This window comes from Octodon degus, unplaced genomic scaffold (assembly GCF_000260255.1).
Source record: "Octodon degus isolate 3935 unplaced genomic scaffold, OctDeg1.0 scaffold00052, whole genome shotgun sequence".
Classification (NCBI taxonomy): Eukaryota; Metazoa; Chordata; class Mammalia; order Rodentia; family Octodontidae; genus Octodon; species Octodon degus.
Genome location: NW_004524628.1, coordinates 5401141 through 5471587, shown reverse-complemented (window position 1 = coordinate 5471587; position 70447 = coordinate 5401141). Strand labels below are relative to the sequence as shown.

General features: G+C 48.2%; 1 protein-coding gene across 3 annotated transcripts; it reads left to right on the top strand.

Moving 5' to 3' along the window:
• Positions 1-10731: 10731 nt before the first annotated feature.
• Positions 10732-68272, top strand: Kiaa1211l (KIAA1211 like). Of its 3 annotated transcripts, XM_023717531.1 has the most exons (10): positions 10732-11038; positions 25849-25928; positions 32487-32655; positions 38196-38331; positions 38875-39036; positions 43787-43999; positions 45701-47333; positions 64878-65065; positions 66161-66371; positions 67460-68272. In XM_023717531.1, exons 1-10 carry the CDS (start codon positions 10965-10967, stop codon positions 67600-67602), a joined length of 3009 nt encoding a protein of 1002 aa, XP_023573299.1. In that variant the 5' UTR covers positions 10732-10964; the 3' UTR covers positions 67603-68272. The 3 variants fall into 3 exon arrangements, with proteins under 3 accessions (XP_023573299.1, XP_023573298.1, XP_023573297.1); XM_023717530.1 differs by lacking the exons at positions 10732-11038; positions 25849-25928; positions 32487-32655; positions 38196-38331 and having other exon boundaries at positions 38879-39036; positions 64878-65074; positions 66161-66305; XM_023717529.1 differs by lacking the exons at positions 10732-11038; positions 25849-25928; positions 32487-32655; positions 38196-38331 and having other exon boundaries at positions 38879-39036; positions 64878-65074.
• Positions 68273-70447: the final 2175 nt, after the last annotated feature.

Below are 70447 nucleotides of genomic sequence, written 5' to 3'. Positions count from 1 at the left end.
CCATGTGAGGGGTGCACTCAGAAATGTACTACAGATCTTTAAGTCTCTGTTCATTTTTGTCTTGTTATTTCTTTCTGTTCTTTACACTGGTTAATCTCATTTGACCTGTATTTAAGTTCAGCAAATTATTCTTCTGCCAGTTTAGATGTGCTGTTGAGCTCCCCTATAGATTTTTTCTATAGTTTTCAAATTAAGAATTTCCACTTGTTTCCCTTTCCTACTTTGTATCTCTTTATTTCTCTCTTGGGTAAGACATCATTTTTGCACTTTTATTCATACATGTTTTCTTGATTATTTGAACCTATTCAAAATAATTGTTTTAAATTCTTTGTCTAGTAAGTCTAACATCTTGGTGTTCCTTCCTATGTCTGTACCATATTTATATATTTATGTCTTATAAATGTCTGTTGAAAAAAATTTTAATGTGATACGGAAACTTGGGATGTCAGGTTTTCCCCTTCCTCCCTTCCAAGGGTTTGTTTTAATTTCTGTGTGGTGTTGTTTATTGACTTTTCTGCATGAATTCAATAAAATCTGTGTTTAAAGTCACATGTAACCACTGAATCTGTACTTGACTAGCTTAATGATCAGATGATGGAATAGAGATTTTTTTAAGTCATTTAAAACCATAGTCTGTTGAATCTGTGTGCATGGTGAGATGGCTGTACCTTTCAACACTCAGCCATACAGCCAGCAGTTCTGTTTGAACTCTCACCTCCTGTTTGTGTAGACTGCAAAGTCAAGCAGAGGTGGAGATGGAGGGCCTTCTCACATCTTTTATGAGTATGTGTGTACGCAGGCCTATGTGTGGTCTTCTAAGTTCTCAGGCACATGCTGGGCTTTAAGTATTTTAATTCACTTGTTGTTTGTCCTAACTTTTCAACTGCCTCAGGCAGCCATGAAATTAAATATTTGCCTATTACTGTCTTCCATAAACATTTCTTGGGCAGGAAAGGTCTTTTTATATTGGGTGAGCTCTCATTCCGGCCCAACTGGGTTTTCCCCTTTGCAGGGAACCACCACCAACAGGTCAAGTCCTGATAATTTTCTGAAAACGGATGCTTGAAGAAGCTTCAGCCCAGTTCTTCCCATTCCAGTGGCTTCCTAGCTGCTGGTTTGTATAAACTAGTAATTGTGAAGCTGTTAGTTTTCAAGGCCATCATGGAGCTACCAAGCTAGAGCCTGGAAAATGGTGAGTTAAAATACCACAACACTCACTGTTTTTACTGAGAATTATGCTGTATCTCTCGAATTATTGCTTCCTGAATTCTTGCCCCAATTTCTAGAATTCTGAAAAAGTCAGTTCTGATTGTTTTAAAGCCAGTTCTTTGATTGCCCTCACGGGGCAGAGAAATTTTGGAGGTCCTTATTCTGCCATTTTTGCTAATGTCGCTTGCTTTTGGTTTCATCATTAAAAGTGTTTTGAATCATGTCTAATGTTGGGTAGCATGTTTGATTAGCTGAGGGAGTTCAGTTTTGCCACTTACTCACTCTATGTCCTGGGGCCAGTTATATAGCCTGTCAACCTCAGTTCCATTCTTTGAAACATTTTTGATTGCTTGCCAGGCGAGAGCTCCAGTTTTTGCCATCCCTGCGATTCTGAGTTTCTAAAGGTTGTGTTTTCATCTGAATTTTCTGTTTTTCCTGATGCATTTTTAACTGGGTTTATTTTTTCCAGTTCTCTCTACAGCCTGTCAATCATATTTGTGTGATAATTATTTAATTTTGGATTGTAAACATTCTTCCAGTGGCATCATCATGGCTTTTGGCTGTTATTTATTCCTGCTGAGAAAATTTAAAAATATAGTTGCAATCTATTTCACATAAAAATAAAAAAAAATACTGGGGGAAGATGCAGTTGCTCTTCCCACCCCCACCCTGCCTGTTGACTTAGCAGCACCTTGGCATGAAGTTTGAGGACAGCCTATGAAGTCCATCTTACCAGAGGGCATTGGCACAAAGTCTGCAGTTTGAGGGCCACATTATCCAAGATGTAAGTCTCCAGCACCCGTTACAGTTGCTGAAGAGTTGACCTCCACTGTGGCTCTCAGCCAGGGTCTTACCTGGACCATCTCTATAAACTGCAGTACCTGCGCTTGAACTTTGGCTCCCTGCCACTGGTCGCATAATCCAGATGCCTGATTGCTACAGACACAGCCCTTTCCCTCTCTCCTGCATCTTCCTGTGCCAGACACCCTCTCACTACCCTGCTTGTCAGCTGAAACTGACCTAGGGGTCACATGCCCATTCTAGGGTCTGAGGAAGGGCCCTCTGCAAGGCCCAGCCAGGTTCGTGTAGCCATTTTTCCAGTGCCTGGAGGTAGGATGTCTGACCAGGTCACATCAGGCTGCTGGAACAGAACAGCACTGACTGAGCATTCTAGGAATAACGAGAAGCAATAGGAATTCATTCCACACAGTTCTGGAGACCGAAAGGCTTCAGGTCAACGTGCGGACAGGGTTGGTGTCTGGTGAGGGTCGATTTCCTGCTTCATGATGGTACCATCCGTATCCACACAAGGCAGAAGGGTGAGAGCTCCCCGGAGTATCTTTGGGAAGGGCACTAATCTCTTTATCAAGAGCTGTACTCTCACAGTCAATCGCTTCCCAAAGCCCTGCCTCCTAATACCATCATCTTGGCATCAGGATTTCAGCGCAGGAATTAGGGAGACACAAGTGTTTTGTGTATGTTAAGGTGATGTCTTTCTCCCCATGGGATCTGGGCTGAGGTGGGGCTCAGGCCCAGGCCTCCACTTTAACCCTTTCCAATCTGGTTCAGCCCTGTGCGTTTCTTCCCAGGCCTGGGCATGAGGTTGTGCTAGGTCCCCAGCTCTGCCTGGCCATCGTTATCCATATCCCTGTGCACGGAGCCCTCCCTCCCATGCTGCAAACCACACAGGCCCCTGGACTGTTTGTCCGGCTGGTACAGGGAGTGTGCTGCCCACCCTGACTCTCTTAGACTCAGGGTCACCAGCATCCATGGCCCAAAGGGCAGGTCCTGGCCTGGTGCCTCCTTCCTGCTGGGCTCCAAACCACCCGTGGCTGCCACCACTCTCACTGTTGGCCGTGGGCCTGCTGTGCCCTGTCCCTCCCAGCACAGGCTGCTCCCCAGCCCCAGATCATCGCCCGTGGGTGGCACTATTTATGAAATCCAGTGAGTTGGGATGGACAGCCAGAGCAGGCCTGTGCGGAGGTGGCGTGGATGGGTTCCCATGTACTGCGTTTTGAGAACTGCCAAAAATACAGTGAACAATCTTCCTTTCTATCCCACATGACATCATCTCACTCAGTCCCCAACAGCATCCTATATGACAGGCCTTGCCATCCCCTTTCGACAGGTAAGAGACTTTCCGGGCCCAGGAATGAGTGATGCCAGGACTGCAGTGTGGGCAGCAAGGTGCCTGTCAGGCCCAGGCTCATCCTCCGTGGGCACTGTAGAGCTCTGGCATTTCTGGTTGTTCTCACGAATTGTGCTTCACGTTAGCACCCCTCAAACGTACTCTTTCCAAGGTCATGCAGAACTGACGGCGGCAACTTCCTGCAGCCCCTCAATGAGCACCTGCTGTGTGCAGAAGCCCTACCTGGGCTCCTCTAGGCCTGGGCAATACAGCTTGTGGTTTTGTTTCTGCTCTGAGCCCCAGGGGTGACTGCCAGCCAATCTGACTCTCAGCCGGTGAGGTGCTGCCAGCCTCAACGTTCCGTCGGTGGCACCTGTCTGCTGGGAGGTGGGTGGTAGGGTAGTTGAGGTAGACGTCTATGCGGGGAGGACCACCATTCATCCCGTCTGCCTGGACTCGGTCCTCCTGCTGCCTGCGCGCCAGGCATCGAAGTGGTACTGCACACCCTCCTCGTTCTTTCTACATGAGTGTCTTGTTGCTGCTACCCATGTCTGCTGGGCCTCATCCCACTCTGAGCCTCCTCACCCTTTCCCAACTGGTGGGGGACATGGGGCTGTCAGAGCCCATAGGGCACCTGCAGGGAATAAGTTGGACCTCCCTCTGTGAGGCCTGGTACAAAGCAATGACACCTCTCTCTGTGCTGTGTAAATCCACAGCAAAATGGCCATGCCCGAACTCAGATCAGCCGCCCGGCTGGCCTCCACCTGTCCTGGGTGTGTACCTGTCCTGGGTGTGTACCACCTGTCCTGATGGTACACTGTCTGAAGTGTACCAACCCTTTTGTCCGATGGATCTAAAGACAGATCCAGACCCAGCATGTCCAGGCAGCTCCTGAGGCTTTACGTTCAGCTTTGCCATTCAGCTCCTGTTTGCTCAGGGAATTAGCTGGGACTCTTTCTTTTCCAGGTGAAGTTTGCGAAGGCTTGTTTAGCTCTTACGAAACCAGAGATAGATTTTTGTGGCTTATGTAACTAGGAAGTCATGGACAGTTGGCTTCAGGAATAGCTAGATCCAGGACTCCAAACAAAGCCTCCAGGTATATTTGCTTTTTTTCTCTTCATTTCTTGGTGCTTCTTTCCTCTATAGACTCCTTAAGAGAAAGGAAGTAGTCCCTTTCAGTAATTCTTAAAATTCATGAGATTCACTCTGAAACAACAGTTCTCGGCGGAGGCCTGGGACAGCATGGCCAGCGTGAGCCTGGCCTCCCTTGCAGGCTCTGTCTTGGGCCACCCTGTAGATCAGTGTGACCTGGGCAGTTCTTCCTGAAGCTCTGGGTGGACTCGGTGTCCAGCCTACCCGGAGGAGGGGCCCTTTGGCTCCATGGTCCTGAAAGTGGAGTTGCTGCCTTACCACCCATGGAGTGGAATTTGGGGTAAATGGGCTTCCATCCCTCTGGTCTTAGGAGGCCACAGCCCTCTGCTCTTTTAATTGATCCTTAATGGCTCAGGAGAAACCTTTTGTTATGGAGACAGTGGCATTGGGAGAGGTCCTGGGTGCTCCCCAACAGGCCCTTCTTTGTGTTTTAATCCATCGCCCTGACTGTTCCTAGGTCTTCTACAGGGACCGGCAGGCATGGTGCCCCTTCCCTGGGAGCACCATGTGTCCGGTGCTGGCGCAGCCCAGCCACACTGGGCTGGGGTTGGGCTGGTTCCTGGGCCTCTCTCGGATAGAGAGGGCCCCTCTCACAAGCAAACTGGGTCAACTTTGAGGGCCCCACTTTTTCCTCCAAGGGAGCACTGCACTTCATCAGCCTGTGCCTTAGCCTGTCAGTCCTCTCTGCTACCTGCAGCCTCTGTCCTTCGTGCTGCTGTTGTTGAGGTGTTGGGGGTCAAGCCCAAGGCCCCACTGAACTTCAGCTCCTGACTCTGTTGCCTAGCGTGGGTGAAACGCTCATGCTGTTCAATCCAGGCTCCACTGAAGGCACAAACCTGTATCACCGAGAACAGTTCCTGGCATCGTCATTGTGTTTGCTCTGAACGACAGTGGAAAGTTCTAGAAATCCCCAGTCACTGTGCCCACTGGCCTTGTGGAACCCTTGCTAATGAGAGGGCCACATGATCTCCAGGTTATGTCATCTTAGTGACTGTGCATTTATGTAGCACCCACTGTGTACTGAGTGCCACAGGATATATGGAAATCCTCAAGCTTATTGGTACTGTCAGAGACTTTATGGTCTAATCGAGGCAGGACAGCTACATCCAGGAGACAGTACAGAAGTCATTTCATGATCAATGATGTGGAACATCTAAATACTGTGCCCACCCCCGTGGAGATATTTAAGAAAATGAGGGGTTTGTTTCTTTTTTTAGGTCTTGCTGGGATGATGTGGAATATTAGTTGTCCTCATATAACAAGCCAGATGTGTTTCCATGTTGCTCAGTGGCCTCACGCGCCAAATGTGCTGTCTCAGAATTACAAAAGAGGAGGATATTTGTGTCAAACCAGAGCTTCCCCCGCATCTGAATCACACAGGGCACTTGTCAGAGGATCTTACTGCGTGGCTCAAATGAAATCAACTATGTGAGAAAGGTTTTTTTTTTTTTTTTTTTTTTTTCTTAGACATACAGAAGAAAGTTAACCCAGAAAACTTTATTGGAAATGAATGAAGACTTGTTATCTAGCAGGTGCTCTGCTTGGGTTTTATAAGCCTAGATGGTGAGGATTTCATTCTGTTGTCCACCTCATGTCCCGTCAGTGTGGCGATGTGTCCTGTGGCTGCTGCTTCTGTTCTTTTTTTTTTTTTTTCAGAACCGGGGATTGAACTCAGGCTCTGGTGCTTGCCAAGGAAGCACTTATTCCACTGAGTCATCTCCCCAGTCCCTTGCTTTTATTCTTAGGGTTATGCACCAGTGTAATTTGCAATGGTTTCTGGGTTTTCCATAACATCACTTTGGTATATATTAAGCCAGAAAAGGATGTAACATGTCAGGCACCACTTCTAAAGCAGCCCTGGATGGGTCTGGGTCATAGCTCAGCAGTGCAGCGCCTGCCTGGCAAGTGTGAGGTCCTGAGTTCAATTCCTGGTACCCACATATACACAAAAGCTTATCCCTGGAGCACTTGTGTTGGGGGCGTGGGGTCTTAAAACCTGCTCACTCATTTCCGAGCCTTGTAAACAGCTGGTCTAAGGAACGTAAGTTCTCATTTGGACTTTGGGGCTGTAACTGTTGGGCTTAACTGATGTTGCAGCTGAAGAGAACTTGGGGACAGTGTGCCTAGCCATTCTCTTGGAGGGGTACAACCTGCATGTTCAAAATTTTGCATGGGATAGGAGGCCTTACAGGCACAGGTGGGCTAAGTGGCACATGTGTAGAGGTCCCCTGCCTATTCCCTGCAGCTCTGCACCCCTGTCCAGGGCCAGTCAGCTTGGGGACCTGTTCCTGTCTGAGATCCGAGCACAGCCACAGTGGTTCCTGGGTGCAGGGTGTGTGAAATGGACCTCCCAGGTAGCAGGAGCAAGGGAGAAGCCATCTTCTAGGAGGGGAAGTTCTATGTGGGCCCGAGCCAGCATGCCACACGGTTGGCCAACCTGGCTGTGTCTCCTGCGGGTTTGTGCTCCAAATTCCTGCAGAGATGGATTCTCCTCCAGTCCTTAAAGGGGAGATGGAGACAAACGAGGAAACCATGCAAAAGCGCACCTAGACACAAGCTCCTGATTGTAGCTGAGGAGGGGCAGAGCCTGACACTCAAGAACACCAGAGGGAAGCTCACGCACAGGGTCTCCTGGGAGCATCACAGCCTCCTTTCAGCTTACAAATTAGGAAACCGAGCCCAGAGAGAGAAAGTAATTCAATTCCAAATCCCCAGCCCCAAATCCCAGTTGGTTTACATCGAACCACCTGGTCTTTAGGAGGAACTATTGGAGCTGCTTCTAATTATGAACAAAATATATGTTCAATCCAAAAGATGACAGCACAGAAAAGCACAGCCAAGAAGTCTAACATCTGCACACTTCCACAATCCAGAGACAACTTCGGTTCTCAATTTTTCTAGTCCTTTGTCCCCTGTAGGCACTAAGAGATTTTCCAAAAATAACGTGCTCTTCCTGCATGTATCATTTTATAGGGTGGTGCTCTTCAAAGGGATCTGGTGCATCAGGTTGTGTCCCCGGGAGGGTTAGGAATGAGGGCTCTCCGGCCAGACTCACCGAAGTGGCACTGATGTTGAGCAAGGTTGGGACAATGCAACGCATGACGCTTCCAGAAGCACCACTGAGGCCTCCTCCCCCTCTGCAGTGTGTCTCCCATGTGCTAAATATTGTCCTGTCACATGAGTTTTAGTGCCTGTAGAGATTCCCCTCAGTGGCTGTGTCTCAGTGCCATAACGCCCATCGGCATCCTTTGGAACATGTGCAGGATACAGCTCCAAGGCACGGCTGGCTTACCTCCTTAGGCCAGGCTCTGCAGAAGGGGCAACAGTTAGAGAGCAGGGTGAGGACTAGGAAGGCCTTTGATCCTCGCTTCCCGGCTGCCAGCCTGAAAGGCTGGAACCTGACCTGCCTCTGAGACACTTGGCCTGGATTTCTTAGGAGGCTGATGCCATCGGGGAAGGGCTCGCTCTTGGGTGAGATGCAAGCCTTGATTTGAGGATCGGATGTTCACTGACTGCTTGCGCGATCTTGGGCCAGTTGCTCAGCCTCACCGATCTTGCGTTTCCTCCCATACAAACCAGAGAGATGCTCTGTTGGACTCTGCTGGTTGTGTAGCTGAGTGTGAATAGAAACCACCAGGACCTGGCTCATTCTTTCATATCCCTGAGAATAAAATGAGCTACCTAGGGTACTAGCTAGGCATCTCCAGAGAAATGAAATCTGTAGAAAATGTCTGAAAAACTTACACAGGGGCATTTAATAGGTGACGGCCAGAGGACCCAAGAATGGCTCAACTCCAGAAGATGGAAGCCACAAACAAAAGGGGTCAGGGACGCAGTCAAAGCCTGGAAGCTCCCTGAAGAGCCAGCAACATGAGTCTACATGGGAAGGCTGAAGACACCGGAGAGCGATGCCCAGAGGTCATGGCGAAGACTAGAGCTTTCCAAAGTAGCACCCCTGCTCCCTCTTTGCCTTTTTACTTCCAGGCTATAAGCCCATGGGTCAGTGCCACCCACGTCCAGATGGGTCTTCCTCCTTGGCGTGCAGCCTTCCCGGCAGTCATTGCTGGCCACACCCATAGCTTTGGGAGTCTACTAGGTGGCTCTTACTCAAATCAAGCTGACATATTAACAGTCACGCTAGGGTCTGAATGGTTCCACAAAACTTATGTTGCAATTTAGCCCCCACAGTTAGGTATGAGGGGTGAGACCCGCAGGCTGTTCAGAGTAAGGGGGTTGTGAGCATTGGTCTATTCATGGATCCAGTCTAATGAGTTATGTTGAGTGGATATATTATGAAAGTCAGTTTCACTCATTTCTTTTTTGCCATTTGGTGCCCTTCACTGCCTTGGGACTCTGCAGAGCGACTTCAACAAGAAGCCCCCACCATATGTGGCCCCTCAACTCAGGCCTCCCAGCAGAACCACAAGCTGAGTGATCCTTTATTTTTTGTAAGTTACCCATCTGCAGCATTCAGATATACAGAACATCTGCAGCAGCAGAAAACAGACGGGGACAGTGGTCCTATCATGAAGCGCTGAAACTTTTTTGCATAAAATATTTTCTGTTGCATTTTGCAAGTTGCACTGTAATACATGTCCATGAGTGTCACTGGCCTTTTCATTTGGTTCTCGGATTTCCTGGGATATATACAGGATGGGCCCTGCAAAGAGACAAAGAAAGGAAATCCTGAGTACCTGGCTGGAACTGAGCAGGAGTGCAGTGTGCACCTTGTGCCTCCGAGAATGTGCTGGGAGCTGGTGGGGGTGGCAGTGAGGGGTGATGCCGACACCGTTGGCTGTGGAGGCTGTGCCACCATCTCTTCTGGCTTCCTTGCTCCTCAGGGAACCCCTCAGTCACGGGGCACTCAGCAGTGGAAGCGCAGGTGCAATGCTATGCCCTCTACGGTGTTTGTGTCCCTCCGGGCTTCGGCTGCTCCACAGTGGGCAGTGACACCTCAGAGAAGGCCATGACATGTGGCAGAGGTGGCCTCGGGGCTCAGCCTGGCTACTCTGAGCAGGGCAGAATTGCCACATGGGTCTATAGAGTTTTGCTTGCTCATACCCCCTCAGTAATCCACCTGCTTTGTTGTCCTCTAGAGCCCCAAAACCACCACCCAGGAGAAAGGGAGCCCAGTTACAGCCTGGTGTCCCTGCTTCCCCCAGAAGATAAATTATTGACAGTAGTGGCCCCCTTGCCAAGGTCACAGGAGTGGACCCACAGGTTCTAAAAGGTCAGTGTGTATGAGGTGGCTAGGAGCTCTGAGCGATGGTCTCAATGCTTGCTTTGGTCGCCATTAAATGTATTTGTTATGCTTTCATCCTTAAAGCCTAAGCCATTTGACTAGAACTCTGAATACAGTTGCATTTTGGAAATGCAAGCTAGCTAGGACTGTTTTAGAACCATTTTCAGAAATCACCACGCTACCTGCCTGCTCCTGGGCTTTAATAGCAGAGTCCCGCCCGCTGGTTGCCTGGAGCCTCTGTCAACACTCAAGACGTTGCCTGGAAACTGCTGATGGTAGAGCTGTCAGCCTTGGAATGAACTTGGCTCAGGTGGAGTTGCCAGCTGCAGGAGTCTATTATTTTGAAGTGGTAGCTGTGGGTAATCAGAGAGGAGGTCACCAGGCTCCTGGCTTTGTGGACTGGCTAGGGAGCCCAGCCAGGCAGGCTCAGTTGGTAATTTCTCCTGGGTGGGCGGGGCCTGTGCACCTGCCAGGTGCGGTCTCCAGCTGGAAGGGCTGGAAACCCTAGCAGGGCCACAGGGAGTGGGGTAAGCAGGTGCTCCGCTAAAAGCAGCGTTTGGATGGCTCCAGGAAAGCAGTTTGGGAGACATATCTAGAGCCCAGGGTGACACGATAAGCCACAAGGAAAAAAATTGAAAGCTAGAAAGCAGGCGTGTAAGGCAGAGACGGGTGTGTCCCCCACTGTGTTCTCTATGGAGAACAAGTGGGCATCAAGGGGACCCGAGGAATGAGAGGGGGGACTTGGGCTTGGATGTGTTTAACATACAACCTGCTTTGGGTCCCGCGGTGTCCAAGCTGTCCTTCTCAGAGCTGCCCCCGCCTGCACAGGGACATGCAGCTTCACCCTGACCACGCCCTTTGCCTACCTCCAGGGTGAGCAGGAGGAAGCACAGCGTAAGTTTGTTTTTTGCCTCAGCCACTCAGCGGCGACTCTAGGCACAGGGAGGCAGGTGACAAGGGCTCCAGACCAACTCCCTGAGGAGTCAGGCCACTCCCGCCCTGGCCCTTGGGGCCTGCAGTGGAAGAAGGAAGTGTGTGTTCCTCAGCCAGCTCTCAGCCTGCACACCTGCCTGGGGAGCTTGCGGGGCACGGGTGCCGGGTTGGCAGAAGCTCCACTTACTCGTGGCCCATGGGTGCTGCTCGGGAGGCTGAGGACCAGGGCTTGTGCCCAGCACCCAGTGGTATCTCGGGAGCCTTAGGCCACTCCACTCCCTGCTGGTAGTTCCCAGGACGATGAGAGAGCCCGAGGCCCACATCGCTTTCAGGAGGATGGCTGCCTTTTCCCAGTGCATCAGGCCTGACCCCAGGTGGGCCAGAGAGCAACGTGGGGGGCGGGTGGAAGGGAGCTGCAGGGGGGACCCCCGCTGTCTGCCATGGCCGGGTCGCCACAGCCCTGGAGCTGAGGCTCACGTTCTAACAGGTTAACGCTCTCCTTCCTTAAGGACTTTATTCTTTCTCCTTGAATTATGTGCTTTCTGGAACAAAGTAATGAGTGTCTTTGTTTCCTTTAAGACAGTCACATAGAGGGAGGGAGGACATGAAGGGAATGGAGGCAAAGAGGACTCGGTACACAGCGCTTTACTCTTACTGTCCCCTGTGTACCTCGGATCTGCATGGCAAAGTTGTTACACTTGGAGTGGAGGGAGGCCAGGGTAAGAGGACACCAGGATTATTACCTGAAGCTCAGCCTCAGAGGGCTCGCTCCCAGCCCACAGACATGGCCCCAGGAGGCAACCGCGTGAGCTCCTGCGTGGCACATGCGGCCACCTTGCCCTGCTGTTGGTGACCTTTCCCCTGGAAGCTGTTGGCTCTCAGTGCCTTGAGTTCTGTGCACCACGGCACAGAGGGCAGTAGTGCTGTGGCTTGGTTCAAATTCATTTACTCAGTGTAAATAAACACATTCTGGGGCTTCTGCCTCGGGAGGACAATTCCCAGTGTGGTGGGCTCCATCCGTCCCGGAGATTGTTAGGCTGTGGGCCACTTGGACTGGGTGGGGTGGTTGTACCAAATTGATTCTGGAAGGACCCATCTAGCTTTTGGCGAGAAGAGGTCTTGGTGGTGCATGCCAAGACTCACTTCTTCCTCGGTTACATGGGGCAGTGACACAGCATCCAAAGGATTCCCTGAACACAAGGCCTTGTGCTGGGTAAAATCTTGTGTCTGTAGTCATTGTCATTGTTGTTACTTTTTTGTGTGTGGTTTTGAATATCAAACCCAGGAGTTCTACCACTGAGCTACTTCCCCAAAGCCTTTAAATGTTGGTTTGGTTTGGTTTTGAGAGTCTTGCTAAGTTGCTCAGGAGGGACTTCTCAGCCTGCCAGAGTGCTGAGATTACGGGCTCCCATGCTGCATCGAGCTTCATAAAATCGTTTGGTCTGATAATTATTCAGATTCAGTGTCTGCTTCCGCCTGTGTTGCATGGGCCAAGTTACACTGGGGGTGATGTGTCTTCTTATTAGTAGACTTTGGAGAACGTTTTCGTACTGAAAACCAAGACAGAACTCAGCTCTGCACCTGACATCCTGCAGAAATGCCAGCCATGTACGTAACATTCTAAATAAGTGATCTAGGCGTATATGTATAGGACCAAGGGAGCGTATCTTGTCAGTAAACTCATAAAGTTAAAAGTGACCTAGTCCTTATAAAGCTGTCCCTTGAGTCCCGGACTCCAGGGTGCCTGAGTGCTGAGCAATGCCAGGTGCAGCTTTCCTGTGAGCTCGAAAGTCTCCAGGTTAAATGGTATCTTTGTAAGATCCTCCCCAGCATTAAAATGAATTTATATTTCCCCTGGAATTATGCAAATAGAATTTCTAAAAATAAGGTTGTAAAGTTTGAAGCTCTGATGCTTAGCTATTTTTGAAATAATGGTTTTGTAAAAGTCTCTAATAGGTGGGTTTTTTTTTTTTTACTCTAATAACCTGAAAATGTCTAAACTGATGTTTTTCAAATCTCATATGAAAACATTCACTTCTCGATGAGTGACAACAGGGTGCTCTTGTGAAATCTGTCACACATTGCTGTCTGAGGCATGAAGTTTATGCCAGTGTGATTGTGTGGGCCTAGGCTGCCTAGGTGGACAGGTGTGTGTGTGTGCGTGCGTGTGTGTGTGTGTGTGTGTGTGTGCGCACATATGCTGTTTGGAGTGCTATGTGTAGCCCTCACTAAATAACTTGATTTGCCCATTGATAAGGACACTGAATACCACTAAATCAACTTATGTAAGCAATTTTGAGAGAATGGTAGTTTATCTTATATAAGATCCTATTTATATGCTTACGCATTGTGATGTTTATCTCGTGGATGCCTGAGTTTGTTGGGTCGAAACTGCAGTGTTGCTTTGCAGAGAAGCAGTCCGGTGAGTGAGCTGTTGTTCACTGTCTTGTCCTCCTCTCTAGATGTCTGCATGTCCCTGACTCGCATGTGGCCACTGGGGAGGTGGAAGTAGGGATCAGGCCTCCAAGCTGGGACCTCCTATGCACCCACCTTCCTTTCCTCCCAAACCATGGCATCCACAGCCCCCCAAATGTTACCTGTGTGTGGATGTAGGGTAGGTGACGACTAAAGCAAGACAGTAGGAAGAACTCAGGCAAAAGAAATGCGACAGTCTAGCAGAGTCCTACTTCGAAGCAGCCCACCCTTGAGATTTCGGCTTGTTAGGCCGCCTTGGGAGCCGGACGTGGATACTTGGTGCTGTTTCGCTTTGAACAGGAAGTGCTGCTTACTTACTGGCCATTACTGCAGTTCATTCACTCATTCGTTCATTCATTCATTCATCTCACATTCCTGGAGCAGTTGCCAATGGCAGTCTATGCTGGTGCTCTTTCCTGTCCTCATAGAATTTGTTTTCAGTTTCACACACTTAGCAAGAAGGCATGTGGCACACTTCTCTAGGCCAGACCTTATTTTTGTTTTTAAAGATAAACCCTAGTTACAGAATGTGAGTAAACTTCAACACGGGCCAACCAATAAGTTTTTTTTTTTTACTCTCCTTCCTGCCCAACTTAAAGCTCTTAAAGTGAGCCTACTTCATTTAGCAGTTATGTATACTTTGCGTTCAGCCCCTTGCCTAGGAAATCTCTCTGCCTGCTTTCTCCAGGATGCAGAATAGATCTCCGCCTGTCTCTGCCCCATCTTTCCTGGCAGATGGACGGAGGAACTTTGCTCAGGCATCTACTTCAAGGAGCAGGTGGTCATCCGGGACCTTCAGGGAAAGATGAAGGGTTATGGTGCATCAAGCACGATGCCCCGCTCCTGCAGGGTGTTTACACTTGTTCTGTCCCTCTGTTCTTCAGGATAATAATATCATTAGGCAGCAAGTTGGCACCGTTTTTGAACAGCAGCTTCTCACAGGAACTTTGTGAGCATTACACATCCCATTTGCCTCAATAATGTGAAACTTATTTTGCTAAAAAAAGGAACAGGCAGATCCTGGTGTGACTCACTGGAGAACAATAGTTAAGTCATAATTTATTCTCATCTCTTTCCCAAGAAAAGGGGAAAATGATGAAATGTATAGGGAATGCAAGAAGGGACATTGTAAGGGGGACAGGATCAAAGGTCGCACAGATAGCCCTGCAGTTAACTGGTGCCTTTTGTGTCCAAAAGGTTCAGGGATCTTGCAGTCTCTTGCAGGAAAGAGATAGATCCTAGCTCATCCTGAAGGGGTAGCCAGCCTTCCTGGGGAAGGGGAATTGAAACTGAAACCAGAGGGTGAGTAGAAGACAGACCTTGGAGAGTAGGCAGTGGCATGTGCAGGCAGGGGAAGAGCATGCCCAAAGCCCTGGGGCTGGAAGGAGTGCGGCGCTGGGGTAGGCCTATATTTCTGCCCTAGATCAGGGGTGCTGACTGGGATCCAGCCCACCTTCCCTCTGGGTGGATTTTCGATCCGCCTGTGTTTATATAATTTTCATTCTTGTCTGCATCTCCAAGCGTCTGTCCCATATCCTCGGCTACTTCCTCTAATTCTTGTTTTAGTGGGAGCTTTCTGGAAACAAATTTTATTTTATTTTGTTTGTTTTATTTTTTCTGTATTTAGGACAGGGTTCACAGGGTCTTACTACGTATGTTGGACTCGTAGCAGTTCTCCTGTATTCAGCCTCCCAAGCACTGGGATTACAGGCGTGCGCGCCACCACACCGCATCTCAATCACTATCTCAGCACATCCCGGGAGCGGGGCTGACACAGCATGCCAGGGATTGAAGCCTGGCCACTGTGCTTTGCCTAAGCAGGCGCTTTAGTCGGCTGAGCGATCAGATGAACCCTGGAAGCAAATTTTATATAGTCTTCTTTTATGAAAATGCCTTTCATTTATCTTTTTTTTTTCTTTTTTTTTTTTTTTTCCTGGTGACACTTTCTTTCCCCAACAACTTTGCTGATGTATAATGTCTGTCGCAGTCACATAGCTTACCTGTGTGAAGTGTCCTGTCAGGGAACGGGTTTTAAGAGTTGCATACCTGTGAACCCAAGTAAGTTTAGAACATTTGTGTCTCACCACCAAGAAACCTAGGGCTTGGTAGCCGTCACCTCCCACTCCCCTTCTTTCTCCCAGCACCACAAGCCCCAGCTCTAGGCAACTCTTCAGCCGCTACCTGTCTCTATGGACTGGGCCTATTCTGGACCTTTGATGTAAGTGAAATTGTACAGTATATCATCTCTTGCAACTGGCTTCTTTCACTTCTCAAAATGTGTTCAAGGCTCCTCTAGATCATGGCATTCCAGGCCGCCGCCCACAACCCCTTCCCACCAGATCTCAGCTTGATAGCATCCCTGGACTAACCCAAAATCACTGGGTGATTAGCACAGCTCTGTGACCCAGTTGCTTCCAAAAGCACCATTTACGACAAATGAGGTTTGGGGCAGGAGGATATCCTTCCATCCCTGGCCTCCGAAAGACTCATGGGGATTTCTTTCAACAAAATGCATTTAGTTTATCTCTGAGGGTTGCCAAACTCCTAACATTTCAACATTGCTGAAAAGTCCAAGTCTGGAGTCTCCTCTGAGATTTAAGGCAAACTCTTAGCTACAAACCCCTCTAAAAACCGAAGGAAAGTCAGGCACTGCCAACACACCAAGGCAAAAGGTAAACATTCCCATTCCAAGAGATAGGGAAGTAGAAAGGATGGGGGCCAAAGCAAGACCGAAACCCAGCAGGGCAAACATTAAGCCATGTCGCTCCATGTCCAGGACCCTGGGCAAGTCGTGTGGAGAAGTAACTCCACAGGGCTCAGGCGGCCCACCCTGAGGACACGGCCTGTGGTTGTAGCCCTCCAGGCTCTCCTGGGCCAGCTATGCTGCTCTCTGGGGCTGTCCTCAGACATTCCACATCCCTGGCTCTCCCGGCATCTGGGGTCTCCACTGCGCTTTAGGCTTCCCTCTCAAATCGTGTAGAAAACAAAAAGTGGAGACACAAAGCAGTGTTCTAATACCAGCGCCCCTGCCTCCCCTGCTTTTACCTTCACAGAGACCTTGATTTCTGCGCCTTGTACCGTGGGCCCAACGTCACTGCTCGCCCCCTGGAAAGGCAGAGACGCAAGGAAAAGGGAACGAGGCGTAGACAGAGGTTAAGGCTAGCACACCAGAGGGGAGCTGTCACCCACAAAGACCATCAGAGAGCGGGCTCCAGGGTAGCTCCAGATTCTAGGCGAGGAATAAATGTTTGTCACCCGCGTTTCCTACGTATGGCTGCTGTGCCCTGAGTTCACCAGATGTTCCAGGTTCTGTGAACATAAAAATGTTACTGCCTAGCAAGTCTTATGACTCATGTCAACTCCCAGGAATAGTTAAATCTGCAGTTAACTGTTGGGATACGGAAGATACCCTTTTCCTAGAGGACAGGGAAGGATAGCAAGAGATTACCACCCCACCACCGGCTCGCCTGCCCAGGACCAGCGGAACTGGAGGAGAGTAGCCCCTTGCGCCCAGCAGGGAGAGCGCGTGCGCTGGGAAGCAGGTTTCTACCCAAGAGGGGCTTCCTGGGAAATTTCGGCTGCAGCCAACCAGCCAGGGGCTTCAAAGTTAGTGAATTTTATTATTTTAAAAAGGAAAAAACCCCAAGAACAAATAACAAGAACAAAGACAGAAGCAAAGCCACATAAAACAATACAAATGACACAGAATTTCAAAACAAGAATAGAAAATTAACAATGATTGTCATGATCCATATTGTTATCATCAGATTTGGTGCTCGGATTACCAGATATAGGCATGCCAGATTGATCAAACAATGAAACATTAACTCTTCCTTTCAGCAAACCTTAGTTGTTTTTTTTCCTTGTCCTTTCTACTTTTTTTTTTAAATTTATTTTAAAGTGAGTATAATAATAAAAAGAACAAGATGAAAGCTATTCAACCACGGTTGTTGTGTTGCACATAGAGTTAGTCAAAGTAAACATTTTAAACATTAACTGCTACTTCTAAAATACTAACAGGAGTTAGTAGCACAATCATCTGAGCTATCCTGTATATATTCTTACATGATTTTTCCTTTTCCTTTTTTTCCTATCTTTTCTCCTTCTGATTTTTTTTTTTTTTCCGTGAACTAAGCGTGAGAGGAATTTTTAGGTTTCTTCTTGGTAACAGTGTGACTTGACTTCATGTCCAGTGTCCTTTTCTTTTATCCTGCAGGGTCCCCTGTTATCTCTCTGTGTTTTGTTGTTGTTGTTTGTTTGTTGTTTGTGGTACTAAGGATCAAAACAGGACCTTGCGCTTGCCAGGCGGGCTCTCATGCTGCTGAGCTATCTCCCCAGTACTAGCATCTCTTTCAGAACAACTCTACCAGAAGGAGTTCCCTAAGCTTTTCTTTATCCAGGAATGCCTTAGATTTCTCCCTCACTTTTAAAACATTGTATTTTATTTTTTATTTCATGTTTGCATTACAGAGTTGAGTATATCCATTGTGTGTGGGGTATGTACACGAACACAGTACATCTTACTTTTTTATGTACTTGCCAGGCAGGCACTTAAACTGCCGAGCTATCTCCAAAACTGTGGGTTTAAAAAAATATATTTATTTATTTATTTGGTACAGAGTCTTCAACCCAGCTTAGACGTGGCATGGTGCGGGGCCCAAATGGCATGCGGTACTGAGGCTCAAACCTGGGTCCTTGTGCTTGCCAGGCAGGGGCTTAGGCCACTGGGCTATCTCCCCGTTTCTTGTTCCCCTTTCTATTTGAGAAAGCTGATCTCGCTACTTTTTATTACCTACCCTTTATTTTGCTCCTTATTCACATTTTGAGTTTCTCTTACAAGAGAAACCACGCAACATTTAAACTTGTGTTGGATTCATTTCGCTTAACATTATGATCCCGAATTGCATCTGATCACCTAAGTGCCTCGAGTTTATCCTTCTTTACAGCACAGTAGTGCCCCATTGTGTATAAATACCACATTTTCTTTATCCACTTAGCTGCTGATGGGCACGTAGGCTGTTTGCAAGCATTTAGCTGTTATAAATTGCGCTGCTGGGCACAGCAACATGTGGGTATGCAAGAAGCACCGTGATGCAGTGACCCTTCCTCTTTCAGGAATATTCCTAGCAGGAATTAGCTTGGTCGAGTGGAATTTCTAGTATTAGTCTTTTGAGGAATCTCCATACTGATGTCCATAGTGGTTTACTAGGTTCCACTCCCCACAGCAATGAAGAAGGGCTCTGTCTTACCTGCAGCCTTGCCAGCATTGGTTATTATTAGATTTCTTTTTCTGATAGCCATTCTCTTGGGGTAAGATGGTATCTCAGGTTCTAGTTTGCATTTCGCTAAGGGTCAGCAGTGTTGACGGTTTCTTTTTTCATGTGTTTATTGACCATCTGTACTTCTTTTAATAAATGTCTATTCACTTTGGTTGCCCAGTTTTTAACTGGGTCTTCTATTTGGGGGCTTATTTTTTTGAGTTCTTTATGTATTCTCGATATTAGTACTTTGTCTGAGAAATAGCTCAGACTTTTTTTTTTTTTTTTTGCATTCTGTACATCATCTGTTCACTCTCAGATGTTTCTTTTGCTATGCAGAAACTTGTAAATTTGACCCTGTCTGTTGCTTTTTGGTATTATTTCTTGTGCCCCTGGGGTTCTGTTCAGAAAGTCCTTGGCTGTGTCTATGTCTTCAACAGTTGTACTGATTTTACCTTCCATCAGATTTAGTGTTTCTATTTCAACATTTAGATCTTTGATCCAGTTCAATTTTAGCTTAGTCCGTGGTGAGAGCTATGGGTCTAGACTCGGTCTTCTACATGCAGATATATAGTTTTCCCAGCACCATTTACTAAAGAAGCTATCTGTTCGCCAGTGTGTTTTTGGCCTCTTTCTTTTTTAAGGTATTCTGAGACAGGAGCTTATGTTGCTCAGGCTGGGCTTGAACTTGCAGTCTTGCTGCCTCAGCTTCCTGGGGGGCTGGGATTGCTAGTCTTTTTTTTTTTTTTTTTTTTTTTTAACTTTGCTTTCTCTAAGGCTGGCCTCATGTAGATTCGTCCACCTCTTCTGGCTGCATAGGAGAAGGTGAATGAAAGGTGACTCCTTCTGGCTTTTCTACTACTTTCTGAGGCTAGATGAGTCAGTATCCAAAAATCTCAAGGGGTGCTCGAGCTGTCAGTTGTCTTGGTGTGTAAAGCGGGGACTGTGACAGGCACGGAGCTCTCCCCACAAAGCCCTGAGGCTCAGGAGGGAGGTGAGCTCGCCAGGCCCAACACGTTCTCATGACACCCTTGCACAGTATAGTGAAGGCAAGGTACAGGGGTGAGGAAAGAATCCTCAGGACCCTTCAAGGAGCCTGGAGAGTGTGTGGCAGTAGCGGATCTGTAGGAAGGGTGACACGATTTTCATCCATAATCAAATGCTTAGGCTCACACAGCTACCATGCAGATATTTTTCTTCGTATGGTACAGGTAAATACAGTGAGTTATACTTTTAAAATACTGTATTAGGGCTAGAGATGTAGCTCAGTGGCAGGACACTTGCCTGGCATGCATGAGCCCCTGGGTTTGATCCCCAGAACTGTGCTAAATAAATAAGTAAAAGCCATTTGAAAATGTATTCTCCTTCATCTGAACAGACTTTTGGGGGATTCTGCTCTGAGTTTTCTAAGCATGGCGATCTGCTATGAACTGCGAAAGAGCCAATGGCCTCCGGCTGTGGAGACAGAGAAGGGGCAGCGTCTGCTTCCAGACTTCAGAAGCAGGACTCCCCGAGGTTCTCAGGGCTGCCAGGTACCCAGTAAGTGCTGTGCAGTGCAGAGGGGGCAGGAGGGGTGCAGTATCCAGTAAGTGGATTGGAATCAGTGAACTGGCCCCTGGGGTCCAGCTTTAGTATAAAGAATAGGGTTTCCTTGCTGGGGACGGAGTTGTCGGAGTTGTCGGGACAACTGCAGATGCTGGGAGTGGGGGAACCTTGAGCACTGAGTTCCTGAGAAGTGCTGTCTTGTTGCAGGAGGCCACCGAGTCCTGGCAGTTCCAGGGTATCTGCCACCTTGCCCTTCTGAGGGTCTCAGCCCAGCAGACCATGATGTTGCACTGTCGTGGCCACCAGGCATTTCCACCTGGAAAGTCTGCATGAGGGGCATTTCTTGTCCATCTGGGCCCTCTGCGGTCTCTATGGACTCTGCCCCCACTCCTCCAGACCTGGGACGCTTTCCCTCAGTTACATGGCAGCAGTTGTGGTCCCCCAGGCTGCGGGGATTAGGGCACACTGGGATCAGCTACGCCGTGACTGGTGGCAGTGGCTCTGAAGTGAGCTATTGTACAGGGACACTGTCTTCCCTGCTGCCTGGACAGGCTCATGGTGTGCACGCCGCACAAGCATTTGTGCTCAGAGGGGCACTGCGGGTGCAGCCAGCGCTTGCTGCCTTCTAAGTCTGGTGCAGCTGTTGAAACAGACTGTTACTGCCCTTGGAGTATGAGGGGCTGCGGCCAGTGCTGGCAGATGTCGGGGTGCAGATTGAACCCCAGGGAAGACATCCTAACTCGTTAAGTCGTGCCCTTTCCTCTGCACTGTCGCATGCATTTATTAGCACAGAGGTGTTCAGGCCTTGAAAGGTGAGCAGGTGCCAGAGCGCCCCCCTCCCAGGAGGTGACCCCATCTGCTGTCCCCTCATTGTCCCCTAACTTTTGCCTCCACATTCTGTAGGCATCCAACAGCGCTCAGCCTCTGTGGGGTGCTCACCCTCCACCTGCTCCTGAGCCCTCTGCCCTGTGCTACTTTCTTTATATTTTACATAACTTCTTTATTGGACTAAAATTTGCACACCACAGTTTACAAACTTACAGTGTAAGATTCAGCAGATTGTAGCACTGTACAGCCATGACCACAGTCAAATCAGATCATTTTTGTTTTCCCCAAACATCGTTTTGTTTCTAGCTAGAGTGAAACTAGAAATCGACGGCAGAAACATACTTAGAATACGACAGCTTTCCTCCCTTTTTTCCTATGATGTGTCTTTTCATTTTGTACTTTATATATTAACTCTTTCATATAAGACAAACCCTGCAAGGTTCAAGCTTGTCTGTCTGACACACTTCAAGTAGCATTATGCTGTCAAGGTACAACAATTGTGCAAATCCTTCAAGTTTATTTTTCTTCACGGCAGAGTAGTACTTCCTTGTCCGTAAATACCACATTTTTTAATCCATTCATCTGTTGATGGGCGTATAGTCTGCTTCCAAATTATTGTTGTTATTATTATTATTATTATTATTATTGTTATTATTTTGTATTTTAGGGAAGGGTCTACAGGGTGTTCAGAGTCACACTACTAGATTGGACTCTTAATGATCTGCCTGTTTACAACCTCCCAAGAGCTGGGGTTACAGGCGTGCACCACCATGCCCAGTCTCAATTGCCATCTCAGTGCACCCTGGGAGTGGGGCCAGCACGGCAGGCCCAGAAATGGAACCCCCAGCTTCTGCATGGGCTTGCAGATGCTTTAATTCGCTGAGCTATTTGGCCAGCCCCAAGATTTAACTATGATGAACTGTGCTGCTATAAACATGGGTATGCATACATTACAGTGATGTGATTTTTTTAACTCTTGGAGAAGATACCTAAAAATGGTATCTTTCAGGAATTTCATGCTGATTTCCCTAGTGGCTGCGTCAGTTTGCACTCCCACCTGCAATGGAGAAGGGTCCTTTCCTCTCCACGACCTCACCGGTGTTTGTTATTGGTTGATGGATTAATGGTGCCATCCTTTCTGGTACAAGTGGAATCTTAATGTCTTCCTTTGCATTTCTCGAGTAGTCATGATGTTGACTGTTTCTTCATGTATTTATTGGCCAGTTGGATTTCTTCATCTGAGAAGTGTGTGTTCTTCTCCGATGCCTGCTTTCTTATTGGATCTTTGTTGGGGGGTTGTCTTATTTTATTTATTTATTTTACTTTTTGGGCTCTTTAATGTTCTAGATGTGAGCTCTCAGTCTGAGGCTGAGCTGTGACTCTGAGCCTCTGGGCCACCCTAGGTGGATGGAGCCACTTTCCCCACCATGTGCTGCGCTGTGAGCCTGTTCCCCTGGGCCTGTGGCACTCACCCTCATTGCATCAGTCTGCTTTACAATGAGCCAGACAGAACACCGCATGCTCTGGCCTTTCAGCAGGGGCCGCTGTAGGGCACTTGGCACCAGTTTTCCTACGTGTTTGCTTCCCAGAGCACCGTCGGTGCTTTCTCCCCATAAATTTGAGCATTGGGTTCTTTGTTGTGTAACAGGAATGGGCAGTGGCAGTAACAGAATTATCTAAGGGTCTACATTAGTCAGAGCATATAGAGTCCTTCCCTGTCCTTGTCAAGGCCCAGAAAGTTTATATTTGATTTTATTTATTTATTTAGTTATTTATGTACTTAGTACAGGGTCTGTGGGGCCTCACTACACAGACTGAACTCATAGTGGTCCTCCTGTTTTCAGCTTCCCAAGCGCTAGGATTATAGGCAAGTGCCACCACAGTCCGTCTCATTCGCCATCTCAGTGCACCCTGTGGGCGGGGCCAGCACAGCACTGTGGGGATCAAACCCTGGTCCCTGCGCCTGCATAAGCAGGTGCTTTAGTCCACTGAGCTATCTGGCAGGCCCTAGGAAGTTTGTATTTGTAATCCCATGGAAATGTTATTGGAACTCTAGCAAGTTAATTCTAATCTACCACTTCCAGTGCAACTCATGGTGAGAATAAGGACACTAAAGCATATCGGTAGGTGTGGAGAGCCAAGAGGGTCCTGAGTCCAGCTAGGATGGTGGATACCTGGAACAAAGGCCTCGATCCAGGGCTGAACCTGAGTTTTATTAATTGTGAAGAAGGGGGGGGTCTCATGTTTGGGGATTGGTACTTCAGCTCCGATATGTAATCATTCAAGCCCTAGGAAGTCACAGCCTGTTCCTTACACCCTGTCCCAGTCAACAGTGTGGAGCATGGCTCTCCATCCCTTCCACCTGGCTCACACATGTGTTCTGGGAGCGACAGGTTGGGGTGACACTGACCTGTCACCTTGCTTCAAAGATTACAGATCAGGGGTGGGGTTGTAGCTCATTGGCACAGCCCCTGCCTGGCAAGCTTGCGGTCCTAAGTTCAATCCTGGTACAAAAAAATAAAAACGGTGGTAAGAATTATGGGAAGAGCATTTAAAGTGAAGGGAAGTATTTTGAAGAGAATTCATGGCAATGTGTATTTGATTGTAATTATTTAAAAAATTCATATATTCACTGTATTTTTTAGGCATGCCACATATGGCCTCATTTCCAACGTGGGAGCACTCAAAGTTCTCGGGGGATAAATAGGAAAATTGAGATGATAATTGAGAGGATAATAAGTAATTTGCTGTTGCAAACTGTGGTTGATCCCACATCCAAACGATGGAGAGCTCTAGCACTTCTGAGCATCTCAGTGGCAACTTTAGCAGCGGGTACCCAGGGTGACTCCCACCTGGCCTGCGCCTTTTCACTCTTACTTTCCACTTTTTCTTTTCCCTCTGTCTCTTGTTCCCCATGCCTTGTGGTACTCCCTCCTGCAGCAGTGTCACGCAGCAACAGGACATTGAGTAAGGAGTCAGGAGGTTGCGGACTGACTGACTTCTGGGGGTGAGGGACGGGTGCCCTTGCAAAGCACCCAGGTTTTTGGATAGGGTCACCAACCCGTAATGATGTAGTCACTCTGCCATGTGACCGCACTGCCAGTTACTTTGACAGTGCGAATAAGGCTGTTCTTTCAGCCCTAAAACAGTGGGCAAGATTTGGAAAAGTGCTTTCTATTCCATCCGTACGGTGCCGGCTCGAGCGCGACGCAGGTTTGGTGAGGTTCCAGCAAAGCTCTTTCGGCAAAGCTGACACAAGACCAGAAGCCGAACTGTGTGAAAATTGAGAACTGAAGCAGGTGCAGCTTTGTTTCAGCTTTTAAGGAATTAGCTAGCAAAGAGGACTTTCTACGTCCCATGTTGATCTCAAAGAAGACCTAAATAGGAGCGCCCCCTGGCGCGGCCCGTGTCTGTTTCCTGTCCTCCTCTTTGTGTTTACTCTGTCATTTTCTTTTATGTGCTGTGCACACGTCATAAATGTGAATTACTTATTTAAATATTTGAGCCTCCTGTGTGTGAGGATTCATAGTCTCTCCCAGGAAGAAATAACTTTCTAGATGATCTCTGTGTGTTGTGTGTAAGGTGTGACGAAACATAGAGCAAATGCTTAAATTTTATAATTACAAGCGTACAAGATACATCACCCTGGGGGCCGGGGAGATGGCTCAGTGGAATAAGTGCTTCCCTGGCTAGTACAAGGGCCTGAGTTCAATCCCCGGTTCTAGGAAAAAAAAAAAAAGAGAGAGAGAGAATTACTGATTCAAGATACATCACCTGCACGCCCCCAGAGCGCTCTCCCTTGCTTTGGACATGCTGGTCCTGCTGTTCTTGCCACCTTCTGCCGCAACTCTGAAGCCCTCTTTCCTGAGTGTCTTCACTTGTGCTGGTGGTGGCCTTGAGATCGGGAATTGATCCAGAACATTCCCTTTCATGGTCATTTTGACTTTGGGGAGGAGCCAACACCAGAGGCAGAGCGTCAGGTGGCTGAGGACATGAGTAAATGGTTCGATGGGGCCACCTTTTGGCTGGACGGTGCTCAGCAGCATTGGCTGTGCATTTTGTCACATTTAGAACTGCTTCAGAAAGTGGCAGGAAGGATGCGAAGAATGTGTCTGAAGCGGGAGGGGGGGCATTTTGGGTCTGACTCACAGCAATGTGGTTTTTGCTGTAATCATTTAAAAACTTTAAACAGCTGTCTGTTCTGATCACAATTTGTGGAGAGCATGCACTGTCTGAGGTCGGCTATGGGAGGCGGGGACACGGAACGCTCGGCATCCTGTGGCAGAAACACGGACTAGTGAACATGTACTTGAGTTCCACGAAGAGTCAGAAATTTCTGTTTAGAAAGAAGCCGAATCCATCTGGACGAAATGAGAATAGCGCCTGGGGTCCTTTGCTTGGGTACAATCTAGTGGAGAGGGTGTGGTGAAGCAAAGGTGAAGGGAGCCCTACCTTAGGTTCCATGTGTGTTCTGTGTTCTTTTAGATCCGCTTGGAAGTTTTCAAGAAATTCAATGTAAAATATAACATGACATTGAAGTATTATGTAGCCATTCAAATCACACCTATCAAGAATTTTAATAAGGTAGCATAAATTTAAAAATTAGGAACTTAAACTTCCTAATGTATGTGCCTGGACACGAAATAGTTGCATAGAAAAATGTTGGAAGGAGATTACAGTATTGTGCTTATCTTTGCTTGGCAGGATTATGGGTGATTTTCATTGTCAGTATCATCTAAGCTCCTGCAATAAACAAGAAAAGAACCATAATTTCTCATCATTTGAGAAGAACACTTTGGAAGAAAGAACCTAATCTTCATTGTGTAAATGAGTGAAACATTTGCTTCAGTCCTGTTTTCCACGCAGTTGCCTCAGTTGGTGACTAGTAAAATGCTCGAATGTCTACCAGCCTTGTGCCTGTGTCTGTTTCGGGCCTGTCCTGTCCCATGCTCTGCCTAGACTGTCCTTGCAGGGTGTCTGTGGGCAAGGTCGTGGGCAGTGCAGTTACTGCCATCCTCATATTACTCGATGGCTTCTGTCCCACATGGCCCTTTAACTTGAATCTCCTTCTGTTCTAGTGAACTGGACATGATTTCCACGAGGGTGATGGACATTAAGCTTCGGGAGGCTGCGGAAGGCCTCGGCGAGGACAACACAGGTAAGGCCCGAGTTTTTTCCCCTGTGCTGGGAGGAGCCTTCGGTCGTGGGGCAGCACAGAGGGGACAGGCAGGGCATTGGGGACAGGAGGCCTGCAGTGCCCAGCGTGGCTGGACACACACCAGGTCCCCACACTATAACTGCCACACGTACATACTATTCAGGCTACTTGGCTCCTTTAGTTATCTGCAAGTGTAGGGGATTTTAATATCATTGTCCTCATCTGGGAGGTGAATACATCTCCATGTTTGACTTAAGAGGAAAAGGGGCTAAGAGGATTCATTTATCATCCAGTTATCCAAAGGTGCCAGCCAAACAAAGCACAGGAAAGGCGGAGCAGCCAGAAAAACAATTACATCAAGAGAGAGCCTCTGACCCCTCTCTTGGGTGACTTTTACTCTCCTTCAGAAGGCCTTGGTTATAGCCATTCCTGAGCTGAATTCTAGGCCCATGAATCATTATTTCAGAACACAGTCCAACAGTTACTCAGTTCTGTGATTGGCCCACTGTTATCCATGCAGCCTAGTTATGTGTACACAGAGTTGTAAAACTGACACCCAGAAACATCTCTTTTTCCCACAATGCACCTTTTCTCTTGATTAACCATTTAACTTCCCCTTATTTTGTCAATGAAAACCTCTAGCTCTCGCTTGAAGTCAAAATGCCAATAGCAATTTTCTTTCAATAGTTCAGGAAGAATAGCTTCCCAGGATATTAAATTCTAGCTCCTAGCTCCTAGCTTCAAATACTAATTTCAGCAAAGACTTTATTTTGTATGTTATAGATAAATTTGCTTATTACTGTATATTAAAATCACTTTTTCTCTGTCACATTTCAATAAGTATCAAATAAGCCTAAATATAAAGTAAGGTTTTTGTTTTTTTCTAGAATAACACTCAGGAAAAAAATGGAGTTTCAAATGCCCATTGTGAGACCTTGAATCATTACTAATTTTAAGTAAGAAAATAGTTTGAATAAGTACTTCATTATCCTAGAACAACCTCAATAAATGCTAACATAGGGTACTTACTGAGAACATAATGAAAAATCAGCTTTGGAACAGAAGCAAGGAAACTAAGTGGTTCTCCTCCCCAAAAATAATAGCCTAATATTTTTGGATCAGCCCTACCCCACTCAAAATTAAGAATTATTTAGATATGAAATTCTTTGACAGCACTCAGGAGGCTGAGACAGGAGAATCACTGTAAGTTTGAGGCTATCCTGGGCTACAAAGTAAGTTCAAGGCCAGCCTGAACTGCATAGTGAAACTGTCTCAAAAAGACCAAAGAGAAGAAGAGGAAGAGGACAAGGAGGAGGAAGAAGAGGTAGAGGAAAAGAAATTCTTTGAAGCTTTTTTTTTTTTTTTTAGGAACCGGGAATTGAACTCAGGCCCTTGCGCTTGCCAGGGAAGCACTTATTCCACTGAGCCAGCTCCCTGGCCCCCCTTTGAAGCTATTTTTTAAAAATAAAAAAAAAAATCACAAGGCCAGAAGTGAGAGAGAAATAGTAGGCTGGAAAGAGGAAAAAACACAAGACCTTTTACAAGTCTTGGAAATTTTAAATTTGAGCTTCAGGTCCACAAGGGGTGGGAGGGTAGAGAGTGTCAGGAAACAGCGTACAGGCCGTGCAGCAGGGGCCTGCTGAATAAAAAGTAAGCAGCCAGGTGCTCAAGGAGCTACGGCTCCCGGTGGGTGTGAATCAGGGACCAGCCCACCCCGGTGGATTGCAGCTTCCGTGTGTGTCACTGAGGTAGTCAGAGAACTTCAGCCCTTAGCTCATAGAGCAGCAGCCCTGGGTGTGAGCTCAGGAGCTTTGCAGAAGCAACAGTGTTCTCCAGCGGGAGGTTCCTCCCATCCATCTGTTACTGTAGAACATGATATCTTCAGTTCTAAGACAAGCAGACACTCAGTGATAACCAAGCATAAGAGGCAGTGAGGTACCAAGGACAGGAGCCAGCGTGCTATGAGTTGAATTTTGTCCCTCTAGAGGTCTTGTGCTGAGGTCACCAGTGTCTCAGAACGTGCCCTTATTTGGTGATTAGTGGGCCCCCAATCCACTGTGAATGGTGTCCTTATCCAGAGGGGAAATAGGAACAGTGACTTGCATGACGGGGGAACAGCCTGTGGACAGGGAGGAAAGATGGGCTGGCGAGGCCACCTGCTCAGGGACACCAACACTTGCTGGCAAACTACCAGAAGTTGGGGAGACAAAATGGACAGACTTCTGTGTCGCAGGCTCAGGAGGGGCCAGCTGCGCCAACGCCACTGTGATCTTAGCCCTCTAGGCCCTGGAGCTATGAGCCAGCTCACGCCTGTTGGAAGTCGCTGTTTCTCGTCCTGCCAGAGCCACCCTAGGGAGCGAACCCATAGCAATCACAGACCCTGAAGGCAGAAATAAAGGAGTGATCAAGGATATGCTATATGTATACTTAATTTTTGGAGATAATAAAAGTGATTGAAAATATCTGGAAGTCCCAAGAAACCATAAAAAAGCAATATGGCGGCCAACCATGGCAATAAGACAAGAAAACAAAACCAAAAAAGAAAGAACCTAAGCATGGAAGGAAGGAGTGAAACCATTGGAAGATGATGCAATTATTGAAAATATGCATACAAATACAAAGCTCTTAAATTTAGCAGGATTGCAAAATATAAACTCATTAAAAATCTACTGAGGCTGGCCAAATAGCTCAGTTGATTAAAGCACCTGCAAGCAGGCGGAGGGGCCGGGGGTTCGATCCCTGGGCCTGCCATGGTGGCCCTGCCCGCTGGGTATGCTGAGACGGCAATTGAGACTGGGCGTGGTGGTGCGCGCCTGTAATCCCAGCTTTGGGAGGCTGTAAACAGGCGGATCACTACAAGTCCGATTTAGTAGTGAGACCCTGAACACCCTGCAGACCTTTCCCTAAATACAAAAAAAAAAAAAAAATTACCGTGTTTCTGTGCATTAACACTGAATAACGGAACATTGGAAATACTTTAAAAGCACCAAAAATTGAAATATTTACATATTATATCTAACAAAATATATGTAACTGTATATGCAGATAGTTGCTATAAAATTGAACAGAGACTTCACTGTAAGGAGAGAGGTAGCAGGTTTCTGAGCCAGAAGATGTGAAGTAGCTGAGATGTTCCTTGTGCACAAGGCGATGCCGTGCTTAGTGCATATAGGTATAGAGCACTGTTTAAAAGACAAATACAGAGCTCTGGAATGCTGCTAGCTTGATATTTGGAGCAGAAGTATTGACCAATAATCATTTTTTATCTTCATGAGTGTTCATAAACTTTTATGTAGGAAATAGCCAAATCACAGTGAACCAAATGGAAATAGTGTATGGAAGGGTTTGCTACCAAATAACCTGGAAGAGGACCAAGGAATTGGGGACTACAAAGCAGTCAACATCCCAGCAGAAAACGTTCTGCACCTATTGGCAAGCTGATTCTAGAATTTATGTGGAAAAGCAAAAAACTACAAGTGGTAAATCAGTTTTGGAAAAGAACAAAATTGGAGGTCTCATACTGGCTGATCTCAAGATCTAATATAAATTAGTGTAATCAAGAGGGTGTGGTATTAGGGAAAAATAGATGTACAGAGATAAACAGAATAGAAGCTGCCCTTCTGTAGTCAGACCTCTCCCTTACCTTCAACCCCTGTGTCCACTAATACCATCTCTGTTCCTAGTTTTGCCTGCCTGTTCCAGCATGTCACATGCGTCAAGTGGGACAGCACGTGGCCTTCTGATTTTGGATGTTTCTCATGCACAGGTTCATTCGCATGGTTACATCGCCCAATAGTTTGCCCCTTTTATTGTTGAGTAGCATCTCATTGATGGACTCCACCAACTGAAGGAGCCTTGGCTTTTCAGTTTGGGGCAATTATGAAGAGAGGTTGTAGGTTTTTATGTAAACATAAATTTTCCTTGCTCTTGGGTAAACACCTCGGAGGGGAATTGCTGAGTCATAGGCTGTGTGTGTCTGAAACATTTTCAGAGTAACTGTACCATTCTGCATTCTCACCAGCGAGGTGTCCTCCTAGCACTTGTTGCCGGTTTTGTTTTGTTTTGTTGGGCTGGAGAGAGAGTTCAGTGGCATAAGCATGTGCACACAGCCTATGACTGGGAGAGGTTTGACAGATGTAGAACATGGAAGAAAATGCATCATGTTGAAGCACTGCAGGAATATTTACAAAAAGTGTCTATATAGCTGGGCGTGGTGCGGTACACCTGCAATACCAACTCTCAGGAGGCTGAGGCAGGAAGATTGCCAAATGCGGTTGAAGCTAGCCTGGGCTTCATAGTTCAAGGCCAGTCTGGACTGATCTCCCCATCCCACCAAAAAATTCTCAATGTGATAAACCATAAAGCAAGTTACCCAAATTTGGGTGGATTAAATCATTAAGCTATTATCGTACCACAGTACAATTAAGCTACAATTCAGTAACAGAAAAATAATTAAGAAAATCAACAAGTGGTTGGAAATGAGGACATACTTTTCTACATAACATACCAGCCTAAGAAAGCATCATTGTGGAAATTAGAAAATATTTTCAACCGAACAATGTTTACAATGCTAGAGTTGATAATATACAGTGCAGCTAAAACAAATTTAGAGGGAGATGTATTGCCTACAAATGTGTAAATAGAGAGAAAGCCTAAAAATTAGTAAACTCAATGTTCAAGAAGGTTTTTTAAAAAAATAGCACAGTGAACCTAAAAAAAAAAATACAAGAAAGAAAAGGGTAAAGATGGTAACAGAACCACAGGAATATGAATTTCCCGTAGAATTAACAAGGGCAGACATTTTTCGAGGCCTGTAAAATCAGCAAGCCTGTGGTGCAGTTAATCAAAGGAAAAGCAGATGCGGAGTAGCCCCGAGGCAGGAACCCTTAGGGAGGCACGGGCTTGCTCAGCTCTACAGGGCCGGATGCTGATGTGTTCATGGGCTGAAGCCAGGCTGCGCCCTGCTGGATGCAGAAGCCTCCAGGAATCTATCAAGGTTGTCAGCTCTTGGGGCCACCCAGTCGATAGTGGTGTGAACATTTTGTGAGTGTAAGAGATTCCTGCAGGTTAAAAAGAACTTACTCCCTTTGGGGAGACGTTCCCTCAGCCCATCCTGGAGTAGTCCCAAGTAATTCCGCACTCAGAGGCAGGATCCCGTAAACTGCCAAGGGTGAATTCATGCCAAAAACAAAACAAAAAATAAATAGGAAGATCCTGTTTTATTTTTAAAGGGCTTCCGTGCCCAAGAGTATTCATCTAGCATCTTTAGTGAATTGCTTTAGCAGATTCCTCGGTGTATCAGCAGCACCTGGTCACCGGTCACCGCTGGCTGGTGTCGCATACCCAGGAGAGGGGGGGATGGGCCGCACTGCTGTCTTGGAGCTGTAAGTCCTTGGCTGGGGTAGGATCTGCAAATGAGTGTGAAGGGTGGATTGGAGAAAGATCACAAAGTCACTCCTTCCGCACATTCTGACAGTCCAGGAGCCATGAGCTTCTTGCCCAGAGGGACGGCCAGCGCTTGGTCATTTGTATCATCCAGAGCTGCTAATTCAGCATGGTGCTTGGCACCCCTGCCCATGCGGTTGGCCTCCCCCGATTGGCCTTTGTGCTTTGTCCACACTGCACAAAGCATTTGGAAGTTATTTTTTAAAATAACTTGAGTAACTTGGAGTGTATGCATGGCGGAATATGATTCAGTCACCAAAAGGAAAGCTATGGTATCATTTACAGCAAAATGGTGGAACTGGAGGAGGTGCACTAATGACAGAAGCCAGATGCAGAAAGACCGGTATTAAATGCTGATCAGAATGAATAATCTGATTACTACAGAGTTGGAAAGGTGGCAGGAAGGGAGGTCAGAGAGCAGGTGCCCAGACACAGAAGTAGTAAGTTCTGGGCATCCACAGCAGTGTGTGGCCTCAGTTCCCCACCGCCTAGTGTACATTGTGTGCATAATTAGAAGAGAGGAACTTGAAGGCTTCCGATGCAGAAGAAGGACATTGAGATGGAAATGTTAACTACCTGGATGTGATCGAGATATATTGTATACTCCTGTTGACTTATTGTATTGTACTTCATAAATATGTGCAATTGTTGCCTGCTAATAAATTCTTTTTAAAGTTTAGATGATTGGAAATGCCAGCTACGCTGATCTGACCACCATGCTGTGTACCCGTGTGTCAGATCATCACTCTGTACTCTCTCGATGTGTATAAAGTAATGCTTAATTTTTCTTTAAAAAAAAAGGAAATGTGTAGCAGGTCATCACAGTGTTTCTCTCATCAGGGTTGTCACAAACGCCTGTGTACATTTCAGAGAGGACACCTTGATCCCCTGTGCGTCTGGGCTGGATCCCACGTGCTTTTGCTCGTGTACTTAAGCATCCAAAGAGGCTTAAGTATAGAAGAGACTCGCTTCCAAGCGCACAGGTCTGGCGCACTGGGCCTCTCTGAGCTGTCAGGGTGGCAGACAAGCAACAGCCCAGCGGGAGGCCTGAAGCCTGGCCTCCCGTCTCACACCCATACAGTGCTGACAGGTTTGTTTTTGAAATCTATCTAGGAAAGAAAAAATCTAAATTTAAAACGTTTAAGAAGTTATTTGGGAAGAAGAAGAGGAAGGAGTCACCTTCGTCCACAGGAAATAGCGCCTGGAAACAAAATCCAGCCAAGAGCGAGGTCATTCCCATCGAGTGCGGCCCTGTGGGCTACGACTCCGAGGATGAGCTCGAGTAAGTTGCTTCTGCACCCATCAGGCTTTGTGCCTCAGTCCGGGGATGGGGAGGGACAGCTCAGGAAGATCGAGGCTCCCCTCCATGTCTGGGTAACTGCGCCGGGGGCCTCCCTCCCACCTAGTAACTCCATTGTGGCCCTTTCTTACAGGGTAGGTTTCCTGTCCTTTCACACACAAGGATGGAGAAAATTGGGGAGGGAGGAACCTTGCTAGAAAGTTGCCATGTGGCGCGCACGTACCGTATGTAGCAGAAGTCCAAGCTGGGTGTGGGGTTGCACCCCTGTCATCCAAGCACTCTGGGAGGCTAAGGCAGAAGGATCACAGGTTCAGGCCCAACTTAGGCAATATAGCGAGTTAATGAGACCCTGGCACAAAATAAAATTTTTAAAAAAGACTGCGGATGTAGCCCAGTGTAAAAGCCCCATGTTCAGTCACCAGTGCAGAAAAATGAAGTCCTCTGTGACTGCGGGGACAGTACTGTCCATCAGTGTATAATATGCCAAGTAAGCCAGAGAGAACTGTGGCACCCGCATCATCCCCCAGCTGCGACAGGCAGGGTTAGGGTGCAGGACTTGGTTTATTTAGCTTGGAACTGTCTTGAGGGGCTGGAATGCTTTACTAGAAAAATATATTGCCCTAAACTGAACACCCAGTAATTTCATAACGTTTTCAGGCCACTGACATTGCTCATCGGCACAGCACCTGCTTGGTAAGTGTGAGGTCGAGCATTTGATTCCCAGTACAAAAAAATTTTTTTTTCACAGAACAGAAAGAAAAAGGTTTCCTGGGGTTCAGTCTTATACAAAGTACCCCCAAATTATTTGGAAGAACAGACGCAATGGGAATGGCAATTGGGCAAGGTCTAATGACGAGATCCTTGTGTTTGCAACTTGTGGCTTGACAAAGCACAGTTCTCAGGCAGCAGAATGCTCACAGTTATTTCTGTGACCGAAGAGAGGAGCGTCGGGTTTAATGCTTTGCCAGCTTTTTATATTTTCTTTTCGACACTGGCCTTGAACTTGGGGACGAAACTCCTGGGCACCCTCGGGGCTGGGGAACAGGGTGCCCAGGTGGGTCCCGCTCCCCACCCGACCTCGTCGTGGGGTGTCCTCCCTCCGGGTCCTTCTCATCCGCCTCCCCGCCTGTTTTCACGCTGCCCACTTGGTGGCACCAGATGACTGGACAGGGGCGGCTCTTTTTTCATTCTTTCACTTTTTTGTTGCTGCCAGCAGGGAGCAGGCGGGCTCTCCCGCCTCCAGTGCAGGAGGAAGGGAACCTTCTGCTCACGTTTCTTTGGCAACGGAGCCCCACACCTGTGGAAGCCGGACACGTTCCTGACCCAGGGATCCTCATTCGGGTCCGGCCTGCAGGGACCCCCACCCCGCTGCCCCCCTCCCTCGCAGCCCTGTCGCTGGGGCCTGGGGAGAGGCCCGGAGTGGCCCCCAGCCCCCCGGATGCCCAGGCAGAGGAGAAGCGGCCCACCCGCAGGGTCCTTCTCCTCCGCCTGTTCCCGCGGAGAGCAGGCAGCTGGTCTTCAGTGACTAGAAGGTTTTGTAGCACTCCGGGACTCCCGGGAAAGGAAGATCAGGCGTCAGGGATGATGAGGCCCTGAGAGGAACACGTTTTTGAGAGCAGCGCTGAGGAAACCAACTCCCAACACTGTTCTTGAGCCCCGTGGAAAGTTCTTGAAGAAGTGTCTCCTCCGTAGCTGGGGGCAGAACAGGTCCATGTGGGAAGATGGGTTAGGACTGGCAAATCAGAGGGGCCCTGTGCTGGTGTGGTGGCCTGTCCGCTCTCATGTCCCTCCTACTTCTTGCTCCCCTCCCCCTCCTCGCTTTCTTTTGTCTTTTTTTTTTTTTTTTTTTTTTGAGACAGTCTAACTATGGAGTCAGGCTGGCCTCAAACTCACACTAGTCCTGCCTCAGTCTCCTGAGTGCTGGGAGACAGGCGTGTGCTACCACATTGGGTTTAAGAGCTGATCTAGGCAAAGACCCAGGATAATCTCACAGTACAGCTTCCTTTACTATTATTTTTTTCCCCCATACCAGGAATTGAACCCAAGGCCTGGGCAATGCTGGGCAAGTGCTGTACACTGAGCCCAGCCCCAGCTCCTGCTGATGTTGCTCAAATCTCTTCCTCTCCAGCAATTCCTCCCACTTGCCTCCTTTTGTTTCCTGTGGTGATCTGGTGGAGGACTGGGCCCTTTGCCCTGCAGAACATCCCACACTCTGGCGTTGCTCTCTGTTGTGCTGATATTCTCTCCACTCCGCATAAGCTCATATTCGTGCAGAGGTTTGCCTGGATTCGGGTGTGCGATGGGCTGCTCGTGTCCTGTCACAGAATGTCACCAGGCGGGTGCGTGCATGCTGGCTGTCTCACTTGTGGTGATGCTCAGACCCTCTCTGAGGTGCCGAGGCTCAGTGTGACCCTCCCCCCAGCCCTCTTCACCTACCAGTCAACACGTGCTCATCACATACTGCTTTCATTGCAAAAGCGTGACGCTTCTATCTCCATCCCTCTCTGCACCTTTGCTAGCCGGGTTTCTTCTCTGAAGAACTGCCCTTCCTCAGCTCCCTGGCTGCCCGGAAGTGCAGTCTGTACAGGAAAGGCAGGACGTGGCTTGCCTCTCTTTTGGTCCATCTGTCCTGGGACCCGAGCAAGTCCCACCGGTGCCCAGTGACTTTCAGGTTTTCCTTCTTTTCTCTTAAGTGTCATTGTGAATGCATTGATTTTTATATATTTCGCTTGCTTCCATCTGTACCCATTTCCCCCAGTACTGGAGGATTTGACACAGGGTCTTACTAAGTTGCCTGAGCAGGACTCACACTCGTGGTCTTCACACCTCAGCCTCCCTAGATGTTGAGAGGTATGAGCTACTGTGCCTGGCTTTTATTCATTTTGAAACTCAAATCCTCCCCTCCCCTCCCCTCCCCCCGGGCTATCAAGAGTCACTTCCAGCTCGTTCTGGCTTCTTGTGGCATAAGCACATTCTTTTCTGCGAGCCCCTTGCCTTCCTTCTGGCACCAGGCAAAATACCAGTCCGCGCCGCACTTTTGGTGGCCCGGACCTAGAAGCAATGTGGCCCCCAGCCCGCTCCCCGCTTTTCACAGGCTGTGGTTTGTTCCTTGCATGAAATGGTTTTGCTGACCCATCTGCCTTCCAGGAGTTAGGATTGGTAAACTGCTGCCAGTGCTTCTAGACTTTTCTGTGGCTGTAGCTTAGAAATATGTCTTGTTATTGTTAAGCAAATAATAAGTCATTGATTCATTGATATTTCCAACTCAAGTTTAAGAAGACAACATTGTTACTTCTTGGATTCTTTTTATTTTCTTTTCTCTTATACTGGAAACCTTAGATTCTAAAGATATTAACTAAATCTCCTATTTTCTTCATCCTATGGTATAGTAATTTTATTGTTCCCTTTCCCACACAGAGATCCAATAGTATAAACATTGTTGTGTGTTATTTTTGAAATGAGGAGTACTATTAATGAAACTCTAGGGTGACATTTGATGTTTGTTTTTGTTCTTGGAATTTATCCCCTCCTAGATGTGGAATGAAAAGTCCCTTGGGAGTAGAGTTTAAGTTACAGGAAATAATTCCTTTCTCTGTGTAGTTATGTTAACAACCTAATAATAAATTAGGATTTTTAGGCCGGGGAGGCTGAGACAGGAGGATCACTATGAGTCAGAAATGAATAGCGAGACCCTGTAGCAAATAAATAAAAATTAAAGAAAGAAAATTAGGCTTTTCTGTTTTCCAGTCTTTCTGTTTTGAAGATTGTTCTATTTCCCTCTTTGCTTTATCTTGTCCTTCATTTACATAAAGTGTTGACATAGCTCACCACACAAAACTGTAAATGCAAGTACCTGCGTGTCCCGTTTCCCATCTAGTTCTTTCCTTCTCTCTGAAAGGAAACCATGCTTATTCATTCATTACTTATCCTTATGTTTTAAAATATAAGCAAACACATATGTAAATGGTGTAATGTACGGCGCCTAGGCCCAAGTGGAGATCTTCCTTCCCTGCCTGGTCAGCTGCTGAGTTCTCTGTCAGGTGGTGTCCCTGGTTTGTTTCGGGAGGCTCCTGTCCAGGGACCGGCGGGTGGTCCTGTTGCTGGTATAGTTGGACGGACCCATGGGTGGTCCTGTTGCTGGTACCGAGCAACTACCACAGTGCCCAGTGACTTTCGGGTTTGCTTTTCTCTCTCTTGAACATCACTGTGAACATTGATTTTTATATATTTAACTTGATTTCATCTGTACCCATTTCCCCCAGTATTGGAGGATTTGAGACAAGATCTTACTAAATGGCCCAAGCAGGACTCAAGCTCATGGTCTTCATGCCTCAGCCTCCCTAGGTGTTGAGAGGTGTGAGCCACTGTGCCTGGCTTTTATTCATTTTGAAACTCAAATTGTCCCCCACGAAAGCTTCCCACTTCATCACTGCTGATGTGGGCAGCCTGGTGTACTCACCCCGTGTGGCTTTGCTGCTGTATCTTTTGGGGGCCTCCTTCCGCTACCCTGACTCTACAGGTGTCTAGGCCGTGGTCCTGGCTGCCCTGAGGTGTGGCCAGAGGTCTTCTGCTGTTGGGGACATGCAGGCATGTGGGGCCTTGTGTGAAGAGCTGTCATTGGCCAGCAGAGTCAGGCTTTCAGACTGGGCTGATTCCTTCCCCAAAACAGTAGGACAGACTCTAGGGAAACAGGGCTTCCTGCTTGCAAGCTAGAAAGTGTCATTTGCAGTGGGGCAGGGCCACTCCTCAGAGTCCCTGATGACCTCCTGGAGGTCAGGAGTCCCCAGGGGAAGGCAGGGTGGGGTTGGTGGGTGCAAGATGCCTGGGCATGAAGAGGGGGCTTTCCTTCCTGTGCCGCTGGTCTGGGTCATCTCCTTCCACCTATTGTTCAGGCTGCTAGGAAAATCTGACAGTGAATTCCCACATCCTCCGAGGGCATTGTGTGACTGTCCTGTGGGTTCAGCTCCAAATAGGACCCTTGGGCTGGGGAAGAGGCAGGGATGGTGATGCCTAAAGAGTTGGCCATCTGCGTGCTCCAGAGTGCAGGCAGAGTTTGGAGTGCATGGATTGCAGGCTGGGCCGAGTCACCCAAAGAGGATGCAGCCTTGCAGCAAGGCCGCAGCAGCCGTGGATGGTTTGGACCACCAAAGCCTCCAGCTCACCCAGGGGTTGGGCTTTCACCCACAAGCTTTGGCCTTCCCACCTAGGACAGCCAGTGTCTGCAGAGCCCAGTGCCATCCCTTTGTCTCTTGTCTTGGATCTCACACCTCTTCAAATGTTGTTTTTTCCAATAATAAAAAAATTCACACAACTTTCTCTGTCTTAGGAAAATTCCCATCTCTACTGTTTTCCAAACAGTAGCCTGTGGCATTTGACAGTAAGGGGATAAACTGTGGTCAGAAGGGTCAGAAGCATGTTGTGCGATGTGTCACTAATTTTCATGCCTCTGTTTTCACCCTGAGTACCCTGGGTCAGTGACAGATGGAGGTGGCCAGAGTCTCACAATAGCTCTTTTATCCTAGGGAGTCCAGGGGCACGCTGGGCAGCCGGGCCCTGTCACATGACAGCATTTTCATTCCTGAGGCAGGACAGGACCCTGCTCGGCCTGTGCGGGTATTTTCCCAAGAAAACGTGTGCGACCGGATTAAAGCACTGCAGGTAAGTGTTTCCTTGAGGGTATCACACAGTGCATGTCACCTGTCACTCCAGCAGTTTCTACATGATTTCTGCTTGGTCTAAGTGATACACTTAAAGTAGATTCTAAGGCACACCACAGCTTTCCTGAGAGGCTCACCTCAGTAGATACCCCTGTAGCTTGACCCGTGCTGAGTGACAGCTTAGATGGACTCAGAGAGGTGACACAGAGAGGCGACACTGAGTGAGCTGGTAGTGGCCGCCTTTTCCTTTTTATCCTCTGCACCTCTTGAGGGTGTTGAAGATAGTTCCTGAATGAATAAGTGGAAGCAGGGAGGGTAGCTGGTAGATGGCATTGCTGGGGATACTTAGAGCAGATGTTCTCTGTGCCCACCTAGCTAAAAATACAATGTCATGTGAAGATGGGGCCACCACCTCCAGGGGGGCTACCCATCAAGCGGGCAGAGGACACCGGCATGAGCTCCGAGGATGATGGGCTGCCCCGGAGTCCGCCAGAGATGTCTCTGCTGGGGATACTTAGAGCAGATGTTCTCTGTGCCCACCTAGCTAAAAATACAATGTCATGTGAAGATGGGGCCACCACCTCCAGGGGGGCTACCCATCAAGCGGGCAGAGGACACCGGCATGAGCTCCGAGGACGATGGGCTGCCCCGGAGTCCGCCAGAGATGTCTCTGCTGCACGACGTGGGCTCAGGCACGACCATAAAGGCAAGTGTGGCCTGCGTCACCAAATGTTCCCATCCTCGCCTGCCGCTGCTGGGAGCTGGAGCTTGGGGGTCCCTGTGTACTCCCTGCCCCCAAAATGCCCATGGGAGAGAAAGGCCCTGCAGGGTGTGGTGACCCAGGTCACCAGAGGTGCTAGCTGGCCCCTGAGTTATGTTTATTGTTATTCTTGGGGCAGAAATTCAGGTCTGGCATAGAGATGCAGTTTGGTAACATTTTTGTGGTGCTGGTAGACCTGACATAGGGCAGATGACCAGGCCTGGAACCCTGTTTAAAGATAGAGGTACCTTTGTGTCTCTTCAGTCATCACAATATGGTCTTGGGTGGAGGAAGAAGGGACAGTAAATACACCACTTAGTCTAAGCCTGTGGCCAAGTCGCTGGCCGGGAGAACCTGTTGGTTTGGGTGGATGTGAGGCGTTTTTCTGGTGAACAGGGCAGCAGGAAGAGTTTGTCAAGCAGGAGAGGGGCTTGTGACCTCAACAGGGCTGAGGCTCTGACCCCCAGATACCTCCTTTGCCATAGAATCAGGAGGGGGAACCTGAGGGACCAGCTATTCCGCCTGCATAAACACCATAGTTCTTGATGTTGCCTGCTGTGCTTTTTAAAATGTTATTTTATTGTGGCAAGAACACTCAGCACCCATGCAACGTACTTGCACATAAAGGGCAAAACAGATGGCCCTTCTCCTGTCGGAGAGGAGCCCTGCTAGGTGTGGCTCCAAATGCAATTGCTGCAGCTCTCTTGGCACTCGGAAAGCAAAGCAGGGCTGGAGCCCACATTTTATAGCCACACACCTGCCCTGTGCGTCCCAGAAATGCTTCTCTCTGGCCTGGTGGATGGCGGCTCACGGTGGCTTTGTGGGGTGGCAGATTCTGTGTTGCTGGGAACGATATTCAGTAACTTGGGCACCTTGAAGTCCCCATCACTCTTATTTTTTAAATGTATTTGGTACAGGGTCTCACTATGCAGCTTGGACTCATAGTGATCTTTCTGTTTTCAGCCTCCCCAGCACTAGGATTACAGGTGTGTGCCACCATGCTGGGACTCTGTCACTGGCTCAGAGGGCCCAAGGGTGGGGCTGGCACAGCATGTGGTACCAGGGATTGAACCCTGGTTCCTATGCTTGCCTAAGCAGGTGCTTAGTCCGCTGAGCTATCTCACCAGGCCATCGTCGCTCTTAATTTTTGAAAGTAGTTATGGGCTCCCAAGATGGTGATGTGGCCCTGTGTCCAGACCCCACTGGACTGACCCTGCACCCCTTAATGCATTGAAACAACTCTGGTGGAGTCCTTGTCCCTCTCTCAGGAGTACAGAGGACTTGGTGTGTTTGGGGCCATGTGCTGGGGAGAGGTCTGTTGTGAGCTGCCTCCCTGCTCAGTAGCGACTGATGGCTCCACCGGCTTCTGACGCCTGCGGCCTGGCTGCTCCTCTGCCTGCAGCCAGCACAACCAGTGAAGAGGAACAGGTCGTTTCTAATCCCTGCATTAAAGAGTAAACCCCGCCCAAAGCCACGTGGTGCCATGAGGTCCAAAGTCCACCAGTGGCTGAGGGGAGCCCTCATGCTGGGCTAGTTCTACCCCAGGGAACTTCCCACCCATGGGCACCCCTAAAACTCCTGACCCTATCTTTCATAGCAGCTCCCCACATGGTGTTTTTTATTAAGTTCTGAAGTTTTACCATTATTGAGTAATATTCATAGGAAACCAAAGCCTTTATAATATAAAATTATATATATATATATAAAATAAATTAGATATAGATATAGATAGATCTTTGCCATCATGGTTCAGAAGATCCAATCTTTGGTTTTTTGGTTTTTTGTTTTTTCCCTTCGGTACCAGGGATTGAACTCAGGACCTTGTGCTTGCCAGGCAAGCTCTTATTCTACTGAGCTATCTCCCCTGCCCCCCAATCTTTGCATTATGTGTCCAAACAGTTGTTTTCTGCACAAGTTGGCCAATGGAGAAGACAAAAACAATGCAGCCTTTAGAAACATGCTTATATAACACTTGGCATTTAATATTTAATACAATGGCGCCTCAGGTCTGAAGAGGCTAAGACTGTGGGCTGTGTGATTTTATCTTGTGCGGCGTCTTCTCCAGGCCCACATGCTTGACAAAGAAACTTAAGATTATGGGAAAAAATGTCTTAAGTAGCTAATATTTGATGATATAGCCAAGGTACTGTTTCCTGACAGAGTAAGTCTGTTAGGAAGTAGTTTTAAAATTTGTTGCCATGTGAATTCACTGATGGAACTGTGCTCAGTGATTATGGTTGAGATTGTACATGCCTAATGGGTCACATTCCAAGCTTGCAGCTATTAAGGTCTTAGCAGGTTCGTTACTCCTTGGAGTCTGTGTCCTCAGAGAGTTCAGGGAAAGATTAAATAAGACCAGATCGGCTGATGCCAACTCAACCTTTTTTTTTTTTTTTTTTTTGAGCACAAATATTGGAAAGTGGCTCCCATCTATGGGCACCCCTAAAACTTCTGAACCCCAAGCCATTTCTCCAGGGGCCTTGAAGCCACATTCTCTACAAGGGAAGGCCTTATGTGAGTTGTAATTTCCCTGCTCCCAGAATGGTCCAGGGCAGACCTCAGGAAAGACTGGGGCACTGGGAGCATTTGGAGCAGATGTGCTACCAGCGCCCATCCCCGGACTTGCAAGCCAGAAAGACCCTGCCCAGCCCCACCCTACATGGTCACATCCTGATCAAAAGCAAAACTTGTGATTCTTCCTTGCTGTGACATTGGTCTTTCCTGATCCCTGGAACTCAGAATGACCATGGGGACAGAAGTGAGAAGTGAGAGTTGTGAGGCTCGAGGAATTGAGTCCCTGGGGTGGAGATCAGCTGCGACATTGGCACAAGGCTTGCAAGGGACAGATAGAGGTCAAGGCAGTCAGGCTCTATGCGAAGGTCTCCCACCAAGGGCCTGAAGTGTGCGTGAACCCTAGCCGGTCTGCCCAGGTGGTAGAGACGCAGAGTGACCCAGGCGGAGGAGGGGCAGGGGTGTAATGCTTACAGACTGGTAACCAAGGCCCTTGCTGGTCTTACCTGTGGCCTCTGCATTGGCTAAACACCTCACCTGGTCTGTTGCCACGAGTCGCAGGCCATGAGAAAGAAAACTACTTCATAATAAGTCTCTATTCATGGTTCCTCTAGACAAGAGTGAAAATTAAAGGTTCTGTATGATTCTGAAATGCACACATCCTGCGTGTGACCCCCAAGGAGGACTGCCCAGGAAAGGTGTCATTTGCCTGATCTAAGGCAACTTCCTGAGCCACCAGCTACACAGTTGAAACCAAAGCTGCAGACTCAAGTGCATTTGTGGCCAAGAGGCCTGTGGTTTCTTTAAGTAGTTTTTCTTTTTTCATTTATTCCCATAAGTATCTGGCTGGCTAAGAGAGAGCTAAAATAGATTACTACTATCTACTTCCATCCAGTTCTCTCATTTGGGCAGCTTACAGAAAACGAGCTTTATATTTCCATCAGTCGATAGAAGGGACCTTTCTGTAAACAGAAGTAAGTTCTTAGGTTGTTCCTTTGCAGGGGCAGTTTCTGAGTTGGAGGCTGTTTTCTTTTTAAAATGTCATCCAGTTTAGGTAAGTTGCTGCACTAGTTAACCACCTGCTCTCTCTCATCAGGGCAGCAGGGTCATAGAAAGAAAGCCAAAAAGGATTCAGCCAAGGTCCTGGAGGTCACTGTCAGACGGTGGCCCTGGTGTCTAGTTTGTGCCTCTTTTCTAAAGAGACTGTTTTCAGGAAGACTTACCACTGTGTGAGGAACATAGTTGTGTTCTGAAGTCAAAATGAAAATGTGACACTAAGACTGAGCACCGTGCTCAAACAGAAAGGTTGGTTGGGGGATGAGCGGGTTGGTGCACTGATCACAGGGTCGTCTCCAAAGCCCCGCATCACCCAGATCTCCCTGGGCACTGGGAGAGAGTCAAGGCCTGGGGGTGAGTTGCCCAGTGCTTTGCATGCACGTGCACACGCATGCACGCACACACACCACTTTGTGGGTAAGCCCTGTTAGTCCCTGCTCTGTGGGGGAGCTCACCAAGCTTGGCGGGCAGGTGTCTTTGCATGTGCCCCCTTCCCCTCGAAGAACAGCCTTACTCTTCGCTGTCAGTTCCTCCTGCTGAGGTACGAACAGTAGCGTACCTGTAATTGCCAGATGGTAGCTTCAAGCCAGATTCCTCCAGGAAGTTGCAGAGACTTTTCAAAGTGAACACACAGAGATGGAATGTGGATGGGTTTGGCATCTTCTGTGCCCAGTCCCTAGCTTCTAGAGACAGCGCAGGTGCCTCTGCCCTGGCACAGTGGGCTAGTCTGTTGCATTGGAGGAAGCAGGTGCATGGGGGAGGGGACAGAGTTCTCCTGCTGGCGGAGCCCCGTCGCATGTCTGCTGTGATGTCTCACACATGGGACACAGGTTTCCACGGTTTGGCCTAATACTTTGAACTCCTTGCCATTTAGCTTACTTTAAAAAAGAAAATTCTTTTTTACTTTTCTGAGTGCATAGTAATTTTACAAAATGCTGTGTTTCACTGTGGCACCTCAGACATGCATATGACCTCTTCGGTCGTATTCTAGAATGTTCCCTGTCGAGATCCAGACTGGACCTGTCCCTTCCCAGATAAAGCCCAGAGACCATGTAGGACACCAGGACAGGCTGTTGCATATCAAGCCGTGAAGTTAATGCTTGGCGTGTTTGCTCCCTGTCCTCTGAAGGTCTGCTTAGTGTCCTCATCCCGGCCTCCGTCTCCAGAACCCACGAGCAATGCCACCGTCTCCTCCCGGACCTCAGACAGCAGCCCGGCGCCTGTGGCTGACTTCAGCCAGCCCGCTGAGTCCTCCTCCTGCTTGGACAACTCTGCAGCCAAGCACAAGCTCCTGGTTAAGCCTCGCAACCAGCGGTCGAGTAAAATGAGGCGGCTGTCTTCGGTAATCGAGCCTCTTCCTCCGCACGGGGGTCAGCTTGCCCCCCCATGCTCTCATGTTCGCTTCCCCCACATGCTGTCACCTTGGCTGGCTACTTTTCAGCCTTAGGGGGCTTAGCACAGAAAGGCACAAGGTGACCTTTGACTTCCTTCAAAGGACTTGATGCACACGGAAGTGACCATTCTAAACACACGCACTCACTTTGAGCCCTTCACCCCAGCGCTACTTCCAGCCTCCAAAGCAATGCTAGTCACAGAGCTGCTGAATGCAAGTCCCTTCCACTGGCTGCCTTCCTCCTGAAAGGCTGGGGAGAGCTGCACGAGCCCCCTCTGCTGCCCCCCCCGCCCCTGGAGCATGTGTGGGAGCTCGTTGTCCCTCACTGGAGTGTCCCTTTGCCCTGCTCTTTGATCCCTGTAGCAGCCTCTCTCCATCCCCCACTCCCTCACGCCTTCCTGCAAGCGTGGACATCCTCAGAATCTCCTTGGTAGTCTCTTCCTGAGCCTGAGGCTGTCCTTGCCTGCCCAGAGGTTCCCTACCTGTGTCACCAAGAGACAAACTCCACAACATCAAGGCTGTGACTCTTTTGGAGCTTTAAAGAAAGATAATAAAAAGGGCTCTTCTTGTCTTAAAAAAAAAACAAAAAACTTATCTTGCACAGTAATAACAATATTGTGATATTTATCATGAAGTTCTAATACCCGTTAGAGTGCATTTTGCGGCTCCTACCACAGCAGAGGTTGGCCTCCCACAAGCAGTAGGTGGCCTTTGTCTTGAGGGTCCTCAGCAGGTATGGGCAAGTCTCCAGCTTCTGGTTGTGACCTCGCAGTCTACAGTGCTGCCAGAGCCGTGCTGTGGGAGGTTCCAGGCTCAGTACAAGCAGAATGTCCATGGACGATGCACCTTGTCTCACCAGACTGGCTGGCGCTTAGTCCAGCCATGCAGTGCCAGCAGCGGGAGGTGTGGTGATCCTGTTTTAAGAGGAGCAGTGCCCCGTGGTGCCTGCCTACAGGTCTCCAGGCTTCGGAGCTGCTGAATCCAAGATGCGGGTCTTAGAGATTGATGCTTCTTCTCTACCCCTTCACTCTGGGCTTTGGTTTGATTTGAGTGCAGTGGGGAAAATACCACAAGACCGGAGAATGCAAGACTGTAAATTGAGCTGAGAAGTTTGGATTTTGTTGTGTAAGCGATGGTGACGTGTGGACCATGCTATCGATGGTATGAATGATCCTCCTAGAGGACCAGTCTGACTCTGCTAGGAGGGTGTTGACATGGGATGCTGATTCAGAGGCAGCCTAGAGTCCCAGAAAGAGCCTAGCTGGTCACCTGGGCCACCCACTGGCCATCAGTTAGGTTCTTTTGATGTCTCTGAGTTCCTACTTATCCAAGTACAAAAAGGGAAGGATGGTCATTTCCTCATGGGGAGGAAAGAAGGATTCAGTGAAATAAGCATAGTGACACAGCCTGGCCACTAATTTTTGTGGCTGGCTCACACAAGCAGTAGGTGGCCTTTGTCTTGAGGGTCCTCAGAAGGTATGGGCAAGTCTCCAAATAGACCACTAAGGGAGAGATTACGAAAGCACACCCGTGCGTGAACATCGCCAGTGCCACCTCAGGGACCCACTGCTTTTAGCTGCCAGCCTTGAGGAAGTCTTGGGCTGTCTGATGTTCATGGCAGCACTGATCGCTTATCTCTATTTCTCCCAGCGGGCACAATCGGAATCCCTGAGCGACCTGACCTGCACCCCCGAGGAGGAAGAATATGGTGTGAGGCCACTGCTCGAGGTCAGCACAGAGGAGAGTCCCAGCTCCGGGCAACAGGATTTGATGCTGGACAGAGACCCTGAGCCCAGGGGCCCTGCCACCTTGCTGCCACCTGGAGGACCCCGGGCCAGGCGTGCCCGCCTGCAGCACAGCCCGGCGCTCAGTGCGAGTGTGGAGGAACGGAGCTCCCTCTGCGATGTCCCCTCAAGCCGCCCGGCCACCCCAGAGGTTACAGAGCCTGTGGCAGTGCTAACCCCCTGTGTGGAGCCCCCATCTCTACCAGAAGGCTCTCTGCACCCTATTCCCGATATTGAAATCCAGGAGGAGGAGGAGGAGCTGTCCACGGCAAGCCCTTGTCCCCCAGCTGGGGACAGAGATGAAGAGCTGGTCTGTGCTCCTGGACACATGGAAAGTGCAGTGTCTACCGATGTCCCCGCAGTGAATGTAGCTCCTCATGACACAGCACCTCCTGAGATTGTCACTGCCATGGCCTTGGCGACATCCGGTGACCCAGATGGCGCAGACCAAAGTGTCCAGCAGGAGGTGGAACCTACGTTGGCAGTGCCCAGCCCCAAGGTAGCCGGGACAGAACCTGCTGTGGTTCCTGCCCCGGCTCCAGCCCCAAGCCCTCCTGCGCCCAAAAGCTGCCTGAAGCACAGGGCTATGACGGTGGCCGAGGACCTCAGCGTATCCCTGGCACCCATCACAGAGTCACCTCTGCAGAAGCCCAGTCCCTGTGCTCTAGGCAGCGAAGCCGTGTCCCCGGGGAAACCCAAGTCTGAGCACAAGGAATCCCCTAAGGGTGGTCCTGAGAGGGGGACTCAGGGACGGAAAAGTGAGAGGGGTGCTGGTGGCGGGGAGGTGCGGGGTGTAAAGAAGTTCTCAGTGTCCTCGTGCAGGGCACGGCCACGCCCAGAAGGCCCTCGTCTTCCAGGTCCCACTGTCCCTGCTATCCCTACTGTCTCTGCAATCCGATTGCCCCTGGTACGCAGTGGCCAGGCCTGGAGGAGTGAGGCGGCCCTCGATGACCTCCACATGCTCCCTGAGCCCCCAGCCCAGAAATTAGACCCTCCGAAACCAGCAGAGCCAGTATCTCAGGACTTGGGGGACATTAAGGCCACCACACCAGGCACAGGCGAGCCCTGCCCAGCCACTGAAGAGCCACCGCCTTGTGAGGACAGAAGCCCCTTCCCTGTCAAGCTGCGGTCCACCTCCCTGTCCCTCAAGTACAGAGAGGGCCCCTCCCACGAAGCCAGGGGCATCAAGAGATACAGCGCTGAGGTCAGGTTAGAAAGGGGAGTGCCAGCCCTGCTCCCTAAAGATGAGCAGGGTCACACTGGGTCAGCTCCTGCACTCCGGGGTGCTAGGTCCCCCAACGGCCAGGGAAAGGGGAAGGCACGGTCCCCAGAGCAGCCCAGCTCCAAGCCACCCCTGCCCAGGAAGCCACTGCTGCAGAGCCTCACCCTGGCCTACCTGCCCGATGCTGACCCGGTAGAGCCTGAGAAGGTGAGCCTACCTGCGGACCCCAGGAAGGACAGCAGAGTGGTGGAGAAGAAGTCCGGGCACAGAGGAGCTGGTAAGAGCCTCCCAGGAGGTGTTGGCAATGGGCGGGGCAAAGGCAGTCCTCAATGTCTTTGGAATTTGTTACTGGAGGTCCACAGAGTAGTGGTGTAGTTTAGTGCTGGAGCCCCTGACCAGCATGACCAGGACCCTGGGTGCAAAAGCCAACTCTGATCAGGAATTAGAAACAATGGCCCATGCCATAATCCAAGTACTCTGAGAGGCTGAGATAGGAAGTTCTTAGGTTTGAGCCCAGCCTGGGCAATTTAGTGACTTAGCAGGGACCTATCTGAAAGGGGATATGAGTTGGAAGTGTGGTTCAGGGCAAAGGTTCTGGGTTCACATCCCAGGACTAGAGTAAAACAAAACAAAACAAAAACAAATGAACAACAAAAAATAAATAAACAAGATTTTGTGTAAGCACCGAGAAGTCAGGTGTGTAGACACAACAGGGGAAGTGTAAGAAGCGATTTGGCAGCGCATTCCCTGGGAGACGCTGGGCTACTTGGCAAATCCCTGGACATCGTGCTCATTTTGATGCCAGTCGGGTCTCCCAGGGCTGAAGCTGCTTCTTGGCTAGAAAAGAAAATCTCACTTCTCTGTCAGTGAGAGCCCTCTGACCCTTCCGCCCGAGGAAGTTCTTTCCTTGTCCCAAGGCAGTTCATGTGGCCTGGGCTCATGCAGAAAGTATCTGTGAGTGATCCAGGTCACAACTGAAGCCTCTTAGAAGGCCAAGGGTCAGTGTTTATTTCATGTCCCCACAAAGGAGATCATGTTAAGAGTGGAGAAACACAGAAGTGTTCACACACAGCTGTCCTTTGAGATCAGCAAGGACAGACCAGAGAGCTTTTCTCCTTTGCAGGCATTTGTCACCTCCAGCATTTCAGATGAAATGAGAAACTGCTGGAACAGAGATCGGTGGCAGAAGTGAGGACTTGTTCCTTTTTGGAAATCTGGGTGTCAGTCCTGCACCCTTGAGCTGTGTATGCATGACGGGGCTCCTAGAGAGAAGTTTTCCACAGCACAGTTTATTTTTAAATATTTCTGGCTAGTATAAGTCCAGGAGTCCAGGAGTCCACATGGCTACTACCTTGTAGGGCAGAGGAAACAGAACTTGGTGGGTGTCTGGGGGAATCCTTTACTCTAAAAGGAAGCTGCACAGAGAAGGAAAGAGTAGCATGTGAACACAGGCCCAGAGGTACGCTAGTGTTTACTGCCTCCTCCTAGCTAGGAAGTGAGTAACATGCAAAGTTGGAAGTGCTTTGGCTTGCTGAGGTGACCAGGGATACCGGAAGTACCAAGAGCCAGCAGGTATGGCCTTCCAGGTCCCTGGGGCTGTTGGCTTAGCCAGGAAGTTTTCCATCGTTCATACTGCCACCCTGGCTGGACCTGGGGTGTGGGGGCGTTCGAGTCCTACCTGGCGATCCACTCTGCAGATGTCAAGCACACTACTGAAGTGACTGTAGAGCGATTCCGAAAACCATCTGAACAGTAAGGAGAGTGGCCCTCAGTGTGTGAAACCTGGACACAGCACCATCTACCCCCGGGGCCCAGAAGAGAAAATGTCTCTCAAGGGCTTACCGAGTGAATAGAACTTAGTAACAGGATCCTCAGGGTCAGAGTCCAAGCTGGAAAAGAAGCTTCCCAGGGGGACATTTGGACCTGTAATTGTGTATGACCCCATCAGCACAGGTGATGAGGCTGTCATAACTGTGAAATGTCAGGGGCCATCTGTTTTCTTTGATTTATGAAATGTAATGCAGCATTTATTTTTAAGGGCTTCATTAAATAGTAGGAGAGAACTGTCTTTCTATTGATGAATACTGATAGTCTGTATGCCATAGAAATAACCACCAGACGAATTCCAAAGTGAAAGAATCTAGGTTATTTTTGTGGGCACATATAAAGATTTTTCATCATAATGCAAAGAGAGAAGGAGAGGAATTGCCCACCTTCTGTTAGGAGCCTACTCTCTCTAGGGGTGGTATTTGAGAGACAAGTGCTCAGACAGGTTGGGGGCATATTCTGGGCAGACTCTAGACTTTGGGGGCTGGGGTCTGCCTTGTGTAGTCAAGAGCAGAGTGTCAGGGTCCCGGATGTTGGGCCCTGTCTGTGAACCAGTCCCTGCACCTTCCCCAGGCACGGATGTGCTTGTGGTTTAACTCATTATTACTTCTACTTCCATCCTCATTGCTTCCAAATTAAAGCAGCTGGAGGCAGCCAGATTCCTATAAAACATATAGATGGTAAACGTTTTAATAACAATGCTCATCTGTTTTCCAAGAAGACCTAATTACTGCTGTTCATTATCTTGTGGCGGCAGGTACTTTGCCCAGAGCTCTGCAGTGGGCTGCCACCTCCCCACATGCTGTGCTGTGTACACTTAGATCATCGAAGTGTTGCACATGGGTGCACAACCCTGCCTTGGCAACTTTGCCCCCAGAATTCCTGCTTTCATCTCCCCTCCTCCCTCTGCCCTTCCCCTTCCCCTTCTTCTCTTCTCTCCCATGGCCTGTATTGTCTTCTTGAAAAAATGGAGAACCCTTCACAGGGGAAGGAAGGATGCAATGATTACTGTAATGAGCAGGGGACCCGGTTCTCCAAAGAGACTGCGCTTTACAGGGCCAGGCCATCGCCAGCTAGCATGGGGCCTTGCTTCAGTGATACTGGAAATTAAAAATAAAGCCACAGCACGAGTGTACAGGCAGCACTTTAATTAGAAGGTTAAGAGACAATACAGAAAGGCTCTGGCTTGACTTCGATGAAGACCAGAATGACTCACCCATGAAACAGGAAAGAACAGTTTTATGGAGTACTGTGGCCGGCTGGGGTCTGGTCAGTCAGTGCTGACTTTGTAGTTCATATTGAATCCTAGTGGTTGAGGGCTGGCTTGGTTTCCCTCAGTGGGTGTGGATGGGCTCCTCCAGGCGTCAAGGGAAGTCTCCTTGGTCATGTGAGGCTCTGGAGGGTCTGGGTGTAGCTAAATGCTCCTGCAAATCTTTTATCTCAGTGTCTTTATTTTGGTGGACAATGAGATAGGCGAGGTGAATTTATAGCTGATAAGGCTTGTTTTGCCAACTTTATCCTTCAGATAATCCCTGAAAGACTAACCTGCCTGTATGGAGCTGAGAAGGATTGGCCCAGAGTTGCAGAAAATGAAGGGCAAGCTTTGTTCCACTTTTAGTGAGGCTCAAGTGAAGTGTCATGGGTTTTAGCAAAAGCCACTCTTAAGGCTCTGATTGACTTAGAAGAAAACATAAATCATGCTTTTGTTGAGCAACAGATTAAGAGCCTAGGAGTCTTTCCTGTGTCCTTGGGTGTTTGTTTGACTATGTGGTGACTATCTTAAACTTGACCTGGCTCTGCAAGCCCAGAAGCCATGTCTGTGCTTCTCAGCTGAAAGAACTCCTCGTAGACCTGTCCTCAGTTGCTGGTCTGCCAGTGTGGGAAAGTGACCCATGATTGTTATGTTGGTTCTGGTTTATATCCAGAATGCGCCCCAGCTACCATGCACTCATAGGCAGGGCTTATAGAAGAGGACTGGGCTGGAGGCACTATATGAGCAGGACGTTTGTCATCTTCCTGTTGGGCTAGTCCATCTTAGGCTAATTATAGGTCAGGAAGCAGCTTTCTACCCCCAGGATAAGAGTGAGAGGTCGAGTCTTGAGTGCACACATTGTACAGTACAGAGAGCATATAGGGAAAATTATCGCTCCTGGGCTGTGCGGTACCACAGCAGTAGAGCGCTTGCCTGGCATGCCACAGAGAAAGAGAGAGAAGGAGAGACAGAGAAAATATGAACATAAATCACTCATAGGTCTACTCCAGATGTCACCTGTGGACCTTTCCTTCTGTTTCTTTCTGGCTGTCGGGAGTATGAGACTGATTTTGTATATAATTGTGGTCACCTGCTGGTGTGTCGGAGGGTAGCTCAACACATTGCCAGTCTTCATGTGCAGCAGCCTCCAATCTGAGCTCCTGACCAGTGACTCTGGTCTCTGAACCTCTTTTTAGGCTCTAGTCCTCTTGCCCTCACTTGTTCCTACTGGTCCATGTCATTCTTTTGCCTAATATTTAGTACATTCCTGCCATTTTTCAAGCAGTGTATTGGCCCTAGAAGACAGGACAAGGGCCAGCCCCCACCTTCAGGAGGTGACTTCAGGGAGGTGGCATCTAGATACCTCAAGGGAACAGAGGGGTGTGCATCTTGTCTGTGGATGCAGAGACTTTTTTTTGGAAGAAATGGACCCAGATTTTCACCCTTCTCTAATGACACTGCAATATAATGTGCATTTGAAAGTGTGTTTATATCCCACTAAAATATGTCAGTGTCTTTTGAATTCTTTATTTCATTATGGTAAGAACAGTCAACATGAAATCTCTCTTAAAAATTTTTAAATGTAGTGTTGACTGTAAGTACATGGCTATACAGAAATCTCGAGAATTTACTCATTTTACACTACTGAAACTTTCTGTGTGGTGATCTGTAGCCCCCATTTTCTCTAACCCCAGCCCCTAGCAACCACTACTCTTCGCTTCTAGAAATAGGACTATTGTATTTTCCCCATAGAAGTGGGCTCGTGTCGTGCTTGTGTTTCCGCGAGTGCCTTGTGTCGTTGCACACAGTGTCTTCAAGATCCATCCATGCTTTGCATATGGCAGAGCTTTCTCCCTCCTTGGGGCTGAGACCCATTCCACTGTATTCAGGACACATTTTCCTTATCCATCTATCTGTCTGCCACCTCAAGGACACTGAGCTTGCTTCCCCTCAGCAGCTGTGACGAGTGCTACAATGAACAAGGGAATGCAGAGATCAGGACGAGTGTCCACTCTTTTTCTGGTGTCTATTCTTTTGCTTTTGAGATGGTGCCTCCCCTCATCACCCAGGTTGGCCTCAACCTCATGCATTCAAGTGATCCTCTAGCTTCTCTGACCCAGGTAGCGTCTCTGATCTGCATGCGCCACTGTGCCTGGCTCAATTCTTTTGGAGAAATATACCCACATGCGCATATCCTGAATTTTTAGAGAAAGCCAGCTGTTCTCATGCTGTCTTTCTTCTTAGCTTTACCTTCTCTTCTCAATCCTTTCCCGAGTGTTGTCAACCTGCTGGCCTTGGTTTCCCTGCCTTTGTGTCCTCTTAGCCTTGCCTGCCTCCCACTACAGCACCGCTGTCCTCCGTGCAGGACAGGCTATGTGTGGGTGCCACCTGTTTCTGAAGCTCCCTCTCGCCTGGGCTCCTCCATTCATTGCCATCTGATGGCCAGTTCTCATCTGACACCTCAGCATTCAAGTGCCACCCCAACACCTCCTGTCCCTAGTTCTGCTTCTCCTCAGTACCCTGGCTTTCCAGGCCCTAGCCGGAAGCCTCCGTCCTTAAGAATACTTCTATATGCCAGGCTTGGTACACACACCTGTAATCCCCACACTTAGGAGGCAGAGACAAGGCATTCTGGGCCTCGTAGCTTAGCCCTGCCTCAAAACCAGAGCAAAACCAACATACCAGAAGGAATGAGAACTTAGCAGGCTTAGGGCCCTTGCCTAGCATGTGAATAGTATAGAAAGTCCTAAAATGCTAGGAAAACCACCTTGGCATGCCAGTGCTCACAAATACACGTCATGGGGCTTGAGGTACAGCTCGGTGATAGGGCTTGCCTAGCATGCACAAGGCCCTAGTTCAATTCCTGATGCTGCAAATGAAGGAATGAACTTGCATTTCTGGCAAGATGGGAAAATACTCATCACCTATCTCTCCCCCTGGTACAACCTGAAACCCAAGACAAAATGCATAGAGTATATCTCGGAGGACTCTGGAAGGCGGATAGGAGCTAGTGGCCTGGAAGGGGGAGGTCAGGGCACTGGCAGTGACGAGATGGTAGCTGTGAGCAGGGAAGCAGCACCCGCCGCCTGCCTCTGGTGGCACTGACAAGCCCTGCAGGCTGTGTCTCCTGTGCCATCAGCAGGCCCTACAGGAGCAGGCATGGTGGCAGTCCTGGCCCCACCCCTGTGCACCCCTGCAGCCAGGCAGCAAGCCCCTCTTGATGGCATTGTCCCTGCACAGTAGCTTTCTCATTCTAGCTGTGTGCCAGCCAGGCGCCAGCAACACGCTGGAATCACCCACTCTGGCAGCAGGTAAAGGTGTCCCTTGTGGGGCAGAGCTCTTGAGTTCTGCAGCCCTACTGAAGGGCAGTGAAGTGGCCCACCTGTACCCCTGCTGAAGATGGAGGTGGCCCCCACTGCAAGGCAGAGCTCCTTTAGACCTGCTAGCCCTGCTCTGAGGGGGGGGGGTGACCAGCCATCAGATAGCTGATGGGGTCAGCACCCCTGGGGTCCACGCCACCAGGAAGCCTAGCCCTGAAGCCGTACCCCTCGCCAGCACAGGCAGCAGTGACAGTGTCACAGTAGCGGGTCCTGAAGGCTCCTGTCTCTTGAACCACCTGCTGTGGTCCTAGTTGCCAGAGTGTGCTACAACGCAGAGAAGTCAAGCCCCAGGGCTTTCTCTCCACGGAAAGCCAGGGCGATAAAGGGCAGAGTGGAGAAGTCTGAGCCCACGAGCCTTTTTATGACCTGCTGGGCTCTTCCTGGCCTACATGGGTTCAGCAATAAAGAAGCACAGAACTTTGAGGAGGCCGAGAAGACCTAATCCCAGTGTAGCATTCAAACTATATAAGATACCAGCAGAAGATGCAGAGAAACAAACCTGAGAAGTTCTCAGTGCAAAAGGAAACCAGTGAACAGACACTATGACATAATCCAAATACTAAAAGCATTATGCAAAGACTTTACAGCTACTATTCAACCATGCTCCAGGAGCAGGGAGGGAGCGCTCTTGAAATGAAAGACGGAGCTTCCATGTAAAAGAAATAGGAGCTGTTTTTTTTAATTTTAATTTTTATTTTTACTGGCAGAACCAGGAATTAAACTCAGGCCCTTGCACTTGCCAGGCAAGCGCTTATTCTACTGAGCCATCTCTCTGGCCTATGTTTTTTTTTTTTTTTTTTTTTAAACAGAAACTTTAGAACTGCAAAAGCAAGGCTGGCTATCTTGGTATCAAGCAAAGAAGATTTCAGGAAAAAAGGATGGCTATGAGGGATAAACTGGTTATTACCTAATAATATTGGTGAATTGATAATGATGGATTTGCCAAAAATATGAAACAATCCTAAATATGAATGCACCTAATGGCAGAGCTTCAACATAGAGGAAGCAAGAACTACAGAGCTAACCCTGGTGATGTACAGACTTTAGTGTTCCTTTTGCAGCAGACAGAAAGTAAGGAAGGATATGAAGTCTCAAACAGTCTGATTTGGGCAACTTGCTCTAGTGGGCAGTTACAGGACATCCCACCAAAGCACAGCAGCCTACTTAGGCCTTGTGAGTGTGCCCAGAATTCACCAAGATAGATCATTGTCTAAGTTCTGATCAAATCTAAAAGAATTTAACAGTTTGTTCTCTGTCCACTACAAATTAAAGAATTCAATAACATATCTGAAAAAATATCTGGAAAGATACCTGATTCTCAAATGTATTTGAAAATAAACACTATACCACTGAATAACCCATGAATCAAAGGGGCACTCTGGAGGGAAATTAGAAGGGTGAATTAAAATAAAAATATAAAGGACCAGGATATAGCTTAGCAGCGTAAGCACCTGTCTGGCATGTGCAAGGTCCTGAGTTCAATCCATGGCACTCAAAAAAAAAAAAAAAAAAAAAAAAAAAAAAAAAACAAAAAAACAAAAAAACGAAAACCAAACAAACAAACAAAAAAAAACCTAAGTACAATAAAAATACATCCAAATTTGTGGGATGCAGATGAAATTGCACTTACACAAATTCTAGCCTTTGAAGAGAGGTTTGAAAGTAATGCTCTACCTGCCACAGGAAGAAGCTAGAAAGAGAAGAGCGAGCTAAAACCAAGGCAAGGCGGGAGGGTAATTGTGAGGGACAAACCCTAGTGAAGATAAGCGTGTCAAAATAGTAGAAAATAATAAATGGCCATATTAATATGTTGAGCTGTAAAAGGCTCAAGTCAACAGCTTCTGACATTGCCAGTCTTATGGAAAACCTACTACTATTATGGACTACTGGACTGTAGTGGAATATTTTGCTGAATTCACGTACCTACAATGTTTAAATGACAATGGAATGCCCTTCTCTGACAAAACTTACCAAAAAAGGGGGATAAAAATGAGCGATAATTTTGTATCTGCATATTCAATATAGTTAGGATAGATGTACAGCTGCATTCTCTTAATTCAATGAATAGAGAGATTTGTTCTAATAGTATCTGTGGCCAGGGTATCATGTCTGCATCTTGTACGATGAATAACCACTAACATAACAATGCGCAATGTATTAATTATTGAAACTGTGCAAGTAATTAGTTTTGAAACTGTCTCATTGCTATTTGCTTCTCAATAAAATTATTTTTTTAAAAAAGAAAATAATAAATGAAATCTGAAAATGGCTTTTTAAAACAGCCAGTAAAAATGACACATCTGTAGCCAGACTGACCAAAAACCCCACAAAATACCCAAATGCCCACCACTGGGAATATTGCTACTAACCCCTAGTCATTAGAATAACAACGAGGACATAGTACGGACAGTTCTATGCATATAAATTTGAGAAATGGGAAAAAAGGTCTACTTCCTTTAGAAACACAAACTAGCAAACTTACAAAGAAAAGATAGATTAACTACATAGCCCTGAATCCATTAAAGAATTCAAATCTTTATTTTAAAACTTCCCAGAAAAAAAAGAAAAAAAACATTGCTTAATTGGTGAGTTCTACCAAACATTGAATGAAGACATAGCACCAATTACAACCTTATGTATAAATTACATAAGAGGAAACAAACACTTCTCTTATCATTCTGTGAGGCTAATGTGATTATGATACCAGAATGAAACACAATACAGAAAAATACAGACCGTATCCCGCATTAGTTTAAATGCAGAAGTCCTTAATAAAATATTATCAAATTGTACATCCTAAGCAAATAGTTCGGGAAAACAGGGACACTGACAGGCAAAAAATGTTACCTTTGATCTGAGTCTTACATCATGTACAGAATTTAACTCAAAAGGGGCGGGGACTGAAATATGAAATACAGCCATGAAAATCACTCAAGAAATCTTTGGAAGGCTGGACAAAGGGTTCTAGATGTGTCATCAAAGCATTATCTTTGAAAGAGTCTGATAAATGAGACTTTACTAAAATTAAAAACTTGGACTTTCTAGAAGACATCATTAACAATTTGGGAAGTCAAACTACATACTACAGAAAAAAATTTGCTGGGGGACATGGCTCAGTAGAATAAGTACTTCCCTGGCAAGCACAAGGGCCTGAGTTCAATCCCTGGTTTAATATATATATATATATATATATATATATATATTTGCTGACCACATACAGTAAAAATAGTATACAGAATATATAAACTATTATCAAAACTCAACAGTAAAAATTCAAACAAACCAATTAGGAAATAAGCAAAAAAAAAAAAAAAGGTGAACAGGTATTTTGTCAGAGATACTGTTTTACCAGATATTTTACAGATGGAAAGTAAGGCTGTGAAAAGAAGTCTGACATCATTAGCCATTAGGACAGCACAAGACTGTGAGATACACAACCACTGTAGAAATGACCAAAAGAGGGCTGGGACGATAGCTCAGTGGCATAAGTGCCTGTCTGACAAGCGTAGGGTCCTGAGTTCTATTCCTAGTACCACAAAGAAGAAGGAGAAGAAGAAAAGAAAAAAGAAAGACATGACCAAAAGAAAGAAGGAAGGGGAAAAAATGATAGCTTGGATAATTGTACTGCCAAATTCTGCTGCTCTATTGAAAGGAGCAGTTAATGCTTAAATTTTTTTCTGTTAATTTTTTATAATATTTTGACCAATCTGACAGGCGTACATCTGATGATCTGAACAACTGATTTGAAGACAATATACCACATAACAACCATTGTTGAATTCCTATCATTTTTCAGTGAAATTCTATATAATTTCAATGGTTTTTTTTTTTACTTCTTTTTCTGTATTCTCTTGAAAAATACAAACATAAAATGAAAAATGACCAAAACAAAAACTTTTAGTAATAGCATGGACTGGTGAGGATGCAGCACAAGCAGAACTCACTCTCTTGCAGTGTATCTCTTCCCATATTTTGAGTGAGAATACGGCATGGAACAACCACTTTGGAAAACAATTTGAGAGCTCTTTTATAAATTTGAAAATACGCTTACCTTGTGACCTGTCAATTCCACTTCTAGATGCTTATCTAGGGAAACAAAGTCCAAGTCCCAAATCTCCTGGGAGACTCAAGGCAAACTCTTAGCTGTGATACCCTATGAAAAGAAAAAGAAAACTCGACACTCCCAGCAGACAATGGCAAAGGTAAACGTTTCCACTCCAGAAGGGAGGAATAGGAGAATAGACAAATCAGACCAAAGTGAGACCAAAACAGAGGGTAAAAACCAAATGATTGTCTAGCTACATGTCAGGCCCTGCACAGACCGTGGTAAGGAGTGAGCCTCAGAGGCTTAGGCAGCCCCATTTCTGTAGCCTTGCAGGCTGCAGTCCTTATAGCCTCTCTTGAGTTGGCTGCGCTACCTGCAGCTTTTCTCAACAGATGTGCCATGTTCCTGGCATCTCCAACTTGGTGGGGCCTCCACTGCATCCTCACCTGCAGTGTCACAGCTTCACACACTGCCTGTTCATGGGCTCCTGGCAGCAGCTGTGACTCTTGTCATGCATTTTTTTGTCTGGCTTCCCAGGACTTCTCCTGAAATATGTGTGGACACCTCCATAACTCCATAATGCTTGTGTTCTGCATCATGCCTGAAAAACGAGCACCATGTGGGTGACACCAAGGTCTGCTGCCAACTGGAGCAGTAGCCTGGCCCCCTTGGAGTATGGCTGCAGCAGCCTTCCCGAGCCTTCCAGCAGCCTTCCTGGATGGCTGAGAGTGATGGAATGAATCCTGGAGAACCAGTTGCCTGGGTGGCCCTTCTGGAGCAGGGGACTGAGGGACTCCCTTCTCAAATGAGTCTCTGTACTTCTGAGTCTGTGAGGAGTGGGGTCTTGCTGATTGCTGGCTGCCCTCAAGCTGCCTCTCTCACTTTCCTGATGCAAAGTACTGGATTTCTTTTAAATGCTAATCCTTTCAGCAACCACTCTCCCCAGAGCCCCAGCTTAGCAGGCACTTTCTCTGTGATTAAGCTGCAACTTTCTCAAGTCATTCATCCCTGCCATTTGCTTCTGATTCCCACTATAGATCTGGCTAACGGCAGCTGGAAGTACCCATCAGTCTTAGAGGAGGATGAACCAAATTGTAGTGTACTCCCTTTGGGTTATTTACAGAAAGCATTTTCCTCTATCTTTATTTTATTTTAAAGACCACTACTGGGGATTGAACACGGGAACTTTCACATTGGGCTACACTTTCAGCCTGTCTTTTTTTTGTTGTTGTTGTTTGTTTGTTTTTTAAGATAGGGTCTCACTAAGTTGCTCAGGTGGTACTTGAGCTTGGACCCTCCTGCCTCAGCCACCCATAGCACTGGGATTAGATGTCCCCCACCATGACTGGCATCTCTCTTTATATTCTTATCTGTCACCCAGATGTGTGCAATGCATGTGTGCACTTTTATAAACACGAAAGAAATTCTATGAAAGGAAAAAGATTCTTAAAAATTGCTGCATCACAAAGGACAGGATGCACCAAATGTTCCAGAGGCACAGGAATTCTGCTGTCCTGCTGTGAGTTACCTGAGGGCAGAGCATCTGCTTCATTTTTTAGGCCAAGGGGCAAGGATCACAGAATTTACACTGTAAAGCTCATTGCCTCCCCCTCAAAACAGCATTCTCGGCATCTCCCAGACTCAGTTATGTCCTGGGCATCCACACCAGGGTGTGGTCCGCTGTTTGTGTTTTACTGAGTGCCCTCAGGTGGTTGCTGCAGGGGTCTTTCTCAATAAAACAGCACCTTAAAGCTGAATTTTAATTTTTAAAAAATCATTTATTTATTTATTTGGTACAGGGTCTCTCTATGCAACTTGGACTGGTAGTGATCCTCCTGTCTCGGCCTCCCCAGCGCTGGGATTCCAGGCGTGTGCCGCCATTCCCAGCTTTGGTGGCCGGCACAGCACGCCGGGGTTCTGAGGCTGGCATGGCATGCTGTACTGGGGATTGAACCCGGGTGCTTGCACTTGTCAGGCAGGCGCTTAGACCGCTGTGCTAGCTCCCGAGGCCTAAGGCTGGATTTTAATAGGTACCAAAAGAATAAAAGAAAAAGGAAAAAGCTACCCAGCAGTGAGTGAGAATGAAGTGACAAAATGGATGTCCGCCATGCAGGAATGGTTCCGTGTCGAGGATTGGGGGCTGGCTCCTTCTTGGTCTTTTCAAATAGCTCCATCAGTCCCAATGCCAAATGCAGCTCCAGCAGCTCTGAGGCCCCCCGCCCCCAGGGGCACTCAAGGTGTGTGGGAATCAAGCATGCGGCATGGTCGCGGCCTCCGGGAATAGGGATGAAAGTTCTGCCGCTTCTCGTGCTTTGTGTGGCTGCGTCAAAGCCCATGACGTGCTGGGTCCCTGTAACACGCTGTGTCTATACAAAGGGACAGAACGCCACTGCAGAGCAGGCTTCGCGCACGCAGGGGACCATGGGCCTGGTGGGAGCAGAGCAGCCTCCCTGAGATCCTGCTGGCTCACTCCGGGCACAGTGGATGCAGAAATGACAAGATGAGGCCCCTGCCCCTGCCCATGCTGGGTGACAGGCAGATAAGCACGCGCACAGCAGGAAGATGCAGTCTGCTAGGGATGGAGGAGAAATCACTCAGAACCGGCTAGATGGCAGACAGGCAGGATTTCTGTCCCCCAGAGTGGAAGAATGAATTCCAAGGAAAAAACTGGTGAAGAGTAGGAAGGCTCATTGAGAAAGCTCCTGAGAGACAGAAGGCCTCCTGAGTGGAAGGCCATGGAGGGGCCCTTTGCCATTTACACTGAAAAGTCACAATGTGGTATGACAGAGGGAACCTCCAAATGACACAGGGAGAAAAACCGATCTCTCACCCTAACAGGTACCTGGGCCGAGTTCGTGTTCTCTAAAACCAAAGAATGGGGGCCAGGGAGATAGTTCGGTAGAATAAGCGCTTGCCTCGCAAGTGCAAGGGCTTGAATTCAATCCCGGGTTCTGCCAAAATAAATAAATAAATAAATAAAACCAAAGCATGAATTTTAGGAACAAATGGAGGTTATAAGCAGAATATATTTATTGAGGGAAAGAAAGCTCCTGTCTGAGAGAGGGACAGGAGGGGAGCCCGAGTGGGTTGTTGCCCCAGGAAGTTGTCTCTTCCAGGGACTTTTCTAGAGGAAAACCATGGGGTGAGGCAGGTCTAAGGTGGTGGAGAAAACATTGGAACTCGCCTAGGTGGGCATGAGGTGGGACAAAACTATGGTCAGCCAGCGAGGTTACAGGCACCATTGCTCAGGTAAAATTGATTAAATCCAGTACCAAATCGGGAAGTGAGTCACGTAGCAGGCTGGCATGAATATAGGACAGGGTCTCTTCCTGTTGGGGATCGGGCTAGTGACTCATTTGGGCTCTTTCACAGTGATTGATACCTATTTAGAATATCAATCCCTGATGCCCATCCTTTGGGAAGTCTGTAGCTGTTTCCTCTTTTGTCTTGGTCTTGAGGTGTGGTCCATACAAGAGGGTCTGTCTCTTCCAAATTGCAAAGTCACCTTGTCTTCCATGTTTTCTCCTTGAGGGCCTGGCCCTGTCTGACTGCCTGTAATATTTCTATCTAATTCAGCTGCCTACAACAGGTACAGTGTGGGTCAAAACTATCATCGTCCATAAGACTGTCGTCACTGAGCTAATACCCACTAGGGAAGGGAGGCACGTAGCGGGGGTATATGGCTGGCGCCAGTAACCTTCACACGATGACTTCTGAAACAAACATCTGGAGGAAGGGATGGGTCCAGATCCTCTGGTCACCCACCTACCTGGGCATCTGATGTGGACTTAATGGCCCAGCTGGTACTAATTACAATACAATCTCAAGTTATTGTTTGTCCCTTAGGGAGGCAGGTAGGCCTGACCTCACATCTGTATATTGAGCTTGGCCTTCTTCAGAGGTGCCTCTAGCCCCAATTCTGATGTCTTTATTTTTTTCTGCTGATTTCCTGGAGGGCCCAGTCCCTCTCCAACTGTGTATTAATTTCTGTTTAGCTTGACTGTCTGTAATATTGGGACCATGACAGTGTCCTAAGGGATGGATGGGTCAAGAGGCTGGAGTACAACCCAGTCTGCTTTTTTTTTTTTTTTTTTTAATCTGAGCAGGGTACAAGGGTTCGCCTCATGGCACAGTGGCTCACTGGTCTCCATCCTATCTGGAGTAGGATTTGACCAAAGTCTGCAGCATTCCCCAAGTGGGAAAAACTGATAACACCAGCAACAACAAAATAACAGCGAACCTGGGAGGCAGAGACCACGGGTGTCTCACGGAGTCTTCCCCGGCTGGGCTGGCAGGTGGAGATGGTGGGCTGTCTCATGGAATCTTTGTATTCATACCCGGAAGCACAGATCCTGCTGTTTCCCTCATTTTGCACTAAAATTGAGCCTCCCAGGGTTCTCTGATTTTCCCAGAACACATTGCTAGCCTGAGGCCTTGAACCCAGCCCTGGAGGGCCCAGCACTAGCCATTAGCTGCTCTGTTCTCCTTGCTCACGGAGGGAGCCTTCCTGGTTATTACAGCCCATTGAACACAATCCTGAAGGCAGGTTCCTTTCGAAATGAATGCATGCACATTATATGCTTCAAAATAAATCCTTGAGGTGGGGGTGTGTTAAGGAAGAGGAAGGCATTTGGAGAAGAGGATGCACATCGACTATTCCTTTGATAGAATCTTCTCCTTCAATAACTAAATAATAAAAATAGTAATAGTTTCCTCTGATCTAAAGTTTCCTCTGATCTTAACTTTCTGGTTAAGTAGTTTGGAGTGCATTTTGTGGCTGTGCGTGTTCTTGGGTCTACAGTATTTGCCTTCAGGAAGTGTTCACCTGCATTTCCCTTCCGGAAGCGGTCACCTATAGTATTCCCTTCCGGAAGTGGTCACCTACACTTGCCTTCCGAACGTGCGCCTTCTGGAAGTGTGTCCCTCTGTGGCTGTGCTCCAGCAGACCAGCTTGCTGCTTTTCCTTCTGGGGCAGCTGCAGGTGGGGAGGCAGTCCCTCCCAGACATGCAGCAAGGGGACGTGGAATTGCTGCTCCCTGTCTGAGAAACGCTCCTGGCAGGATTGTTGTACACTGAGGTACATTTAACTGCTTACACCCCTTGTAATTTGGGGAGGAGAAATTCAGACATCAGTTGTGTTTAGCCATGCCCCAGGAGATTAAGTCGCCTTCACCTTGAATGTTTGTGCTTTGTAGCTGTCACTTTTGTGCCTTCCTTCTCTTCTCAGCTTGCTACAGGTCAGGTACAGCACAGGTCCCAAAACCCTGGCTCCTAATGTAGGTGCCAAGTGTAGGAGGTAGGAGGGCAAACCAAAGAGACCACTGAAAGCAGGGGTGGTGGCACATGTCAGTGATCCTAGCAGCCTGTGAGGCTGAGGCAGGAGGATGGCGATTTTGAGCCCAGCTTGGGCAACTTAGCAACTTAGTGAGACCCTGTCTCAAAGTAAAAAAGGACTATAAAAGTCAGTGTAAAGGCCCTGAACTCAAGCCCCTGTACCTTTAACACACACACACACACACACACACACACACACACACACAGAGGCCTCGAGGCTTGCTACCACAGGGCAGAATGACCTGTCCCCCAGCTCTGGTCCTGTCTATGTGACATCATGGAAAGCTTCCAGCCCCTCACCCCTTTCTTGGCTCACCTGTAGTGAGGCTCCTGTTGGGATCTCAGGCCTCTCTGAACCACAGTAGGAAACCCTAATGGGTTTTCTGCATCCCTCTTGGTATCTGGACCCCTGTACACCTCTCCTACTTCCCTGTATCTATGAGATCAGCCCCAGAAAGTGTCCTGTGAAAGAATGACAGGGGAACAAGGATCCTTTCACCCATTCCCAGTCCTGACAAGGGAGAAGGTGAGAAAAAAGTAGACACAGAATACAAGGAAAGACTGACACTTGGGGAAGAAAGGCGGCGCTGAAAAAGCATAGAAATGACTCCTGAAAGATCTTGGCTGTCTGCCTGTCCCAGAGCTTGGTGACACAGCTATTTTGGGTCACCTTATCGCATGCTGGCAGTACCCAGTGCAGCTGTGGGGCTTACTTTTATGGTGTGCATGTAAACATAGGCACATAGGAACACACACACACACACGCACACGCACACGCAAATGCACACAGTGCAGGGCTCTTGATAAAGGAGAGGAAACGTTACTGTTTTACCAAGCTCCACCTCCTGTGTTGTTTACAAGATTGCATTTCCCCCAAGAAAGCTGGAAGAGCGAGTGTGATTGCAGTCCCCGAGATGTCAGCCTGGGGCCTGGCCCAGGAGGCCTCTGTCTCCCATACGTCTCCTCTGATATTTCAAGTATTTCTTGTGGCTCAAGTGGAATGATCTAAGTTCCGGGCACGAGGCATTTCCAGAGCCATGTCGTGTGCACGGTGTCAGGGGCTGGAGCTGCCTCAGCGTTCAGCAGTGACCATTCTGCCCTTGACGCAAAACCAGGGCTGGGGGTGGGGCCGTAGCTCGGCGGCAGAGCACACACTCGGCTAGCATGTGCCAGGCCCCAGGGATAAAATAAAACTGGGATGGACTTTTTCTCTCCTTGTACACTTAGCCTTGACGGACTCGCTCAGCATGTGTGCCTGACTGAGGCGCTAGGGTCAGAGGGTGTGATTGGTCAGTGTGAAGAAATGCTCGGTTGAAAATAGGAAAAGGCATGCTTTTTAAGGAAAAACAACAGAGGCTGTGAGGACGCTATGAAATTCTCATGGAGAGCACAAGAGATGAGAAACACGGACCGTGTGAATCGCATAACCACCAAGCACCTTTTGTGTGCCAGGAAGTAACTGGGTTCTCTGGACAAGGAATAAAACACGAGACGATACTGTAAATGACGCCACTCTCCACAGATAGAAGGTTGTGCCATTGTTAAGCGACAAGGGGACAACTGTGTCTTCAGCAGCGGCACAAGTCAGGAATTGGGAAGTGTGTGCTGCTCCCACGCGACAGATCCTATTACAGCATTGTTACCTCTGTGTGTGTGTGTGTGTGTGTGTGTGTGTGTGTGTGTGTGTATTTTTAGCTCCTTCCAGAAAGGGCTCCCTGGGAGGAAGTTAATTTTAAAGTACATGTTGATTTTAGACAGGCAATTGGGTTTCCTTCTTTCGTGGTTCAGAGGAGAGGCACATAATCCCTTTGACGCATCTTCAGAAAGAAAGAAAGTCCCTTCAAGAAAAGCAGTGGTCTCAATGGAAAGGCCACCCCCTAGATGGTGGCCTGTCCCCAGGCCTCCTCCACCGTGAGCCCAAACTGTGGATGGGAGGCTGAAACAGCAGAGCTGACTTGCATAACCCTGTGCCTTTCTCCACAGAGAAGGGGCCACCTGAGGCAGCAACGGGTCCCGGAGCTGACGGGCAGCCCACGCCACCCTGGATCACCATGGCCCGGCAGAAGAGGCGAGGGGCCCCTGACCAGCCGCCAAGCCAGGAGGACAAACCCGGAGTACGAGCGCTGAAGTCGGAAACAGGAAAGCAAGCCAAGGCACCCGAGAGAGCCCAGGTGCCCCAGGTGCCGACTGCAGACCCTTTTCTGTTGCTGAGGCCCAGGAGGGGGCAGCTGACCTGGGCCGGGACTCTCATGAGGGGCCCTCACGTCCCACACAGGCAGCGCCCATACCTGCACCTGCAGAAGCTGCTGCTGGGCGGCTGAAGTCAGTGAAACAAAAGCGGTTTTGTGCCAAATGATAGGCTCTGTGGCAGAGCTGTGTGCCGGCTTTCTGCATGTGCTGGGCTAGTTAGGAACGCAGAGAAGCGTGGAATCGCTCAGGCGGTGGAGACAGCGCTCTGCTCCTTGCCTCCTAGGCAACGCAGCTCAGCATCTGGACAAATGGAGTGAGGTTAAAATAACTTCTCTCCCAGACACGTAGCAGCGATGTCAGTTGTACCCCCACAGCTCCTCGTGCGGTGATCAGTGATCCCTGCTTGTGGCCCTCATGCTGGCCAACTGCTGGGGCACCTTATTCCTTATTTCTCCCCAGGGATGTGTGGCCGGAACTTGGGGTTCCTTCTTGCCCTCTGCACTGTAAATAGCTTTCACCACCACACACAGCTAGAAGCAAGCCAGGCTCCAGCTTTTGGGTCTCCTCGATAGCCACAGGAATAAGCTGAGAAATCCGTAAGCGTGTTTCAGCCCTGCCAGGAGAGCCCAAGCCTGCACCCGCTTCCCTCCTTTTCCCCACAACTCAGTTGCACCCAGACCAGAAGGCAAGCAGGCAGGCTAGGGGATTTGTACAAGAAGTGCTAACCCCCTGGAGTGTGTGTGATCCTGCCAAGTGTCCCGAAAGTCAAGAAATCATTTCCAAACCATTTTGACTGCCATGTGCAATCCCTGCCATCCAGCATCTGGTGCTAAGGTCATATTTGGGGGACAGGGAAGCCACAATATACATGTGGGCCAGGATCAGGCTGGGTCCTTGTCTGAGCTCCAGCATCCTGCTGCTGAATGCCAGCGAGGGGAAGCAGCAGAGCTCACCACAAGGTGCCACCAGTGCAGGCCATCCTGGGAAAGGCCCCTGTGACTCATGCACCTGCAGTGTGTTTGTCTCGCTCCCAGTGTGCAGGACTGACAGTATGTGTCTTTCTTATGTCCCCACAGGAGCCTGTGAAACATGTTGACTTTGTCCGCAGCAAATCTTTCCTGATGACCCCTGCTAAACCCATGGTGACCCAGAAGCAGGGGGCCAAGCTGAGCCTCAAGGAGGGGCTGCAGAGGGGAATCTCCCTGTCACACCAGAACTTGGGTATGACATCGGCCTGTGTTACCAAGCCCTGTGGATTCATGGCCCTGGATGGTTCCTGCGGTCTTGGTTTGTTTTGTTTTGTTTTGTTTTGTTTCATTTGTTTTGCTTTGTTTTTGAGACAGGGTCTCACCATGTAGCTCAGGTTGGCCTTGAATTCCTTACGTAGACCAGACTAGCCCCAACCTCATTTCTCTTTTTTGTTGTTAGTTTGAATTTTGGTTTTTGGGTTTTTTTTTTTTTTTTCTGTTGTTTGCTTTGTTGAGTTACTTGCCACATTGAATTTTCCCTGAAGTGTTTATTAAGATATAATTCACATGCCATAAAAGCCTGCCTAAGTGTGTAATTTAGTGAGTATACATACGTTGCTGGTGTCTTATGTACAGAACATAGGCCCTAAGCTTAGAGCACTTCCCTCGTACTTAAAAGAAGCCTCCCAGCTACTTGACCTCAATCCCCATTCCCACCTCTAGCTCCAGACAGCTGCTGATTTACTTTCTCTCTAAAGATTTGCATTTTTGGAACATGTCTTAAAAATGAAATCATAAAATATCTGTTCTTTTATATCTAATTCCTTTTGCTGAGCAGAGTATTTTTGATGTTCATTTCTTGTTGCATGTGGAAGTATTTTTTGTGATGTGCTCGAGACTGAACTGCGTCTCAGATGTGCTAAGCTGTCTGCGTCTATGCTTCATCCCAGCCCTTTCTGGCTTTGTTTTGGTTTGGTTTGGTTAACTGGGGGTTGAACTCATGACTCAAGCATCTACCCGTCTACTCTTCTAGCGAGCTACTTCCCAACCCTTGTATTTCTTGAATTTTATTTATTTTTCATTGGGGTAAGAGGTACACAACAAGGAGCTCGCCTTTCTGTCCATTTTAAGTGGATGTTGAAACAGCACTAAGTTCAGTCACTTGTTGATGACCTGCCCAGCGTTCCTGCAGTTCCACACCATTTCCTACTGTGTACCACAGAGCTGTTCAGGAGGCTCAGAACCCTTTTTACCCATATTCTGTGCCTCAGTGTCCTTGACACACGTCCACACTAATGAAGTTTCTGTTGGGAACGCAGTTAGGATCTTGGCTTGTATTTAGAGAAATGCAGGAGGCTTCCATGAACACCCACACCCTGCCTTGTGTTTCTGCTTGTCCCCTTGCAGCAGCTCAGGCTGCGGCGATGACGGAGAAGGAGGTGCACCAGCTGAAGAGAGCCAGCTACGCCAGCGCAGAGCAGCCCTCATGGATGGAACTGGCCAGGAAGAAATCCCAAGCTTGGAGCGACATGCCCCAGATCATAAAATAGGTTGGCAGCAAGCTGACGGAGAATGTCTACTCCCTTGATGGGCCACTTAGTTTAAAACTGCCAATAAATCATAGCAAACAGACTGTGCAACTTAAGATTGATTACATCACCAAGTTATGACAACCTTGGGGAAGAGGAAGGAACCAAGTAAAGCGAACAGAACAAATACAGCCATAACCCTGGACCAGACAGGCCCCAACAAAAGCCACATTGAAAAAAATCCAAGAAGGAGTCCCTGTGCCCAGGGGCATGAATGTGAACCTTTCAGAATATCCTGGGAAAAAGAAGCCCCAGATGAGGCAGAAAACAGAAAGGAAATGTGGATTTATAAATCCTCATCCTGAAAGGCCCACACCGGAGCCATCCCGGGAACGCCCCACTTGTGCTTCTGCTGAAGATCAGCCCGTGTCTGACCGCTGTTTTGTCTGTCTTCTCCTTTTGTGTTTACTACTAGGCATGACATTTGTAATAGGGGTGCATTTCCAAGTGCACCTACAGGACCATCTGATTTCCTGAAGATAGCTGCACTTAAGGAGGAGAGAAAGGACCGTGTAGGGCTCGTCGGCCCATAGACTGTTTTCAAAATAATTTTTAAACTTTTCCACTCTGCCTCTGTGTCCTCCGCCACTGCACAAAGCATTGCCTGTTTAATAAAAGCTTTCGGACATGCCTCGGTTCTGCGTGCAAATGTTATTTCTGCTCACAGAGAACTGCTACTTGGAGTTAAAAGGCAAAGCATGATGTTTTTTGGGTTGGTTGGGGATTGAAATTTTTTGAGACCTTCCCCTATTTTGGGGAAGTCTAGTTTTGGAAGACAAAAGATAGCAACGTTTTTATGTTTGTGGTAGGACACAGTAAAATTATTTTTTAAAAATTTAAAAATTGTTCTTTAGCATCCAATGCATCAAATCTACACATTCTCATTGAAAACCAGGTTGTGGGTGTAGTGTGTCCAGTGAACCACAAATGAAATGCAGAACGTGGAGAAGCCAGGCAGAAGCATTTCCCTGGAGTCGCAGAGTTGTGTCCCAGTTATACAGTACCACTGTACTTTTTGAAAACAGTTTCTGTGTGTTCTTTTGAACAAGCCGGTCTCCATGGAAATTGGTACAGCTGGACTCAGAGTCGGTTCAGTGTCGTACACTGTAATTTGATTTCACGGATCCTAAGGACTGCTACTTTTATTTATTCTTTCTAAAAATTCTTTTTTCTAGTCTTTAGTACTATACAACTTTGTAGAGTCGACCCTTATTGAAAAAAGTCCAAGGACAGATTCCCCCCTCAAGCAAATTGATTGTGCTAATTGCCTTTTCTGAGGGAAGCTCCTGGGTAAATGGGGGGCGTCCGCTGTAGAAATGGGGGCAAAGAGCAAGCCCTATAGAAAGGAGTTCATCCTCAGTTTTCCCATTAAGCATCTAAATGGAAATACCAAGTTGTAAAGTTGGGAGTCAGTTCTGTTTCAATGGGATAGGAATTTAGGGTCTGGAAGGGGCAGAGAAGGCTTCCGGGGTCAATCCTAGTTCTTCCAGCGAGGAAGCCAGAGGAAAGATCTTTGGGAAGGGTGCAAGAAAAGAGGGGGACCAGAGCAAGGTGAGCAACAAAGTGTTAGGAGAGGAAAAGGTTAATCCACTGTCTAGGAAGCTCAGATGGGAACAGGGGTGGCCGTTGGCATTGGACTCCAGAGGTCACAGCTGAGCTTGACAAGAGCCCTGTGCGTGGAGTGCGGGGGACAGAAGTGAGGTAAAGGTGCCAGCTAAAGCCAGCTCGCAAGAAATCGCCTGTGAATGAGAGCAGAAGAAATGGCAGTAGCTGGAGGAATTGTGCGGGAGCACTTTTATTTGTTTGTTAGAGCGGACACACAAGAGCAAGCTCGTGTGTGGGTGCAAATAAACTTGCAGGAGAGAAGAGGAAACTGCTGATCAGGGCTTCTGGAAGGGTGGCTCACCTACAGACCCGCAGCTGTGCACTGCTATTATTCCTGGAGACCGGAGCCCCAAGTTCTGGTCCAGCTGCCGAGTGACCGCAGTTGCCTGCTCCACGCCCGCCCCACTGCGTGTGGGCACCACCCCTCTGCTGACCTTGGTTCCAGTGTGAGTGCTGTGCTTTCATTCAGGGAAAAGTGCGTGGGGTGTCACTTGGATGTGCAGACTCCAACAGCCACAACACGTTTCCTGCATGGATGTGGTGTGTGACCCCAGGGTCCCTTTTCACCTTGATGAGCTTCACAAAAATCCACTTAGACGCCAGCTGATTCTGTGCACAGGAAGGGCTGGTGCTTCTCTCGGGCCTCATGGGCCTTCTGGCTCCAAGCTGCCTTTGCACTTGGGAATTGTGCCTTCCTAGTGGTGGCCACTGCCTTTCCTCACAACAGACAGGGCCACCGGTGCAGTCTGCAGAATTCCTGACATTCTTAGTTTCAGATGGATTTGGAAGTGGAATCCCAAGGAGGAGGCGCACCCTAGAACCACAGCCCTTCCTGGCTTCCTAGCCCGCGGGCGTCAGCACCCCCAGCAGGACAGATTTCCCTTGGTTGTCTCAAGTACCCATTTACCATTCTTCAGGCTTTAACAGGGAGCTCTTTGAAAGAAAAGGAGTCATCTCATGGAGGAGAGTTGTGGTAAATAACATTAACTCCACCTCCTTCAAGCCTGCTCTTTAATAAATGGCTCGTTCACAGTACTCGGACTCCCTAGTACAACTCAGCAGCCATGTGAATGAAATTTCTTAGGATGGGTTTCTCCGGCCCCAGCCAAGCTGTCAGAGGGTGGCAGCCCCGCGGACGTATTGCGAAGACTGCAGCCTCATGAGAGATCCTAGGCCAAACTACTCAGCGGGGCTGCTCCCG

What these genes read in the sequence shown, in the direction of transcription:
- Kiaa1211l (XM_023717531.1), top strand. Translation starts at nt 10,965, where the DNA reads ATGAGAGAGCCCGAGGCCCACATCGCTTTCAGGAGGATGGCTGCCTTT. An exon ending in TGCATCAGGCCTGACCCCAG is followed by an intron (nt 11,039 to 25,848) that starts GTGGGCCAGAGA and finishes CTTCTGTTCTAG; the next exon opens with TGAACTGGACATGATTTCCA. An exon ending in AGGCACCCGAGAGAGCCCAG is followed by an intron (nt 65,066 to 66,160) that starts GTGCCCCAGGTG and finishes ATGTCCCCACAG; the next exon opens with GAGCCTGTGAAACATGTTGA.